Here is a 72,089-nt window from a genome sequence, read left to right as displayed (position 1 = left end):
TATTTGTGTCATATAACTTCTGGAGTTTACAAGCCTGAATTTGACGCCAAACACATTGATTGAAATGAAAATAACAGCCTGATAATTTTACTCCTGAATATATTTTTTTAAACGCTCCAATAAATGCCTCTTCGAAATCTGTCATCATATTATTTGGTATAAAATTTGGCAAAGATTGGCGTAAAATCTTCAAAAATTTACATAAGTACACTGAGACTTATCAGGAGCCAACATATATACCAGAGGTAACGATTTACCGTCTTTATACCCATAAATTGAATAAAGTTGATTAAAAATTCCAGGTACACTTTTGAAAGTACCATCTCCCAACCATTGCTCACAAGATGATAAATAATTCAAGTTTTTTCTGAGTCGTAAATATGATAAATCTTTTTTTATTCCTCCGCTATCGCGTAATAAGAACAAGTCTCCAGAATAAGTATGCTTAAATTCATCCGTCAACTCCAAATCTACACGAAACGATGGATTGTGCAATTGAGGATTATCCTTTACTCGAATTCTATTCACAGACCGTGATAGTGACACAGGCTTGGGCATTACAGCTGATACAGGTGATAATACACCACGTAAGACACGATTAATAACAACAGCAGGCTTATCATCAGTTTGTTTTGATTTTTCATAATTTTACCTTTTCAGAATCTTAGCCGCAACAACAGAAGGGTCACCTGCGTGCTTATGAAAGCATAACATTCCGTCATGAAATAGTCATTTTTCCCTTTGAGGACGGTACAAATTTCAACGGCATAACGAAAATTTATAACTTTTTACAATTAATTACAATCATTAAATTTTCACAATTACATCAATTAATATTCTAATATTTACAACTTTGACTTTCAACTTTAACTCAGTACGTGTGCTATCAGCTGACATATACTCCAATGATATAAAATACGCTGAATATCTAACTATAGAAACTGAGTGCAGATAAATAATCAAGCGAGAGATGTCACTACTTGGACATTTTTTGAGCGCTAAAATTCAAATAACAAAATATAGTCATTTGAACACAATAGGAACATTTTGAAGCGCGTATTTATGAAGAAAATTATGGATATTTTTATTATTTAAAAAAACATTTCAAAGCACGTATTCATCAGGAAAATTATAAATATTTTTATCATTTAAAATTAAAAATTACAAAAAAATTTTTCGTAAAATTTCATTTAAATTTTGAAACAACATATAATCATGATTTTTGTGTGTATTAATTCGATAATAAACTAACACAAACGGGGGTAATCGTGTTGCGCTCTTTAAACATGATTTTTGTGTGTATTTATTCGATAATAAACTAACACAAACGCTTGGGTAATCGTGTTGCGCTCTTTTAACATGATTTTTGTGTGTATTTATTCGATAATAAACTAACACAAACGCGGGTAATCGTGTTGCGCTCTTTTAACATGATTTTTGTGTGTATTTAGTCGATAATAAACTAACACACAAACGCGGGTAATCGTGTTGCGCTCTTTTTAACATGATTTTTTGTGTATTTATTCGATAATAAACTAACTCAAACGCTTGGGTGAATCGTGTTGCCCTCTTTTAACATGATTTTTTGTGTGTATTTATTCGATAAAAACTAACACAAACGCGAATAATCGTGTCGAAGATATTTTTATTGGGATATTTTGGTCCGGGGATATTTTTATTGGGGATATTTTGGCACGAGGATATTTTGTCACGAGGATATTTTGTCACGAGGATATTTTGTCTGAGGATATTTTTGTCTCGAGGATATTTTGTCTCGAGGATATTTTTGTCCGGGGATATTTTGTCGAGGATATTTTGTCGGGGGATATTTTGTCCGAGGATGAAAACGCCTGATACCCATACTATGAGCGTGAATCAATTTTTAGAAGACAGTCAAGACTTTAATAATATAACGATTCTTTAGAATATAATATCAAACAAACATTCGAAGAATCTTTAGTTCAATTTAATCAAATACAGGAGGAAGAAATGAAATTTCAATAATAATAAATATTAACATCATGTATTAAGCTTTTGATGTATAAAACCGATAATTTTGATAAATAAAATATATAATAAACTAAGAATTGACTAATGAATTTTTGAAAAATTTAAATGCTAACTAAAACGATAAATACAGTGAAAATTATGTACATAGAAAAATTTTTGAATAAACTATAGAAAATTTATGAAATTGAAAAAATTCAAAAATGAGATGATAAAAAATAAAAGTAACCAAAATAAATAAGATAGAAAAAGAAATTAGATAAAAAACACCAGACAAATAAGATTTTATTCGCAAAAATGACAAATACAAATTCAGGAATGGTCACGTTTTTAATACACATAAATTTTATGTTCTTATATATAGTATATTACGACCTAAGGCCAGAAAGTCGGTTTACTCAGGAAGAGCGTACTTTCGGCTAAGAGAGCAAGAAAAATAAATTCTATTCTATATTGTTGAAAATAAAAAAAAAAATCAAATTTAACCTTAATGAAATGAAATTTAATAATAAACCAAATTACTAATAAACACGACAATAAGAACTCTTGGATTGTATTAATCATTTTGCCATGGTATAGGCCTACTGAGGGACCCGCCATGTAAAAGAAAGGGGAACGCGTCGTTTTACACAGTACCTCAAAGGGTGATGCGGAAATCTGTGTCAAGACAGATTGACCGACACACGAATATGATAAAAGGTTACTTATAAGTACAATACAAATTGTAAAAAAAAAAATTGTTCAAAAGTTGCGTCATGAGGACAAATGCAATAGTTAGATTTCTATGAAATCTACTGAAAAACGACTGCAAAAGTAAAATTCCATTAAAAACCTACAGACGAATAGGTTATTTTCAGTTTAGGTAAATAAAATTACATGAAAATTGAAGCTTGTTTAATGGACTTTAAAATGATATTTACAAAAATTCGATAGGTTATTTCATTCAAAAGTTATGCGCGAAAAGAATCAGCCAAAAGTAAATTTTTAGGATTTTGAAAATTTTGAAACCATATAATTTCTGAACTACTTGACCGATTAAGCTCATCTTTGAACTTGGCCTTGGTATTTGTCTAAAAATGAAGTATGTTGAGTTTGAAAAGGATCCATTAACAACTATAGACGCTATCGTCCGGATAAGCCGCGTTATATCGTATATATATATATATATATATATATATATATATATATATATATATATATATATATATATATATATATATAAATACATACATATATAAACTTTTGAACTAATGGCATTTTCTGAACCAGCTTGACGAACTAAGTCAGAAAATACCAAAATTTTTCAAAAGTTGCGTCATGAGGACAAATGCAATAGTTAGATTTCTATGAAATCTACTAAAAATTCCATTAAAAACCTACAGACGAATAGGTTATTTTCAGTTTAGGTAAATAAAATTACATGAAAATTGAAGCTTGTTTAATGGACTTTAAAATGATATTTACAAAAATTCGATAGGTTATTTCATTCAAAAGTTATGCGCGAAAGAATCAGCCAAAAAGTAAATTTTTAGGATTTTGAAAATTTTGAAACCATATAATTTCTGAACTACTTGACCGATTAAGCTCATCTTTGAACTTGGCCTTGGTATTTGTCTAAAAATGAAGTATGTTGAGTTTGAAAAGGATCCATTAACAACTATAGACGCTATCGTCCGGATAAGCCGCGTTATATCGTATATATATATATATATATATATATATATATATATATATATATATATATATATATATAAATACATACATATATAAACTTTTGAACTAATGGCATTTTCTGAACCAGCTTGACGAACTAAGTCAGAAAAATACCAAAATTTTTCAAAAGTTGCGTCATGAGGACAAATGCAATAGTTAGATTTCTATGAAATCTACTAAAAATTCCATTAAAAACCTACAGACGAATAGGTTATTTTCAGTTTAGGTAAATAAAATTACATGAAAATTGAAGCTTGTTTAATGGACTTTAAAATGATATTTACAAAAATTCGATAAGGTTATTTCATTCAAAAGTTATGCGCAGAAAGAATCAGCCAAAAAGTAAATTTTTAGGATTTTGAAAATTTTGAAACCATATAATTTCTGAACTACTTGACCGATTAAGCTCATCTTTGAACTTGGCCTTGGTATTTGTCTAAAAATGAAGTATGTTGAGTTTGAAAAGGATCCGTTAACAACTATAGTCGCTATCGTCCGGATAAGTTGCGTTATATCGTATATATATATATATATATATATAGCATATATATATATATATATATATATATATATATATATATATATATATATAGCAAATACATACATATATAAACTTTTGAACTAATGGCATTTTCTGAACCAGCTTGACGAACTAAGTCAGAAAATACCAAAATTTTTCAAAAGTTGCGTCATGAGGACAAATGCAATAGTTAGATTTCTATGAAATCTACTAAAAATTCCATTAAAAACCTACAGACGAATAGGTTATTTTCAGTTTAGGTAAATAAAATTACATGAAAATTGAAGCTTGTTTAATGGACTTTAAAATGATATTTACAAAATTCGATAGGTTATTTCATTCAAAAAGTTATGCGCGAAAAGAATCAGCCAAAAAGTAAATTTTTAGGATTTTGAAAATTTTGAAACCATATAATTTCTGAACTACTTGACCGATTAAGCTCATCTTTGAACTTGGCCTTGGTATTTGTCTAAAAATGAAGTATGTTGAGTTTGAAAAGGATCCATTAACAACTATAGACGCTATCGTCCGGATAAGCTGCGTTATATCGTATATATATATATATATATATTATATATATATATATATATATATATATAAATACATACATATATAAACTTTTGAACTAATGGCATTTTCTGAACCAGCTTGACGAACTAAGTCAGAAAATACCAAAATTTTTCAAAAGTTGCGTCATGAGGACAAATGCAATAGTTAGATTTCTATGAAATCTACTAAAAAATTCCATTAAAAACCTACAGACGAATAGGTTATTTTCAGTTTAGGTAAATAAAATTACATGAAAATTGAAGCTTGTTTAATGGACTTTAAAATGATATTTACAAAAATTCGATAGGTTATTTCATTCAAAAGTTATGCGCGAAAGAATCAGCCAAAAGTGAATTTTTTAGGATTTTGAAAATTTTGAAAACCATATAATTTCTGAACTACTTGACCGATTAAGCTCATCTTTGAACTTGGCCTTGGTATTTGTCTAAAAATGAAGTATGTTGAGTTTGAAAAGGATCCATTAACAACTATAGACGCTATCGTCCGGATAAGCTGCGTTATATCATATATATATATATAGAGTATATACAGCAGCAGCATATATATATATATATATATATATATATATATATATATATATATGTTGTTGCTATACAGTATATATATAGGCATATATACTGTTATTGCTATACTGGCTGTTGTTATATATGCATATAAATACATACATATATAAACTTTTTGAACTAATGGCATTTTCTGAACCAGCTTGACGAACTAAGTCAGAAAATACCAAAATTTTTCAAAAGTTGCGTCATGAGGACAAATGCAATAGTTAGATTTCTATGAAATCTACTAAAAATCGGTAGAGAGTGTTAAGAAGAGGAACTTGGCGGCAATGAATAAATTTTTATTTTCATTTGAATAATTAAATTAATTTTAATAAGAAAATTAGTAATTATTGTCAGTAACATGCAATGGGTAGCTATAAATACATTTTTATTCTCGTTATGAACGATTAAAGTAATTTTTTCTTAAAAAAATCAGTAGTGATAGTAAGTTAGAGGAAGTAGGCGGCCATAAATGAATTTTTATTTTGATAATTCAAAAGAATTAAAATAGTTTTAAAATAAACATTAAGGAGTGACGGTCAGTCAGAGGCTTTAGGCGGCAATGACTGAGTTTTTAATTTTTATTTGGAATAATTGAAGCAATTTTGAATCAAAAAATTACTAACGAGTATCAGTTAGAGGTACTAGGCGGCCATAAATGATTTTCAACTTTTATTTAGAATAATTAAAGTAATTTTAAATAACAAAAATCAGTTGTGAGGGTTAGTTAGAAAACTGGGCGTCGACGAATAAATTTTTTTTCATTTAGAGTAATTAAATTCAATTTAATTAAGATATAAGTGATAAGGGTCAGTCACAAAAACTAGGCGGCTATGCATAGATTTTTATTTTTATTTAAAATTATCAATGTAATTTAAAATGAAAAATAATTAGCAAGGGTCAGTCAAAGGCACTGGGTAGTTATGAATAAATTTTTATTTTCATTTAGAAAAATTAAATTAATTTTAATCAAAAATTAGTGATCATTATCAGTTACAGAGCACTGCATATCTGTGAATAAATTTTTATTTTCATTTAGAACGATTAAAGTAATTTTTATTAAAATATTCAGTAGTAGTTGTAAGTTAGAGGCAAAGAGCGGCCACGTGAGTGAAATTTTATTTTTTATGTTAATAAATTCAAAATAATTTAATAATAAAAATAACCAACGAAAGGGAAGTCAGGGGCTCTAGGCGGCTGTAACTAAGTTTTCGATTTTATTTGAAATAATTGAGACAATTTTGAACTAAAAATCAGTAGCGAGGATCAGTTAGAGAGACTGGGCGGCCATGAATAAATTTTTATTTTTATTTAGAATGATTAAAAGTTATTTTAATAAAAAACTTTGTAATCAGGGTCAGTTACAGTCACTGGGTAGCTATGAATGAATTTTTATTTTTATTCAGAATAATTAAAGGAGTTTTGAATAAGAAAATCGGTAGCGAGGGTTAGTTAAGAGAAACTGGGAGGCATGAATAAATTTTTATTTTTATTTAGAAAGATTTAAGTAATTTTCAATTTAAAATCAGTAGTGATAGTAACTTAAAGGCACTAAATATCGATGAATGAATTTTTACTTTTTATTTAAATGAATTAAAATAATTTCTCAATAATAAATATGGAGTGATGGTGAGTCAGGGGTTATGAGCGGCTATGGCTGAGTTTTTGATTTTTATTTAAAATAATTGAAGCAATTTTAAATTAAAAATTACTAGCGACCATTAGTTAGAAGTAATTGGCGGCCATTAATGGATTTTCATTTTTATTTAGAATGATTAAAGTAAATATTAATAAATAAAAAATCAGTAGTGAGGGTAAGTTAGGAACACTTGGCCGCTACAAAAAAATGTTTTTCCTTTTAGATTGATTGAATTAGATTAAATAAAAAATTGGTGATCAGGGTCAGTTACAGGCACTGGGCGGCTATGAATAAATTTTTATTTTCATTTAGAGCGATCAAAGTAATTTTTAATTAGAAATTCAGTAGTAATAGTAAGTAAGAGGCACTAAGCAGCCATAAATGAATTTATATTTTTATTCAAATAAATCAAAATAATTTTCAAATAAAAAATTAGAAGTGTCCGTCAGTCAGGGGCTCGAGGTGGCTATAACTGAGTTTTTAATTTTCATTTGGAATAATTGAGGAAATTTTGCGTAGCGAGGATCAGTTAGAGACACTGGGCAACCATGAATAGATTTTTATTTTTATTCATAATAATTAAAGTAATCTTTAATGAAAAAGTTAAGAAAACACATGACCGTAATGGCCATCTCTGGAAGTTCGAGCTAATTCTGTAAATATCTGGCCGCTTTTTGAGCTCTTCGAGTTTCGGAACACAATTTGTGTGTTGTGTTGAGATCTCCAAGTTTAGAAAAATACCTCTTCTACGATTTCGAGCACTTTGAGTTTGCGTAATTGCTCGTGGTAAACATGAATAATTTTTGTTTTGAATCAGAATAATAAAAGTAATTATTCATAAAATAATCAGCAAAATTCGTAAGTCAGCGGCACTTATTGGCTATGACTGCGTTTTAATTATTATTTTGAATAATTAAAGCAATTTAAAATTAAAAATCAGTGGCAAGTGGCAGTTAGCGGAACTGAATAGCTATAAATGAATTTTTTTTCCATTTAGAAAAAAATTAAATTAATTTTAATCAAAAAAAATTAGTGATCATGGTCAGTTACAGGCACTGCGTAGCTGTGAATAAATTTTTATTTTTCAATTTAGACCGATAAAAATGATTTATATCTAATAATTCGATAGTAGTTATAAGTAAGAGCCAATGAGCGGCCAGGAGTGAGATTTAATTTTCATTTAAATTAATTAAAATAATTTTAAAATAAAAATAAGCAACGACGGGCTCTAGGCGGCTATCACTGATTTTTCAATTTTTATTTGGAATAATTGAGACAATTTTGAACTAACAAATCAGTAGCGAGGATCAGCTAGAGGGACTGGGCGGCCATAAATGAATTTTTATTTTTATTTAGAATAATCAAAGTAATTTTAATAAAAAACTTTGTGATCAGGGTCAGTTACTAGCACTGAGTAGCTATATATGAATTTTTATTTCCATTCAGAACGAATGAAATAATTTTTACTATTATTTGAATAAATTATAATAATTTTTAAATAAAAAATAAGATGTGACGGTCATTCAGGGGCTCTAGGCGGCTATGACTAAGTTTTTGATTTTTATTTGGAATAATTGAGACAATTTTGAACGAACGAATCAGTGTAGCGAGGATCACTCAGAAGTACTGGGCGGCCATGAATGAATTTTTATTTTTATCTAGAATAATTTAAGAAATTTTTAAATGAAAAAATCAGTAGTGAGAGTTAGTTAGAAAAACTTGGGCTACCATGATAAAATTTTTTATTCTCATTTAGAACGATGAAAGTAATTTTCAATTAAAAATCAGTAGTAATAGTAAGTTAAAGGCTCTGAGCAGCCATGAATGAGTTTTATTTTTATATAAGTGAATTAAAATGATTTCTAAATAAAAATAAGGAGTGACGGTCAGTCAGAGGCTCCAGGCGGCTATGATAAAGTTTTTGATTTTCATTTGTAATAATTGAAGCAATTTTAAATCAATAAATTACTAGCGAGGATTAGTTAAGAAGTACTGTGCGGCCATCAATGAATTTTCATTCTTATTTAGAATAATTTAAGTAATTATGAACAAAAAAATCAGTAGCGAGGGGTCAGTTAGAAAAACTGAGGCAGCTACACATAATTTTTTATTTAGAGTCATTAAATTAGAAATTAAATCAAAAGTTAATGCTGAGGTGAGGTTCAGTTAGTAGCACTGGGCATTTTATTATTTTTATTTCTATTAGTATAATTAAAGTAATTGAAAATTGGGAAATAATGAGTGAGGGGTCAGTTCGAGGCACTAACTAGACATGAATAAATTTTTATCTTATTTACAATAATTAAACTATTTCTCAGATGAATAATAAGTAGCAAGGGTCAATCAGAGACTCTGGGCAGCAATGATGGAATTAAGATTTTTATTTAGAATAAATAAAGTTTTCAAATTGAAAAATAAGGAGCCAGGGTCAGGAAGAAGCACTGGGTGGCTATGAGTGAATTTTTATTCTTAATCTGAATTGATTAAAGTAATTTTCAATAAAAATATCAGTAGCGAGAGTTAGTTTGATGCACTAGGTTTTCATGACTGAATTTTGACTTTTTATTTGGGATGAATTAAGTATAATTTTTATATTGAAAAATAAGTGGTGAGGGTCAGTTAAATGCACTGGGTGGATATGACTGAATTTTTATTTCTCTTTAGTATTATTAAAGGAATTTTTAGATAAAAAATAAGTAGTTCAGTCAGGTGCACTGAGCGACCATGAATATTTTTTTATTTTTATTTAGATTAATTAGAGTAATTTTCAATTACAAAATTAGTAGCGAGTTTTAAGTAGAGACTCTTAGAAGCTATTTATCGATTTTCATTTCTACTTCGAATAATTAAAGTAATCTTCAAATTATGGGAAGATAAGTAGCGAGAGTCAGCTAAAGCCCTGAGTAGCGTTGACTGAATATTATTATTATTTTGGAATTATTAGAGTACTTTTTAATGAAAAACAAAAGTAGCGAAGGTGAGTAAGAGGAACTGAGCAACCGTGAATCGATTTTTGTTTTATCAAGAATGATTTACGAGCGGTCATGCAGTTGAATTGATTATCGACTATCGACGAGTTTTTCATGAATAAAATAAAATTATAAACGAAACGTTTCTATTTCAATTATCTATCTGAGATTTAATTATGTATCGAGGAGCAAAGCGCTTTCAGAAAATGTGTCTGGCATTTATGCATAAAATGCGTTTGAAATTCATTTATGCATAATGAACGAGCGTATGATAGAGATACTTCCGTTTCTCCAATGAAGGGACGAGTGAGAATTATTGTTAACCCTTCTTAAGTAATTCTTTACTGAAACATTAGCGGACGAGGATAAGGGTAAGATTCTAAGCAACTATGAATGATTAGCTTGCCATTTCAAACATTATTAAGCAAAATTAGTAGAAAAATAAATAGCTATGGTTAGCCCAGAGGCCCTTGGTGGCTATGAATAAATTTTGTTATTTACATTTTGAATGATTTAAGAAGTAACTTGCTAAAACAAGTAGCTATCGGTTAGTAAGAAGCCCATGGTTGTGCTATGAAATAAATTTTGCATTTTCCGAGCCGAGTAATAAGAATATTTTGAACTGAAGAATAAATGGTAGCACGTGGCGAGGGTAAGATAGCGGCACTGAGCAGCTGAGCCATGAATCGATTTTTAATTTTATTTAGAATAATTATCATATGATACTTTCGATTCAAGAATTAGTGGCGTGGGTTACGCCGAGGCTCTGAGACTCAAGATATAGCGATTCACTTCCTTATGTGGATCATTTTAATGAGTCGTGTCAATTAAGGATTAAAAATTAAGCGGTTTAAATTTACAGATTTAAGTCTTTTATTCGCTATTTTACATGAATTATTAGTGGTATGTGTCAAGTAAGAGGCACTGGGCGGCTTCAATTTCCATTTTATTCCGAAAACAGTGAGGAATTATACATGCTGAAATCCAGTCAATATGAAAGAAAGGGGAGGACCAATGTACATGATCAATGTATAACCAATGAAGTTGGGATGGCTGATTAAGAGAATTTGAAGTTATACGGTACTATTTTTATCAAGTTACACACGCTGCCTCGAAACTTGAACGTTAAACTTTGAACGCCGTTTTTTTCTCGAAACTACTTTTTTCGATACGGTAATGTTGGATATCTTAGGTTCTAATTATTAACCAGTATTTACTTAAAAATTTAGCATGAATATTCTTCGAAATTATCTCTAAGCTTTCGCACTAACCAATAAAAATTGGACTATTTTCAAATTTCTAGCACATTTTTAAAAATTGGAGGAAGTTGAAAAATATGTGAAAAAAAGGACTCAGCTTCTATGGCATTTTTAAACAGCCGCCGTTTAGTAAAAAAAAAAAAAATTTTTTAAGGTTCTGCTTGGTTTGTGCGACATTTTAATGACATTTTGTACTGATCAAATAACTTGGCATTGTTTTTTTTTTTCTGATGCATACACAAAAAAAGAATTCCTTTTCACGAGGTCACGACGCTTTTTTTTCTCTACTTTCAAAGACTTATATCTTTTCGAAAAATTCATTTTTTTTTTTTAAAGGGAAATGTATTTTTTGTATTCAGTCTCTTTAAATGTTTCTACTCGGAAACTTGGGCGGCTCAGAAATGGAATTTTTATTTTATGAGGGAATAATAAGAGTAATTTTTAATTGAAAAATAAGTAGTTGAAGAAGTCAGTTAAGAGGCACGGGGGCGGCAATGAATAGAATTTTATTATTTTATTTGAAATTCATAAAGTAATTTTTTAATCAAAAATCAGTGGTGTGAGTGTCAAGTACAGGCAGGTAGGCAGCTATGATGATTGAATTTTTATTTTTATTTGCAAATATTAAAGTAATTTTTATTCAAAGTTTTCGTATTAGGGGTCAGTTAGAGGCACTAGGTGAAGGCACTTTAGGTAGAGCATCTTTATTAATTTTAAATTATTGGAGTAATTTTTAATTAGAAAACAGTAGTGAGGGGGTCAAGCAAAGGCACTGGGTGATGATGATTTATCTCGCTTCATTACTAAAATAATGAATTATTATTATAAATATTAAAAAATCTGATTTACTTGGACCTGGATTTCGGACAAAGTTTCGGCAGCTAATTTATTTTGGTAAATTATAAAAATAATAATCCACAGATTCGGAAGAATCTGGCGCCAAGATCCGTTCAAAAATCCCGTTGTAAACGGAGCGCCAGATTTGCCGAAGATGTGTTTACCGTAAGCAGAACGGTTTTGTGAGATTTGAGAAAATTATTAAACCACCTCAACTGACTGTTTGATGCAACCTGATAATAAACATGTATTCTATATAGTTGTGAATTGCTAATTTAATTAATTTATAGTCTCACTAGTCATAAAATTATTTTTTAATTAAAAATTCGATAAATTCACTAGCAGAAACTATCAGCATACGCCGTTTTTAGATCCGTGGGAGGATATTTTTTGATGGGTAATAGAGCAGGTTTTTACTATAGCACGCAATTAACTATAGCAACGTGAACGTACTATGTAGAACGGGATTAATTATAGATAGATAGATTAATTATAGATACACAACGGCTTGTCGTATCTCTAATTTCTATAGAACGTAATAATAACGTAGCCACAGAAATTTATGTATTATTAATAATTTATACAGAAATTTACATTATTATTTTAATAATTAATATAATATGAATGCATTCCAGTTCATACAGGAACATAATATAATAAAATAATAACAATAACTCTCAGTTACTGAACAGAAATCGGACATACTGAAATATACTATGGCGGCATTCACGTTGTGGACAGCTTTTGAACGCTTTCAGCACAGTGGTGCTTCACATAGCACATTATAAGCGGTGATCGATATCTACATATATACATGTTAGCTTACAGCGCGAAAGAGGTGTCCAACGCGAAACTACCCCCTACAACAGGCCTGTATATTACCAAGGTTCATATCCACTCAGATTGCCGGTACCTTCTCAGAACCCTAGATAGACATAATAAACAACAACTTAAACAACAGAATGTCAGGTAGCCACATGTAGGGTCTGATCTACAGATTCGGTAGAATCTGGCGCCAAGTTCCGTTCAAAAATCGGTGGCGAACGGAGCGCCAGACTACCGGAATGTGTTTACAGTAAGCAAAACGATTTTTGAGGCTGTATAATTTTATTTAATTATACGGTACTTTTTTTCACTCATTTGTATATTATAACAGTGGGTCATAATTAATTTTACCCTATTAATTGATTGATATTCACTTATAACAATTTATTTAACTTTAAATATTAAATGGTATCAGCACATACTATAAGCTTCGCGCTCAAACACAGCTCATGGCGCGGTTTGAAAAATTCAACAAATATGTGTCTGTACTTAAATCTCTAGCGCGCCTAAGTATGGAATTAGCGGGGAAGCGGTGCAGTGATGGCCTTCAATAGAAGTTGCAGGGATGGCTCTTCAGGGTCAACCTCATTGTTTTCCTTAATTTTAATTGACCAGCTGAAAACGGTCTGCTTTAAAAATTAATAAAAATTATGCAACCCCAAAAAACCGTTCTTGCTTACGGAATATACACACTCGGTGGTCTGGCGCTCCGTTTGAACGGGACTTAGCGCCAGATTCTACCGAATCTGTTGGAATAACAAATAATGTTAAAACTTTTCTTTAACATAAAATCCCTAGAATTAATTAGTGAATAACTTTCGATATGTATTTGTCTATATATATTTTCTTCTAATTCAATTGCATTTATTAACTAGAGTCAATACTTAAAAGAGCTAGAGGAATTCGTTTCCTCGATTTTCTTTCTTCGGAAGTCAGCTGATCAAGATCTGGAGTAAAAGTGGCACTACTTGTTAATTAAGCTTGAAGTTTGAAACGATGATGTTTCTTACATAATACGAACATATTATTTCTAAGTGCCATGAATTGCATTATTTACTAACAATAATATGATATTCACAATAAATGATAATGAAAATAATAATAATTATACTAACGTGACAATATTAACAATGACAATAAGGATAATACTAAAAAATATTTATAATGGTAAAAATAAATTAATAATATGGGTTTATCATTATTATCATTGATATTGTTTTTTAATTATTGAGTATTAAAAGTATTAAATTCAAATTTACAACTATCACAACTACAAAAATGTAAAATTTTCCAAAATATATGTGAAATTAAAAGCTACAACCGATCATTTAGTTCATCAATCTGAGCTAAAAAGTATTCGAGGCTTATTGGATATAAGAATTTTAACATCAATGCTGCTAGATATTGTACGAAAAAGTGATACTTTAAATGATTCATATTGAAACCTTTATAAAACATTCAGTTTCCGTGGAAAAAATACAAACTTTGAATTAAAAATTTTTTTAAAAACAAAAAATGTTAAAATATTTTTTTATATAAAATCCCTAAAGAGATTATTAAATAACTTTCCATTCTTTCTTTTTCTAAATATAGTTTCTTTTCATTTAGTTGTATTTATTAACTAGAGTCAATATTTAAGGAGACCAGTTTTTCAATCTAGGATAAAATTTTATCTAATGATAAAATATACCTATATATTTCATATATATAAATATACTGGCATCATAATTTTGTCTCGGGATGTACTATTCTCTTGATTTGAAAAACTGGCCCTAAAAGAGCTAGAATTGTTTGATTTTTGCTTTCTTCGGAGATCAGCTTATCAAGATCTGTTTGATTTTGCTTTCTTCGAAGTCAGCTATCAAGATCTGAGTAATTCTGCTCGAGGAAGCAATTCTTACAGATTCTGGCCAAACGTCTTGATGATTGTTGTTGCCTGTAGGTGGCACTACTTGTTAGTCGAGCGAAGTTTGAAACGATCATATTTTTTTACATAATATTTATAGTAGAGACCGTGGAGATCGACCTCTCACCGATCTGGATAACCAGATGAGACATATATTTTTTTTATCGATCATAATTTATAAACAAATATGCCTTTAATTACTTGCCTATTCTGAAAGTGCTCATGGCTATTTTTAATTAAATTAACTTCTTAATCGATTTTTTTCATCACTTTCATTCTTTTTGATAACCAAATGAATTTTTATTTCACTGTTAGTTTTAACACACAGAATATCCCTCAGTAGGCTTTGCTCACTCATTTTGTGTATAGCTACGTGGCAGAAGCCAATGTGAGGAACAGGTAAGTCCAATATATAGGTGACTCCATCGTTCTTGCTAACTTATCGAAAGTTATTATACAAATTTTATTTATTTTATTACAAAATCAGTCATCATAGACTTGCCTGCAAAAAATCATATACTTAAAGCACTATTGCCTAGCTAAAAAACTTTTACAAGAGGTTTTAGCCATCTGGATATAGGTGCTGAGAGAGAAAGTAGAGCGTCCAGGGAAGTCTATGCATGTGGTAGAACAGGACACAAACATAGCAGCTGCAAGTTACCTGGACCGTTGAATGTATCCGAGTGCGCAATGCTCTCGTGTATCATGTGAGTGACAGAGACAGCATTTATTTACACTTGTCATTAATTTTGAACTCCAATTCTATTATAACTAATTTTCGATCACAATTTTTATATTATTTCACACTATACGGTACTTTACAGCTATGCTAAACTCAAAATAAATAAGTTAATATATTAATATTTTATTATATTAATATATTGTCAAATAAATAAAAAACTAAATTTAAAAATTAATTTTTTTTTCAAAAATTCGAAAAAATCCTTCCAACGGTCCATGGAGGCTGCCGATTTTTTAGAGCACCCAGTACCCTCCACATAATACAAAAATCATTAGGCTGCTAACACCCCCCGGAACTACTCTTCCAGCCACCCTAAAGACTTATGAATTTTTTTCAAAATTAAAAAAAAAAAAAGTTCTTTCAAGGGTCCTTGAGGCTGCCGATTTTTCAGAGCACTCCTAGTACCCCCCCCCCACAATATATATAAAATAATCAGGTTGGCTGGAACACCCCTGAACTTCCGGGGTCCAGCCACCCCTGAAGACCCTAGAGGTTTTTATTAAATCTCGTGTCTTTCGAGGGTTCTCCTGAAGGCCGATTTTATACTTCCCTTGTACCCCTCTGTTAAAATATAAACATTGGAAACACCTCGGTCTGCCCGAATTTTTCCAAAGCCACCCTAAAGACTTCATAAATTGTGTTTCTTGAGGCTGCCGATTTTGTGGAGCACCCTCTAGTACCCCCCCACAATATATAAAAAATAATCAGGCTGCTCTAAAAAATCGGCAGCCTCCAAGGACCCTTTGAAAGCGATTTTTTTCTACATTTTTTCAAACCCATAAGTCTTTAGGGTGGCTGGAAGAGGAAGTTCTGGGGGTGTTATGCAACCTGATTATTTTTTAGTTATGTTGTGGGGGATACTAGGAGTACTCTAAAAATCGGCAGCCTCCAAGGACCCTTGAAAGGATTTTTTCTACATATTTTTAACAATTTATGGGTCTTTAGGATGGCTGGAAGAGTAGTTCCGGAGGTGCTTAGCGGTTTAATGATTTTTTGTATTAAGTGTGGTGGGGGGGTACTAGAAGTGCTCTCTAAAAAATCGGCAGCCTCCAAAGGACCCTCGCAAAGGATTTTTTAGAAGTTTTGAAAAAAATTCTGAAGTCTTCGGGGTGGCTGCAGGGTAGTTTTTAAGCTTTTTAGAGGGGTCAATATAATATTTTTAGGGCTTATTTGTATTTTTGGAGCCGAAAAACTATTTTTCTCAGTTTCAAAAGCAAAAAAAATTTTGTGCCTTTTTATTTTCGTTCATAAAAAAACGATTGGAACTTCAGGTACATGTTAGAACCATTTATTACAAAAGTATAAAAAAAATACATAAAAAAAATGAGAATTCAAATATTTATTTAGCACGTGTTGTCACTAATAAATGATTTTTTGACTTCATATACACGAGCATGCGCACTCGGATACATTCAACGGTCCAGTTAGCTTGCAGCTGCTATGTTGCTGTGTCCTGTTCCTACCACATAGACTTCGGACGCTCTACTTTCTCTCTCTCTCGCACCTATCAAGATGGCTAAAAACTCTAAAAGTTTTTAGCTAGGCAATAGTGCTTTAAGTATGATTTTTTGCAAGCAAGTCTATATGACTGGATTTTGTAATAAAATAATCTAAAATTTGATATAACTTTCGATAAGTTAGCAGAACGATGGAGTCACCTATATTGATCTCTTACCTGTTCACATTGGAAACTTTGCCAGGTAGCTATAAGCCAGACAAAATGAGTAGGCAAGCCTACTGAGGCATATTCTGTGTGTTAAAAACTAACAATGAAATAAATTCATTTGGTTATCAAAAGAATGAAAGTGATGAAAAAAAATCGATTAAAGTTAATTTAATTAAAAATAGCCATGAGCACTTTCAGATAGGCAAGTAATTATAGGCATATTTGTTTATAAATTATATTTGATAAAAAATATGTCTCATCTGGTTATCAGATCGGTGAAGGTCGATCTCCCACCGGCTCTTAGACTATTATTAACCAGTCTAAATACACAACAGACTAAACGTTGTTCGAGTTCTACTTTCTTGGGATAAACCAGCTGTTCAGTGTCTGGGAAATTTTCAATGAAGATAGTGTACATTCTATAATCTCATGGTTGTTGCCTGTAGATAGCACTGCATTTCATTCGGCGGGTTTTAAATAATATTTTTAATTTCTTGATAATACGTAACATAACTATGCGTTTGATGCATTGTGTCATTTACTAACAACAATATCATAATAACAATAAATAATATTGGTAATCATAAAACAACAACAATGCAGTAATTTTAATCCGAACAAAAACAGTTTCACTGTAAAAAAAATGGCGCCAAGTCCACGTTTTTAAGACTATTAAGGAATAAAATTTTTTCTTTTACAAAAGATATAAAATAGAAAAATGAAAAAATCAACAGACTCGATAGAGTCTGGGGCCAAGATTCCGTTCTCAAGTCAGACTACCGAGTTTGTATATACCGTAAGCAGAACGGTTTTTGAGGTTACAAAATTTTTTTCAAATTTATTTTGATTTCTTTTTCTATATGATATATTATAATAGTAGTTCATGCTTTTTTATTACGCGTATTACTTGATTATTATCAATTATCTTGATAATTTCTATTTGAAATTATTAAAAATAATCAGCCCAAACTATAGCGACCCTGATTTTTAGGATTTTAACTTTTTCTTATGTAAAAGCGGACGGCCAGAGACTAAATAATATAAGGATGCATGCTAATCTTATAATAGATGGGAAACTACCCCAGTGAAAAAAGATATTTGACAGCACAATTACACACGCCAGGCGACGCAAAGAATAACTTTTACATGAACTATAGCTTCAAAGAGGATATTTGCCAGATAGTTTATTAGGTGACGGAATGGTAGTTACGGACAATGTCTCGAGATAGCTTAACTGGTAGAGCCTTTGGCGCGTAACCAAATGATCCGGGTTCGAGAATTCTCCGGTCTGGGCACCTGTCTGAATTATTTTTTCGGTTACCGAAAAATTCCTACTGCATGATGCGTCCCTCCTCACCAACTTTATCATCTTTATTTCCTACCAGTTCCCAAATAATGTCTTAAATGACTTGAAACTTAAGCTATAAGTTATGGCTAAATATATATCGATAGTTTGCCACCGGAAATATATTAAATTAAAATTGTGTCAATTTTTATTATAATTACAAAAATACTGAAATCGAACAAAAACAGTTTCACTCTGTAAAAAATTGCGCCAAGGCCACGTTCGCATAAAACTCATCTCAATAACATTTTGCACTTTACAAAAAAAATTAGGCTCGTTTCAATAGTTGCATTTCTCTACAAAAAAGATGTGAAATACTAAAAAATACCAAAGAAACGATCATAATGTTGAAAAAATTGAAAAAAAAAATTTGTTTAAAATTAAAAAATTAAAAATTTTTATCATTGCTTGGCGCGCGTCATTGAGTGCCCTAAATTTTTTTGGGATAATTAAACATCCTTTTAATGCTGAGAAACATAAGTAAGTCAGCTTATGTTGTTACCGCATAATAAGTTTTACAAAAGTTAGATAAAATTGACATGTCATCCGCATTTATGCAAACTACATTATAAAGTCGATACGCATGCATACGTTGGGTCCAGTTATGCGAGAATTGTGTTTACTATAAAAATAAAACATATGGCCGACTAAATTGGAGACAATGCGGCTTGTCCCAGGTGCCAATCAAAATGTGTTGTCAATTAAAATTAAACGAAGTAATATTAAACTTTAATATTGCATAAGGTTGTTCATTAAAGATTAATGCCGAAGCTGAAAAGAAATGAATCCAAAAATTTTATATAATTTCAGAATTTCTTGAACACACTACCATATTGACAGTTGTTCTCACTAAAGATCAAAAAAAAAAATTTTAAGAACGAGTTGTTTCACTAAAACTGATAAATTAATCACACTAAACAGTCAATGTTTTCAATGAGTTCACGGTATCCTTGACTAATGAAATCTATATAATATATATAATATGACAGTACATATATATAAAAGCCAAATCGATTTTTCTTGACTTGAAATTCTTTCGAGAAAAATTTGGGGTACTCAATGACGCGCGCTGAAGTACGATGTTAAAAATTTTTATTTGTAATTTTTTTAATTTTCAACAAATTTTTTTTCATTTTTTGCAACATTATGACGGTTTCTTGGGTATTTTTAGTATTTCACATCTTTTTGTAGAAGAATGAAAAATTATTGAAACGAGCCTAATTTATTTTGTAAAGTGCAAATGTTATTGAAGAGATGAGTTTTATGAACGTGGCTTGCTTGGCGCAATTTTTACAGTGAAAGGCTGTGTTTTGTTCAGATTTGAACTACTAAAAATAAAAGAACCGATATTTGCAGCGTCGGGTTAACAGAGTATCGTTTGCTGATTTATTTTTCCTTCAGAAACCTTCCGTATTTTTATCCCTCGTTATCCTTAAGTTTATTTACTTATTTTTTATTCTCATTCTTGCTATTAAATTTCACTTGACTCTACTTGTTTTTTTTATGCGTCTCGCGATCTCGATTTGTTCTCCGGATTTCATTTGTTTTCTTCCCCTCTCTTGACTAACTTATTTCCGGTTGTCAGTCGTTTCTGAATTTTCTCTTTAACGAACTTCGTTGTATCATGTGGTTTTATACTGATGCTAAATCTCTTATCAAAATGAGGTTATTCTCCCCTTTATGGCAAAAAGTGTAATGAGCTAATGCTGTGGCAGAATGCACGCGCTTACCGTAAGAGGTTTCGAATCGGTGAGCATTGTGCTATCCGGATAAAAATGTTATCCCTCCGCGCTCTTCATCGTTGTCGTGAATCCGGCAATTTGGATGCCCGAACAACGTCGATCGAGTCGGTCGGCCTCGAGAGGTTCCAGAACGCGTTCGCAACGAAGAACGCGCGTTCTCCGCGGCTATTCGTGCAAATCCCAGTTACGAGCCGGTAATAGACGGGGATGAAGGTCGGATTCACATTTCACGCTCTACAGTAAACCACATTAATCGTACTAAGAAAAATTCATTTTCATTACAGAAGGGAAAGTGCAGAAGTTAAAAGCTGGAAATTACCGTGCTTACCAGAATGTGATTCCTTCTTTGTCCCGGTTTATACTTGACTCCAACGACGCAAATCTAAATTTCTTTACGGGGAATAATTGTGAACTGATGAATCAATCTTCGCTTTCGGGAGGGGTGTTTTAATCAGCAAAATAGTCATTGGTATGCGTACGAGAGAGGAAAATCCGAACTTATAACGGTGAATTCTAATTTCGAGAATAAATAGTAAATCAATGTAATGCTCGGGTGGAATCTCATCGGTGACCACACGTCATTCTTTACGGAGTATTCGACTTACGATGGACGTAAGTAAACATTTAAATACACAAGTAAAAATTCTTACGTGTTGAGGATTAAAATTGAGTCTTTTTAGAAATTGAGAACATTTATCATTCATAAAAATCGATCCTTATTTACGCTAGTGATTTTTGTGATTTAGTGGAATCATTCGGTTTTTCATAATTAGTTACATCGGCGTCGTCGTCCCGAAATATTCCCTACCTGACTTCACCACTTCCATGCACCTTTTTCCTAGTTTCCTACAAATAACCATGAATTCTCTTTATTACAGAGCACCCAATACCTGACATTCCTGCGTGATAAACTTCCTCGACTACTAGCTAAAGTGAATGAGCAGCCGACGTGGTTCCAGCATGATGGAGCACCGAGTCACTATCCTGGTACAGTACGAGACTTCCTCAACGGGATTTACCCTCAGAGTTGGTTGGGAAAAAACGGACCACGAAGGTGACCCCCTAGATAACCTGGCTTGACGCCATAGGACTACTTTTTGTGGGAAAATTTCGAGGAAATGGTTTACTCTGAGCCCGAGGACCAAATGGAGACCGTGGCCCGAATTCAAGCTGCTCAGACAACAGTCACTGCGGAAATGCTAGAAAATGTCCGAGAAAATCTACTCAAGCGAAGACTCTGTCTTCAAGTCAACGGATGACATTTTGAACTACTTGATTGCATGTCGACGTATTTCTTTTTATTTTAAAAATAAACAAAAATAAATAATCGAATTTCATAAGCGCTTGCGGTTAAAAATATTGATATTGTTCGTTGTACTTTTTAATATCGAAATGTCAGTATTTTTTTCTAAGCTTAGTATTCATTTTTAACTTTAAAAATAACTTAAATAATTCTAAATAAACAGAAATTTTCATACAGCCATTTATAGCTTCGCTACTTATTTTAAATTAAAAATTACTTTAATAATTCATAATTAGAAATATTCGACCATAGCAAGCCAGTGCAACTGCGTGAGTCTCGCTACTGATTTTTTAATTGAAAATTACTTCAAGGATTCAAAATAAATAAAAAGTTCCGTCACAGCTGCCATGTGCCTCGTACTGAACCTGACTACTCATTTTTTAATTGAAAATTACTATAATTATTAAAAATAATGATAACAATTAATTTAAGCCACCAAGTGGCTCTTGTTGACACTCACCACTGATTATTCATTTAAAAATTAATTCGATCATTCAAAATAAAATGAGAATCTATTTATAGCCGCCCAAAGCCTATACTTCAGTGCCTGTAACTGATCCTGATTACTGATTTTTTTATTAGATTTAATTCAATTATTCGAAATGAAAAAAACTTTATTTGTAGCCACCCAGTTTTTCTAACTAACTCTCGCTACTAATTTTTTTTATCAAAAATCGCTTTTATTATTCTAAGTAAAAATGAAAATTTATTCATGGCCGACCAGTACCTCTAACTGATCCTCGCTAGCGATTTTTTAATTCAAAATTTCCTCAATTATTCGAAATAAAATTCAAAATCTCAGTCATAGCCTACTGGAGCTCTAGACTAACCGTCCAATCCTTATTTATTAGTCCAGAAATTAAACCTTTATCTTGTTGATCAAATACCTACATCTAAAAATCTCAAACATGATCCTGATTTGGGACTGGATCTCTATCTAAATCTAGATCTTTTGTTCCTGATCGAGATCAACAAAATCATGGATGCTTACTCCAGAGCATCTCGATCAAGATCAAGATCCAGGATCAAGATCAAAATCGAGATCTAGATCACGATCCAAGATCGTAAAGTTAGATCGAAAATTTTGATAAAAATCGAGGATCTAGATAACCATCAAAGATCAAAGATCCAGATGTAGAAATCAAATCGACGAGATCAAGATATTAATCTAGATCAGGATGAAGAACTTGATCTTGATCGTGATCCGAGATTTTATTAATCTATGTCTTGATCTTGTTAACTAACCTTGATCGTGTTGATCTAGATCTTAATATCGTTAATCTAGATCCATATCGATCTTGATCTAGATCCAAAACATCTCAATCCTAACACATGTTCCTGATCTAGGACTGAATCTCGATCGAAATTAAAATCTTAATGTTGATGCTGTTCTATTTCTTGATCTTGATCCTAATCCTAGATCTTGATCTTGATCTTTATTCTGATCGGAATCATGATCTTGATCCTGATATAAAATCCATATCTTAATCATAGTGATCCAGATTTCAATATATGTGTCTCCAATTTTTGTTGAACTAGATCTAAATCTATATCAAAACCTTGTCGATTTCGAACTCCGATTTTTGTAATGTAGTCGACATCTACATGTTGTTAGTCTAGATCTACATCCTAGATCTTGATCTTTTGATCTTTTCTAGAACTAGATCTATTCTCGATCTTTTCTGAACTAGATCTATTCTCGATCTTGTTCTAGATCTACATCGAGTTCATTAACATTATCCCTAGAACTAGGACTGAGTCTCGATCTAAATATAGATATTTATTCAGGACTGGATCTTGCTGACTCTAGATCTTCAACTAACTGAGATCAAGATTAACATCGAGATCTAAATCACGATCAAGATCAAGATCGAGATCAAGATGGTAATCGTGATCTAAATCTTGATCTTGATGTCAATCCCGATCTAGATCAGGAGGAACAAGGTCTAGAATACATCGAGATCGAGATCCAAGATCTAGATCAGGATTAATATTAATCTCAAGATCTATATCACCATCTAAATCAAGATTCAGATCCAGTCGTAGGCGAAGATCTAGATTTAGATCGAGATCAAGTTCTAGATTAGCATCATAACTTAGATCTAGATGTAGATCTACATCAACTAGATCGAGAATAGATTATCGATCTAGATCTAGATTATCACGATCAAGTAGGCGAAATGTCTTCGAAAGGTTCTGGGTTCGAACCCCAGTCCGAGCTATCTAATAATTTTTTCTCACATTTTCTATAAACTCACATTAATGAGATGATCCTTTCCACATTCCTTTCTCAATTCTTTCCTACCAATATCCTGTTGCGTAAATGTGGAAAGTTTCAGGTAATAATTGCAGAACTCCTATTCTTCCCCCCTACACAGCATTATTTAGATTTATAAAATAAACTAAATCAGGATCAAGATCATAATCTACATCTACAAGATTTAGATGACGACTCCATTACCAAAATCAAGATCGAGATCAACAGAATTATGACATAGATTTAGATCTAGATCAACAAAATTAAGAGATTAATATCTGGATCAACGTCATCAAGATCGAAATCAGGATTGTAATCATGATCTAGATGTCGAACTCGATTGACAAGATTGAAATTTAAATCAACAAAATCACAATCTTGATCTAGATCAGGATAGATAGAGATGTCAATGAGATCGACGAGATAGATATTGATCCTGATCGAGAGCTTGATCTTGATCGTGATCCTAATCTAGATCTTGATCTTGATCCAGATCAGGATTAAGATCAACATCAAGATCCAGATCAGGATAAGATCAAGATCAAGATCAGATCTAGATTCAAAAAATTGAGATCTAGATTATTAAGATCCCGATATAGATCTAGATCTAGATGAAAGAAATTAAGAGCCAGAGCCAAAATGATAATATAAAACTAGATCTAGAATATTATGATCAAGATCTAGTAGAGCCCTTGATGATTTAGATCTTGATCAGGATTTTGATCTAGATTATGATCTTGATGGAGTGATTTTCTGAAGTTATTAATAATCTATTATTAATATATCTAAGCGTGACGAGACGACTAAACTGCCTCTCGATAAGACAGTATCTGCTTCAGAATTTTACAGCTTTAGGATTATGGAGCGTGAGAATGAAGTGTGCTATTTATTGCGATTCCGCAATCTTTTAAATCAATTTTTAGTTGACATGTACGCAAAAATTGAGACTGAAAGACTTAACTATATTCGTAACAACCAAAAAAAACTGAGAAGTGAGGAATACGTTCACTTGAAAGATGCATTGTCAAAAAATGATGAACAATTATCAACAATTATCAGCTTTTGAGTGAAGGTCAACAGTCTTATGATTGACATGACATCGTAGCGAGGGTTTTCAATGTGAAAGTGAAACATATGATAAAACTTCTTACAGTAGGTCGTATCTTTGGTGACACAAGGTGTCACATGTACACCATAGAATGGCAAAAACGTGGACTCCCTCATGTTCATATTCTATTATGGTTAGAAGAGAAAATGAGACCAGAGTCTATTGACCAAATTATCTGCGCTGAGTTACCTGATCCAGACATAAATCCAGATCTTTATCAATTTATCAAGACAACTATGGTTCACGGTCCATGTGGATCTTTCAACTTAAAATCACCCTGTATGGTTGATGGTTAGTGCACAAAAAATTTCCCAAAGGAATTTTTAAAAGAAACTCAAACAGGAGATGACAGATATCCCAAGTATCGTAGACGATCACCAGCAGACGGAGGAAAAACTTTCAAACTTAACGGAGTTGAAATCGACAACCGATGGATAGTGCCGTATAATCCAGTTCTATCCCATACCTTCGGGACTCATGTTAATGTTGAGAGTTGTAACTCCGTAAAAGCCATAAAATCTAATTATTTAAATAAAGGATCTGACCAAACATCGTTTACCGTTCAGGATTTTGATGAGGTGACGAAGTACCAGGCGGGACGTTACATCAGTAGCTCTGAAGCAGTCTGGCGAATATTTCGTTTTCCTATTCATGACAGGTTTCCTTCGGTGATGCATCTTGCTGTACATCTTGAAAATGGTCAAAGAATTTATTTTACTGAGCAAGATGTGATTGACAAAGTAATTAATCCAAAAAAAACAACACTAATGACTTTTTTTGAGCTATGCCAAGTTGATGACTTTGCAAAAACTCTTTTGTATGTTGAAGTTCCAGCTTATTACGTATGGAAAAATAACCGCTTCGATAGAAGAAAAAAGGTAAGGTTGTTTCAGGTTATTTAGGAGTCAAGAAAGATCAAGTTTTAGGTAGAGTTTATACCGTGCATCCCGGAAATACTGAATGTTATCACCTGAGTCTATTCCTACATGAGATTCGAGGTCCTACATCATTTTCTTCTTTGAAAACGTAGGCAATTTTTTTTCAAGACGGCCCAAGCCTTGTATTTTGGTTCTTTAAGGCTTGTCACGAGCTTCGTTTTTCGGTTTTCAAAGCCTTCGGACATAGTTATCATCTTAGACTCCCATGCTTTATGAAGTCATTCTTTTCTCCCTGGGATCGCTTTTGTTTAATGATGAGATTGATCGAATCTAAATCTTGATCCTGTTGTTGTAGATGTCTATCGTGTAGATTTATATCTAGATCTGTTAATATATGATCTAGATCTTGATTTTGTTGATCTAGATCTTGATCTTGTTGATCTAGATCTTTATCTAGATAGAGATCTAGATCTTTATCTAGATAGAGATCTTGATCTTGTTTATCGAGATCAAGATCTAGATCATGAATTTCTTTATCTAGATCATCAAGATCAAAATCTAGATCTAGATTAACAAGATCATGATCAAGATCTAGTTCTAGATCAACAAGAAAAAAATTTAGAACTAGATCATCAAGATCTATATTTACAAATCTAGAACTAGATCTACAAGATGGACATCTACAACAACAAAATTACGATTTAGATTCGATCAATCTCATCATCGAACACAAGCGATCCCAGGTAGAAAAGAATGATTTGACAAGGCTTTGGAGTCTAGGATGATAACTATGTTCCAATGCTTTGAAAACCAAAAAACTCGGGACAACCGAAGGAAACCAATTTACAATCTCGTTGATCCAGATCTAGATCTTGTTGATCTAAATCTATATCTTGATCTTGTTGATCTAGATCTTGATCTTGGTCTTGTTGATCTATATTTTGATCTTGTTCTTGTTGATCTAAATTTTGATCTTGTTCTTGTTGATTTAGATAATCAAATTAAGATGGAAAGATAAACAAATTCCAGATTTAGATCTAGATAAAGATCTAGATCAACAAGATAAAGATATAGATCAACAATATCAAGATTTAGATCAACAAGATCTAATTCATGAAGATCTATATTAACAGATCTAGATCTAGATCTACACGATAGACATCTACAACAAGAGGATCAAGATTTAGGTTTGAATAATCTCATCATCGAACACAAGCGATTCCAGGGAGAGAAAAATGACCACAAGGCTTGAGAGTCTAGGATGATAACTATGTCCGAAAGCTTTGAAAGTCAAAAAACGAAGCTCGGAACAAGCCTAAGGGATTCAAAATACAAGGCTTGAGCCGAGTTTTGAAAAAAAATTGCCCATATGTTCCTGATCTAGATCTTTATGTTATCCTGCTTTAGATGTTGATCTTAATTTAGATCGAGATCTTACTCTAGATCTTAATCTGAATCATGATCTAGATCAAAACCCTGATCTAGATCTAATTCTATATTATCATCTTGTGAATCTAGCTCGTAATCTCTTTCATCTAGATCTAGATCTATTTTAAGATCTTAATAATTTAGATCTTGACTTTTTTAATTTAGATCTGAACTTGATCTTATACTGGATCAAGATCTCAATCAGGATCAATATCTTCATCTCGTCGATCTCATTGACATCTAGATCTTGATTTTGATCCTCATCTAGATCTTGATTTTGGTCCTGATCATGATCTAGATCTTAATTTTGATCCTGATCCTGATATAGATCTTTATTTTGATCCCGATCTAGTTCTTGATCCCAATCTAGATCTTGATCTTAATCCCAATGTAGATCTCTATTTTGATCCTGATCTTGATCCTGATATAGATCTCGATCTTGTACCTAATCTAGATTTTGATCTTGATCTTCATCCTGATATAGATCCTGATCTAAATCATGATTTTGATCTAGATCGAAATTGTAATTTTGTTGATTTAGAACTCAATCTTGTTAATATAGTTCGACATCTAGATCATGATCTCAATCCTGATTTCGATCTTGATGTCGCTGATACAGATATAAATTTATATCTTAATTTCGTTGATCTAGATCTAATTCTGTCATAATTTTGTCGATCTAGATCTTGATTTTGGTAATGGGTCGTCATTTAAATCTTGTTGATCTAGATCTTGATCTTGATCCTGATTGAGATTATTTTGTAAATCTAAATAATTCTGTGTAGCGGGAAAGAATAGGAGTTCTGCAATTATTACGTGAAGCTTTCCACATTTACGCAACACAATATTGGTAGGAGAGGATTGGGAAAAGAATGTGAAAATAATCATCTTATTAATGTGAGTTTATAGAATATCTGAGAAAAAATTATTAGATAGCTCGAACTGGGGTTCGAACCCAGAACCTTCCAAGACATTTCGCCTTCTTGATCGTGATAATCTCGATTTATTCTCGATCTAGTTGATGTAGATCGACACATAGATCTTAATTATAATGCTGATCTAGTACTGGATCTCGATCACAATCAAGATCTTTAACTAGGACTGGATCTCGATCTAAATCTAGATTTTCATCTACGACTGGATCTGAATCTTGATTTTGATGCTGATCTAGATCTTGATCTTGATCTCGAACTATTCTATTCTAAACTATTCTACACCTTGTTCCTGATCTAGATCAGGATTAACATCAAGCAAGATAAATCTAAGTCACGATCTAAATCTTGATCTCAGTTAGTTGAAGATCGAGATTCAGAACAAGATCCAGTCCTTAATAAATATCTAGATTTAGATCGAGACTCCTAGTTCTCAGGATCATGTTGATGAACTAGATGTACATCTAGAACAAGAATAGATCTAGATCTAGATCACAAGATCAACATCTAGATGTAAATCTAGACTAACAACATCTAGATGTCTACTACATTACAAAAATCGAGATCTAGATCGACAAGGTTGTGATATAGATCTAGATCTAGTTCAACAAAATAAAGACATATATTGAAATCTAGATCGACAAGATTAAGATATAGATTTATATCTAGATCAACAATATCGAGATCCAGATCAGGATCAAGATCAAGATACAGATCTAGATCTAGATCTTGATCTAGATCAAGATCTAGTTCAAGATGTAGATCAAGATCTAGTTCAAGATTAAGATTGATGTAGAACAGTATTAAGAATAAGATCTAGATGTAGATCTAGATCAACAAGATTGTGATATAGATCTAGAGATAGTTCAACAAAATTAAGATGTAGATTTAGATCTAGATCAACAAGATTAAGATATAGATTAATATCTAGATCAATGAAATCAAGTTCGAATCAGGATCATGATCATCAAATACGTTTAAATCTAGTTTACCAAGATCGAGATCTAGATCAACAAAATCAAGATCTTATTCAAGTTCAAGATCAAGATGAGGATTAAGATCAAATAGATCAAGTTATATGAATAACTTGATCTATTTGCTTTGATGTAAATTTCGATGTTTAACGGTCGAAACTGTCTATTTTTTAACTTTGCTGCTATGGGCTCCAAATGTTAAAAAATAGTCCAAAACGATAGTATTTGATGTCCTGAACATTAAAATAACATCAATTTCGCAAAAATTAAAAGCTGTATTTTTCGATGTTCTGTGGACTATAAAACTCTGCTCCTATAGGAATTAGTAGCTCGAAAATAGTCTAGTTTGTCTAGAAAATAGGTCATTGGTCAGAAGTTATAGGACATAGGTAACAGGTCTCTTGGGTCATAGGACGTATGTTGCAGGTTTAAAGAGTATATTACACTTAGGGAAGAAAATATGAAATTTTTTAGATCACATAGCAAGTACTTGATCCAATTAAGTACAAATAGTAAAATCCATCGATTATTTCTACATTAATCTGTGTTGGCTCAGAAACTTCGACGTTTGAGTTCAATGCTTTTGCTAATGTTGACTTCTTATCAGTTTTAAACATTCCACCATCATACGAGAAAAGAGCTAGTGGCATCGGTGCGAGTGGAAAGGTTAAACAGAATTCTATATTATTTTTCTTGTTATGCTGACCGCCAATAATCGCCCAAAAATGTCTCGCTCCATCTTTAATAAAACTTTCTTATTTTTATCTTTGTTTTTTAGAACTTTATTGATACACTCTGATGCAATATTAAAAATTTTATTCCGAGATATGGGTTTTTCAAATCTTCCAGGAACTGAGCTACATTCGGAAATAAAATTTAATATTTGTCGATTACCTTCGTCTTTAATATTTATTAGAAAACTGGTAACATTTTCTGGTGCCGCTCTGCCTGTTGAAATATTGAATAAAATATTCTTATCAATTCTTCTAACCCGTTATCACCTATTCGGTCATTTTTATGCTAGTATAAATCTAATTTCAAGTGGATGGAAATTTCCATCTTCACTAACGATATGAGACAATTCGTCTTCGGATAGTTAGGTCGATCGGTAACCATCGAACTTGAACACTAGTTAGCTGGTGAATGCTAGTATCTGTTCGACTATATGTTAAGTATTAACGATGGAAAGCTACTGAGAATAAAGGGCAACTTTTTGAAAAAAATCCATGAAAAATTAACCAAGCCAGGAATCGAACCTGGATCTCCCCGATTACATGTCAGGATGCTTTTACCAGTTAAGCTACCGGGTCATTCTCCACTTACTTTCTCTCAGTATACACTTAATTCTCAGTAATTGTCAATACTATGCTACCTCCTCCCTTTAAACTCCAACTACGATATAAACTGTAGTACTTCTGTTTCCATTTTCTAGGCGCTTTTATATTTTTAAACTTTTTATTAATTTTATCAACCGTGATTTATTATAATTCTTCTAACCCGTTATCACCTATTCGGTCATTTTTATGCTAGTATAAATCTAATTTCAAGTGGATGGAAATTTCCATCTTCACTAACGATTTGAGACAATTCGTCTTCGGATAGTTAGGTCGATGGGTAACCATCGAACTTGAACACTAGTTAGCTGGTGAATGTAAATTCTTATCAATATTATCTTCGAATGGATTCATCGTATTATTTATTGCCTGAATTATACTTTGGAGACTTTTTTGATCTTTGCTGATTCTGTATTCTGTAAACAATATGATGTATCGTCTTTTTTTGACAGGCCAATATTTTCTTTTAGAGTTGTTAAAATTTTTGTTCTCATGCTGCGATTTAGAGCCCATCGTTGTCGAGCTGATATTGCTTCCACCGCAAGATTGTTCGCTAATTCATTGCTAGCATCAGCGTTTATTGTTTGCTCTCGTGTTAAATCAACGGGTGATCTCGAAAAATTCGCTGCAGTACGCCGGACTCTGAATGCTCCTCGTCGAAATTCTGATACCAAAGGCGAATTTTCCGAATACAGTCTGACCGAATTGTTTACATATAAAGGCCCCATCTGGCATAGTTTGGTTGGTTAAGTCCAAAGAATAAATCACAAATATTGAAAATCGAATCAATATACAATTCATTGTTGCATGCGCGTATACTTCTTGAAAAACGGAGAAATAAATTAACGAATTCGCAGTATAAATAATAGTATTGAGCAGTATTCACTTTATCGCCAGCTAAAGTTTGTCTGCAGAACTCTTTATACCCTTCAACTAATATATTTAAAATCTGTGGAAATTCGATAGCATCATTAACGTTAGATGTTAATGATGTTATATTAAACAATTCAGTTTCCCTTGTTGTCTATAATAAATTTTCCAACATTTCCAAAGATACATTAGTTGTTGATAAATACTGTTGAAAGTGTAGCGTTTGTAAAGCAGCAGCAGTTAGCGGATGTAAACGCTTGCATCGATTAAAATGCTTACCATCCACAAAGCTGTTAGTCGAACCACCAGCTAATACTTCAGCTTGAACAAGAATTTTAACCAATTTGCAGGAATCTATGAATTTCCCTATAGCTTTTAAAAATGCCATCTGCATGTGAAAAGCACCCAAATTGATAAAAATATTATCAAATTTGGGATGTTCTTTTTCCTGGATTTGCATTGCCATTTTAGCAATAGCTAAATCATATGTTACAATAATCCGTTCTTGGTTACATTGTTCTGCAATTTCATTGGCCATGATCAGTGTTTCATTCACTACAGCATACGAGGTGGGAAAAGAGTTAATTGGTGAGAGACATTCTATTTTCTGGATTTCACTGAGATCGGTTAATATTCTACAGTTAAAACCTAACCACGAGGGAATTGAATCTTGACCAAGTAACGACATAACCCATAAAATATCTTTACTTTTTGCTATTTCAGTGACGCCTTTGCAAATTTCGATTGTATTAGTGATTGAATCCACTTCAAGCATCTTCATAGTTACTGCCGGTTTGTAGTACGAAGCTCGAATATCTCGTGAGATTCCAATGAACTGTCTTCTTTTTCGCGAAGGCTCGTGATCTTCTTCATTGTTATGAATCTCAGGTGTTGAAGCTCTCATCGGTTTAAGCTAAGAATCTTCGTTTTGGGGATTGAAAAATTGGTAAACAATTCCAACTGTGTTATGCATGGTATCTTTTCCTGAATTCGTGTCGACAAAGCGATCGAAATTGTCGAAAGCTACACAAGTGCTACAGTTTGTTGTTCTGAGCCCGGGTGGTAGAACCTTGCTGTCTTGAACCGAAGTATACGTTATTTCTGTCTCAAAAGTTCTTCTGCCAAATTATAAGAAATTGTATGACCATATTTATTGAGCATCGTAATCACTTGACGAGAATTAGTTATTGATTTTAATGCTAAACCAAGGGTTAATTTTTTTGCTGGTTTACATGTGCCCTTACTGACTGCGTAAATTATATCACTGCAAATTGATATAACTTGTGTTGTAGCCTGGGTTGAGTTTTTCTCGGAAAAGTGAGGACCTTTAATAAGATTACACATAAAATCAAATAATAATAGTGGGATTTTACATTCCCCGCGAATGACGTGTTCTACTGTGAGGCGTTTAGGCAATGGCTTCGATTCAATTTTTTCGATACAGTTTCTCACGTGAAAAGAAACATCATCGAATTTCTCTTCGTTTTTTTTCTCCAGAAATTTTGTATTATTAGTCATAATTGAAACGTCGATGTCTGCTTTATATATTATTTTTTGATTACGCGGACCGTCCGATGCCTCAATTATTAAAGCATCACCAAATTTTTTAATAACTTTTTTTTCCAACATTTCAGATCTGTAATCCTCAATATCAACGAGATCGATTGTATTTTTTTTAAATTCTAATAATAGAGCTTGATATCTTAAAAATACTTGAGAGAAGTACATTACTCGATTATTTTTGATTATTTTATTTGAAATAAAATCGGCAATGCATTCGAAAGCTTCTTTATGCAGGTTTCGATAAGTATGCCAAGTGGAATCTGAATGATGATCATGACTTCGTTTTTCTTTCGTTAGAAAAGAAGCATAACAAGGTTTGTGATAAGCAATCGATGGATTAGTTAGATGTAAAAGAAGCTTACTATCACCTATGCTTTCTGCTACATTTTTTATTTTTTCACGAGCTTACGATTAATAGATGAAAAAGAATGAAAAAGAAATTTGTCATCAAGTAAGAAAAAATAATAAATGCAAAAGAAAAATATATAACATAGATAGAGTAATTTCTATTGTAAGAGCAATCTAATTCTGTACTTAAAAAATATTTAAATGATTCAATACCCAATAATAAAATCATTACCTCGTTAAAATCCTCAGAATTTGCAATATTTATTGTGTTATTTTCGTCATCTTCAAGAGCTGTTGTCTCTGGAAGTTCACTATGACTAGAATTAAGACTTCTTTAGGTTGTTGGGAGCTACAAGAATTACGATCAAGATGATTACGATCAAGATCAAGATCCATATCCAGTTTTAGATCAAGATCAAGTTCAGATCACGATTAAAAAAATCAAGATCTAGATTATTAAGATCTTAATATAGATCTAGATCTAGATGAAAGAGATTACGAGTTAGATTAAGAGTTAGATAATTAAGAGCTCGATTTACAAGATGATTATAGAACTAGATCTAGATAATGATCTTGATCTAGATCATGATCCAGATTAAGATCTAGAGTAAGATCTCAATGTAGATCTAGATCTAGATCAGGATTTTGATCTAAATTAAGATCAACTTCTAAAAAAGGATAACATAAAGATCTAGTTCAGGAACATATGGGCAATTCTTTTTCAAGACTCGGCCCAAGCCTTGTAGTTTGGTTCCCTTAGGCTTTTCCCGAGCTTCGTTTTTTGGTTTTCAAAGCATTGGGACAAGTTATTATCCTAGACTCCCAAGCCTTGTGGAGTCATTCTTTTCTCCCTGGGATTGCTTGCGTTCGATGATGAGATTAATCGAATCTAAATCTTGATCCTGTTATTGTATATGTCTCTCGTGTAGATCTAGATCTAGATCTGTTAATATAGATCTTGATTTTGTTGATCTAGATCAAGATCTTGTTGATCTGTTTATCTTTATATTATATCAAGATCTTGTTGATCTTTACATTATATCAAGATCTTGTTGATCTTTATATTATATCAAGATCTTGTTGATCTAGATCTAGATAGAGATCTTGATCTTGTTTGTCGAGATATAGATTTTGAATTTGTTTATCTAGATCTTCAATTTATCTAGATCATCAAGACCAAATCTAGATCTATATCAGCAAGATTAAGATTTAGATAAACAAGATCAAGATCTAGAATTAGATCATCAGAATCCAGATCTAGATCATGAAAATCTATATAAACAGATCTAGATCATAAATCTATATTAACAGATCTGGATCTACAAGCTAGACATCTACAACAACAAGATCAAGATTTAGTTTCGATCAATCTCATCACCGAACACAAACGATCTTTATTCGATTCCTGAACATGATCAAGACCTTGATTTCGTAAAATTAAGAAGTTTAATATTTAGACTTCTACTGTTGATAGTGGAACTGTTGATTGTGTAACTTTGCTCCTAGGGTTTAGAAAGTTCTTGGATAATCTCACTCGCTTTTGTTCGACCTCCTTTGGTGAACTTTTCCTATACATGATTAAATCTTAATTTCGAAAAATTCGAAAGTCGAATTTTACAATGTTCTAGTCATTCAATGATTTACTGTCATATTTGTCCTATTTGTCCATGACCAACTTTGATATATGTGAACTTTGACCTATGACCTTCGACCAACGTGACCTATGACCGCTGAGTGTATATGAAAGTCGACCTGTAACACACATGGAATGTGAATGTATTCCGTACATATTTGTTATTTGTATAGGGTTTCATATTCGTTATTAGTATAGTAATCATATATTAGTATAGTAATCACATATTTGTTATTAGTATAGTAAAAGTTTTGATTCATAAAAAGTTTCTTGAACGGAATAAAATTGTTTTTTCACTCGTCGGGCAGAAAGCGTCATTTTTCGGCCCGCTGCGCTAAATGAAAGTGCTGCTTCCTGCCTTTTCGAGCGAAGAAATAGTCTATACCCCGCGGGAAGTAAATAAGAAAGCTTGGCTTTGCCTCGGCCGACAATTACATAGGATCTGAGAAATTTCTCATTTTACTTCCCTAAGTGTGTAATATACTATTTAAACCTACGACATACGTCCAATGACCCAAGAGACCTGTTACCTATGTCCTATGACTTCTGACCAATAACCTATTTTCTAGACAATCTAGACTATTTTCGAGCTACTCATGCTCATAGAAGCGAAATTACGGTCATAATAATGTTTACGTCATTAAATACAGTAGATTTAGATTATTTCTTAACGTTTAAACCTATATCAGCAAAGTTAAAAAATAGACAGTTTTGACCGTAAAACATCGAAATTTAAACCAATTCAAATAGATCGAGTTATTGATCTATCTGATCTTGATCTTCATCTTGATCTTAAACGTGAATCAGATCATGATTTTGTCGATCTAGATCTCAATCTTTGTAATCTAGATTTACACGTAGATCATGATCATGATCCTGATTCGAACTTGATTTCATTGATCTAAATATAAATCTATATCTTAATCTATTTGATCTAGGTCTAAATCTACGTCTTAATTTTGTTAAACTAGATCTAAATCACAATCTTGTTGATCTAGATCTTGATTTTTGTAATGTAGTCGACATCTAGATGTTGTTAGTCTAGATCTACATCTAGATCTTGATATTGTGATCTAGATCTAGATCTAGATCTATTCTCCATCTTGTTCTAGATCAACATCTAGTTCTTTAACATGATCCTGGGGATTGAGTCTCGATTTAAATCTAGCTATCTATTTAGGACTGGATCTTGTTCTAAATCTAGATCTTCCATTAACTGGATCCTGATCTAAATCTTGGTCTTGATCATGATCTAGATCTAAATCCTGATCAATATCTTGATCTTGTAACATGGCTCTTTACCGTAAGATGGACGGTGGCATTGTTTGCTCGGTGGGTCTTATATACGGAACTGAATAAAGTAGTCAGTACTTATCTCGGATAGCTTAACTGGTAGAGCCCTTGGCGCGTAACCGAGAGATCTGGGTTCGATTCCCAGTCTGGGCTGTCTGATTATTTTTCAATTACGGAAAAATTCCCACTGAGTAGGTCCCCCCTTTCCCCTATCCGTTCGTTCCCAACACTTAAAATTTGCATTAATTTGGCACCTAGATCAAGATCTTGTTGATCTAGATCTAGATCTAGATATGGATCTTGATGATCTAGATCTAGATCTTGATCGTCATCGTCTAGATCTAGTTCTATATTATTTAATTTTTATTGTTGAATTATCATCTTCTGAATCTAGTTCTAATCTCTTTTATCTCGATCTTGATCTATATTAAGAACTTTACGATATAGATCTGGATCTCGACGATCATTGTGTTGATCTGGTTCTATGTTATTATCTTCTGAATCTAGATCTCAATCCCTGTGATCTAGATCTCGATCTATATTAAGATTTTAATAATGTAGATCTGGATTTTCTTGATCTAGATCTTGATCTTCATCGTGATCATAATCTAGATCTTGATCTTGATCCAGATCAGGAACATATCGGCCAATAGGCCATTTTTCTTTAAGTAGGCGCAAGCCTTGTATTTTTGTTCCTTAGGCTTGTCCCAAGCTTCGTTTTTTGGTTTTCAAAGAATTGGTACATAGTTATCATCCGAGGTTTGTCCAAGACTTGTCAAGGCATTCTTTTCTACCTCGGATCGCTTGTGTTCGATGATGATTGATAGAATCTAAATCTTGATCATGTTGTTGTAGATGTTTATTTTGTAGATCTAGATCTAGATCTGTCAATATAGATCGTGATGATCTTGATCTAGATCTAGATCTTGTCGATATAGATCTTGATCTTGTTGATCTAGATCTTGATCTTGATCTTGTTGGTCTAGATCTTGACCTTGATCTTGTCGATATAGATCTTGATCTTGATCATGTTGATCTTGATCTTGATCTTGTTGATATAGATCTTGATCTTGATCTTTATCTTGTTAATATAGATCTTGATCTTGATTAAGATCCAGATCAATCCAGTTTATAGAATATGTCAATAAATTATTAGATAGCTCGGACTGGGATTCGAAACCAGAACCTTCCGAAGACATTTCGGCTACTTGATCGTGATAATCTAGATCTAGATCCATTCTCGATCTAGATGATGTAGATCTACATCTAGATCTTAGTAGTGATGCTGATCTATGACTGGATCTCTATCAATCTATATATTTATTTAGGACTGGATCTCGATTTCAATCTAGATCTTCCACTAGGACTGGATCTCGATCTAAATATAGATTTTCATCTACGACTGAATCTGAATCGAGATCGATATCAATCCTGGTTTAGGTTGATATTAATCTTGATCTTGATCTAGATCTATTCTAGACCCAGTTTCTGATCTAGATCAAGAGTTACATCAGGTTCAAGATTACGATCACGATCAAAATCTTGATCTAAATGATCTTGATCGTGATCGAGATTTCAATCTAAGTCGATCGTGATCTAAATCTTGATCTTGATAGTCGTCTGTATCTTAATCTTGTTCGTGATTTCCAGGTAAATCCTAATCTAGATCAGAAAAAAAAACTAGAATAGATCGCGATCACGATCAGGATCAAGATCTAGATCAAGGTCCAGATCAGGATCAAGACCAAGATTCAGATAAGGATCTAGATTAAGATCTAGATTCAGATCGAAATCCAGTTCCTTGACGATCTAGATTAAGAACAAGATCCGGTCCTAGAACTCAGGATCATGTTAAAGAACTAGATGTAGATCTATAACAAGATCGAGAATAGATCTAGATCTATATCGGAATATCAAGATCTAGATTTAGATCTATTCTAACAACATCTAGATATCGACTACATTACCAAAATCACGATCCCGATCGAAAGGATTGTGATATAAATCTAATTCTAGTTCAACAAAATTAAGACTTACATTCAGATCTAGATCAACAAGATTCAAATAAAGATTTATATTTAGACCAATGAAATCAACTTCGAATCAGCATCATGATCAGGATCTACGTGTCAATCTAGATAACCAAGATTGAGATCTAGATGAACAAAATCAAGATCTCATCTAAGTTCTAGATCAAGATGAGGATCAAGATATCGAATTGTTTAAAAATAGAATAAAATAAAGATATAATTCAAAATTGTTGGTTAAAATTCAAAATTATTAAATAATGATAAATAAAATATGTGGCGCCACCTATAGATCGTTATGAGTACTCTAAACAACAACATGTGGCGCTTTCGTTTAGATCGCGCTTAGCTCGCGCCTGCGCCTTACTCGCGTCTGCGCCTAGAAACATCTCGTAAAAGAAAAGTCTAGATCAAAATTCTTAATTTTGGCTGAATATTAAGTAAAAATCGATCAATTAAAAATCAAAAGAGTTAAAATAAAGTAAAAATTCATTTTTGTATCAAAATCATTCATTTTGTTAATCTGGAAAGTGAATTTATCTAAAAGAATTCTCTCGAACTCAATCGAGAGAATTCCAGCTGAAAATTCGAGAATCCCGCCAGTGAAGTATATAAGCCAGTCCGTCCGGCGCTGCGTGTCAGTCCAATTCAAACGCTTTCTATTCACATCGTGATATCAAGCTAAAATAAAAGTCTTTCACTGCAACGAACTTGTCTACAAGTAAAATCTTGTTATTCTGAGCATAAGAAAATCATCTAAGTCAGCGTGTTTATAACTTAATCGAGAAAGCATCTTCTTTAGCGACTTCTAGACAAGAAAATCATCGTTTTCAAGGCTCGGTACTTCTTTTCACCCTGTTAGGTGACCTACAAGCTTCCTTGTGGTACACCTCAGAGAAAATCATCGTACCCAAGGCCCGGCTTGGTCATCACCTTGTAAGGTGCACCTGCAGGCTCCCTTGAACACCTTCTAGAAGTCTATTTCTAATCAACAGATCCAGCACCTCTTCTCCTTTGAGTTTACGGTGTCTAACCACTATTTTAACCATTTAAGTGACTTTCATTGATTTCATAAAACGAAACTGTGATCTAAAAGACTGTGTGTTCTGTAACTTAAACTTGTTCTTAATTTTGTAATAAATGTCAATAAAATTAACCTATAAACCTGACTCTCCAGATATTGTTCTTTAACACGAATAGATCAAGTTATATCATTAACGTGATCTATTCTAATTGATGTAAATTTCGAGATTTTACGGTCGAAACTATCTTTTTTTTTAACTTTTCTGCTATCAGCTTCAAACGTTAAGAAATAGTCTAAATCGATTGTATTTGATGTCCTGAACATTTGTATTATGACCTTAATTTCGCAAAAATTAAAAGTCGAATGTTCTGTGGACTTTAAAACACTCCTTCTATTGGACATAGTAGCTTGAAAAGTCTAGATTGTCCAGAAAATAGATCATTGGTCGGAAGTCATAGGACATAGGTAACAGGTCTTTTGGGTCATAGGACGTATGTCGTAGGTTTAAATAGTATATCACACATCTAGGGAAGTAAAATAAGAAATTTCTCAGATTAAATGTAATTGTCGGCCGAGGCCGAGCTTTCTTGTTTACTTCCTGTGGGGTGTATACTATTCTTTCACTGGTCGAAGGCAGGAAGCGTCACTTTCGTTTAGCGCAGCGGGCCGAAAGTTGACGCCTTCTGCCCGTCGAGTAAAAAAAAATTCCATTGTGTTTAAGAAAATTTTTCCGAAGCAAATCTTTTTTTTTTGTACTATGGTGTATTTATGAATCTTCAGTTAACGTTGGCCAAAGGTCCTTTGGTCATAGGTCAAAGTTCACATAAATCAAGGTTCATATAGGTCATATGTCAGTAGGTCATTGAATGACTAGAACATTGTAAAATTCAACTTTCGAATTATGCGAAATTAAGGTATAATTATGGATAAGAGAACGAATAAAAGCGACTAAGACTATCCCCGAGCTTTCTAAACCCTAGGAGCAAAGTTACACGATCAACAGTTCTGATTATAGAAGTCTAATTATTAAACTTTTTAATTTTACGAAATTAAGGTCTTGATCATGTTCAGGACATCAAAGACAATCGATACCTTTTCTAAACGTTTGAAGAATTCATCTTTTGAATTTTTTTAAATTAAGGTCTCAATAGTGTTTAGGGTATAGAATACGATTGATCCGCAATATTTTCTACCTTTCATGATCATAGTAGCATAGTTTCAAAATCGACAGTCCTGACCGTAGAACCTATGTTCTATAAAAGTTCATTTTTTTAATTTTGCAAAATTCGAGTCATTATCTTGTTTAGGACACATAATACAGGTTTTTGAAACTATCCTGAAGCTTTCCAGGACCCTAGGAGCGAAGTCATAAGTTCAACTGTTCGTAAAACGTCAGAATATTGAACTTACGACTTTTGCAAAATTAACATTATAATCGTGTAGGAAAACAAACACAAGCAAGCTATCTCTGAGCGAACAATGCTAATAGAAGCTGAGTTTCATAATCGTCATTTATAACCGTGGAAAATCAATCAATTTCACATTCGAATTTTGCGAAATAAAGGTTATAATCGTGTTTAGGACATTAAATACAATCTATTTAACTTATACCAAGCTGTTCAAGCCCATATGAGCATAGTTACAAAATCATCAGATCTGACGTCAAATAGAGGTCATAATAGATCACATAGGTCATTGGTCATAGATCACATGGTTCATAGTTCACATAAATCATTGATAATAGGTTATATGGATCATAGGGCATGTGACCTATGTGACTTATGTGACCTATAAATTACGGTATTTACCTATAACATATAATCTATGTTTCCTCTAATCTATGACCTATGTAAACTATTACTAATGATCTTTGACTAATGACCTGCTACCTATAGGTTATAACCTATGACGTATGTATAGGTCCTGTATGTATTATTACTGCGACCACTCAATCGTGATTTACATCTTGATCTAAATCTTGATCGTAATCTAGATCTTAATCAGATCTTGATCGTGAACTAGATTTTGATATTAATCGTTATTTACATCTCGATGTAAATACTGATCTAGATCTTGATCTTGATCCCGATCTAGATCAAGTTCAAGAATAGATCGAGATATGGATCCGGATCACAAAGATGTAGTCGTCTACATCACTAAAATCAAAATCTAGATCAACCAGATTGTGATATATTTAGATCTAGATCATTGAAATCAGGCTCAAGATCATGATCTACATGTAAATCTACATTAACAATATTGAGATCTTGATCAGGATCAACATTAAGATCTAGATGTCGAACTAGATTAACAAGATTGAGATATAAATCAACAAAATCCAGATATTGATCTAGATCAAAGTCAAGATCAAGATCTTAATCAAAATCAAGATAAAGATATATCAGGATCAAGATCAAGATCAAGATCTAGATAAGGATCAGGATCAAGATTTAGATTAGGACCACGATCAAGATCTACATCAGTATCAAGATCAAGATCTACATCAGTATCAAGATCAAGATCTACATCAGGATCAAGATCACGATCTAGATATCATTCAGATCAACGAGATAAAGATATGGATCTACATGAAGATGAAGATCTTGATTCTAATCCTGATCTAGATCTAGATCACGATAACGATCAAGATCAAGATTTAGTCGAGATCTAGATCACGATTATGATCAAGATCTTGAACGTGATATAAATCTAGATCTTGATCGTGATCTTGATCTTAATCTTAATCTAGATCTCGATGTGAATCGTGATCTAGTTCTCGATCAAGATCAGGATCACGATTAAGATCTAGATATAGATCAGGATTATGATTAAAATCTATATGTAGATCTAGATCGACAAGATTTAGAGATTAATCTAATCAACACGATCTAGATCCAGATCAACAAGATTGTGATATGGATCTAGTTCAACAAAATTAAGACATAGATTTAGATCTACATCAACAAAATTAAGATATGGTTTTATATCTAGATCAACAAAATCAAGATCTAAATCGCAATCAAGATCATGATCTAGATGTGATCAACAAATTTATATTAACAAGGTTGAGATCTAGTTCAACGAACTCAAGATTTAGTTCAAGTTTAAGATAAAGATTAAGATCAAGTCAAGATCAAGATCAAGATCTATATCATATCTTGTTGATCTAGATCTAGATCTTGAACTTATTGATCTAAATCTACATCTAAATCTTCATCCAAATCTTATATCTGATCCTGGTCTAGGACTGGATCCCGATCTTAATCTAGATTCTTGATCCTGATCCTTATCTAGATCTTGATCCTGATCTACATAAAGATCTTGATTCTGATCTAGATTAAGATCTTCATCTTGATCTTGATCAAGATCTTGATCCTGATCTAGATCTAGATATATTCTAGATCTTGTTCCTGATCTAGATCAACAAAATCATGGTCTTGCCCAAGAACAAAATCGTGATCAAGATTTAGATCGAAATTTATATCAAGATTTCGATTACGATCAAGATCTAGATCACCATCACGATCACGGTCAAAATCTGGATCAATCGTATTCTATACCCTAAATACGATTAAGACCTTAATTCAAAAAAATTCGAAAGATGAATTCTTCAAACGTTTAGAAATGGTACAAATAGATTGTATATGATGTCCTCAACATAATCGATACCTCAATTTCGTTAAATTAAAAAGTTTAATATTTAGACTTCTACAATCAGAACTGTTGATCGTGTAATTTTGCTCCTAGGGTTTAGAGAGCTCGGGAATAGTCCTAGTCGCTTTTATTCGATCTCCTATACATGATTGTACCTTAATTTCGCAAATTTCGAAAGTCGAATTTTACAATATTCTAGCCATTCAGTGACCTACTGACATATGACCTATATGACCTTGATTTATGTGAACTTTGACCTATGACCTTTGACCAGCGTTAACTGAAGTTACAGAAATACACGAAAGTACAAAAGATTTGCTTCATATAAAGTTTCTTAAACACAATAGAATTTTTTTTTTACTCGACGGGCAGAAGGCGTCAACTTTCGGCCTGCTGCGCTAAACAAAAGTGCCGCTTTCTGCCTTCGTCGAGCGAAGAAATAGTATACACCCCACAGGAAGTAGATAAGAAAGTTTGCTTTCCCTTCGCCGACAATTACATGTGATCTGAGAAATCTCTTATTTTACTTCCAGAGGTGTGTAATATACTTATAATTTAAACCTACGACATACGTCCTATGATCCAAGAGACTTGTTACCTATGTCATGACTTTTGACAAATGACCTATTTTCTAGAAAATCTAGACTATTTTCGAGCTACTAATGCCCATAGAAGCAGATTTGGTAACTCCACAGAACATCGAAAAATTCGACTTTTAATTTTTGCAAAATTGGTCATAACAATGTTCAGGACATCAAATACAATCGATTTGGACTATTTCTTAACGTTTCAAGCCCATTAGTCTAAGAGCCCGTGAACCCCAGACCTTCGTTATTTTATAAAAGCTGAAAGTTTGTCAGCGCATGCTCCTAACACAGGTAAGAACGATGGACTATTATGAAGTTTGGGTTACCGTGGCTTTGGCAGGTAAACGGTACTAAAGGTGTGTAAAATACCGATCTAAATTCATCAAATAATAAAGTGTGATTTTTTGGTATTATCTTCAGAATATTATTAAAAATGACGTTATTGATTGCCAGACACTTAACATCGTGGCAACCCCTTGCCAGACACCCCTAATGTTCATGAGGTTATAATTCTACTTATGTTATAGTATAAAAGCTGATTTTTATATATAATACTTAGGTAATAATTAGATGATGTTTCCTCATCAGCCAGACATTTTTGATAGTTCCAACCCCTTGCCAGACAATGATGTAGGGTTGCTGTAGGAGCGAGCGCGAGACAGTATATGTATGGTGGGTGCGAGTGAGATGGCGAGATAGGTCTATCGTGATCCCTCACTGCGCAGTTGTTATTTCTACTGCGCATGTATTGTTTAGTACTTAGTACATGTTTACATCAGCTAAAATAATCTTATATGCTATCCAAGTATTATTAATTTAATAGTTATTATTAATTAACAACATAAAATATTTCGAATATATACAGACTATAAAGTATATTCAATATATTATTAGTGTATGAAACGTACATTATATGCTTACAATTTGTTTTTGTGAATTTTAAATCAAAGTGATTTTGTTTAAAAAATTAAGTCATGGGTGATACATTAATTTGTGTTATTTGTAAGAAAAGTAGTGGTAAAATAATATTATTTTCTGAGGAGACATTGAAAAAATGTGAATTAATTTTAAAATTGCGAAAAAAACATAACCTTAAATATAATAACATCATTCTTCCACGTGAATATACAGAGAGTGGTTATCACAGGGAATGTTACAAATCATTCACAGGACTGATGAAAAAATATTTTACCCCAGAACCTAAAAATTCTAAAAAGACTGTTGAAACAGAGCAAGAAAAAGAACCATCTAAAGACGTAATTACATCAACAGACGATTCAATACCAGGTTCATCGCATTTGTCTGAGTTAACTGTATCACACCCACCTTCAGCTTCTCAATCAACAGAACTTCAACCTTCCCAGGCCGCTGTGGACATTCGCGGACTTGAAGAAGTGAGTGAAAATGCTAATGCAACCACAGAAGTAAATAGTTCGATACAAAGTGATACCAGTGTTGATATAAGTAAAAAAATTTGTTTATTTTGCAATAAAAAAAAGAGACAAGTGAGATCAAAAATGCTTCCACTCCATGAAGGTGATAAAAACCAATTTCAGTCTCGTATAATGTCTAGCATTGAAAATCAAAAAGAGTATAATGAGTTGTTAAGTAGATTGGAAAGTATTGCAAGTCCGAAAATATACTATCACACTGACTGTAGGATTCAGTTTAATAATAAAATATCTTCATTGGCGAAAATATCTGTTAAAAGTGATTGGCATCATTATCGAGAGTACCACCAAGAAGCTTTCAATGAAATTTGTAGCATCATAGAAGAAGATATTATCAACAACGGCCGCTGTCATTTATTGATTCATTTACATGAATTATATACTGATTCATTGGAGAGAATTTGTGCAGAGAATTCCATTGAAATAGATACTACTTTTACTGCACATCACCTAGAAGAAAAAATTGATAAGAAGTTTTCCAAAAATGTTAAATTCTTTACAATCCGGAATAAAAAAATAATAGCACCCAATTATATGAAGACGATCGACGAAACAGTATTGGACAACTTAAAATCTGAAAATATTATCCAAAAAGCGGCATTAGTCTTACGAAAAACTATTTTGACAATGGACAAGAAAAAATTACCATCTAAAAATCTTTCAGCACAGCATTTAATTGCAGGTGAAGCTTCTATACCGCAAGAATTATTTGATTTTTATTCTACTCTCATAGGTGGTTCTAGACAGAAACGAAAAAGTGGCTCAAAATGTATTCGTCAAGTACGGTCTTACTGTCAAGATATTATTTATGCAATTCATAATGGTCAAGTCAAGACGTCTAAGCATATCACGATGGGTAATTTATCAACACGAGAATAATGGTTGGGTTCTCGAAGATAATCAGTACCATTTTAAATGGTTCGAAGGTGATCAGTTGCCAAATTTCGTCAGAGAATCACTGAAAGCTGTCTCAGGTATGAATACTACTTCAAACCATTATACATTATTCTTTGATATTTTCAATCCCATTAACTTTTTCATATTTCTACAGAAATTGACGAAGAAGAAGAAGAAGACGACGATATCGAATGGAGTAACAGTGATGAAGAAAATGATAATATTGATTATAATGATGACAATGAATAAAATAATATTTTCTTCAATACACTATAATAATAATCTGTAATGTCATCAATCTATTTTTTTATACTTTATAATAACTTGTAATGTCATTAATCTATTTTTAATTAAATTTTTGAGTACTATATATTTGGTTTTTTTTTTATAATCTGTTATTGAGGGATCGCGATAGACCTATCTCGCCATCTCACTCGCACCCACCATACATATACTGTCTCGCGCTCGCTCCTACAGCAACCCTACATCATTGTCTGGCAAGGGGTTGGAACTATCAAAAATGTCTGGCTGATGAGGAAACATCATCTAATTATTACCTAAGTATTATATATAAAAATCAGCTCTTATACTATAACATAAGTAGAATTATAACCTCATGAACATTAGGGGTGTCTGGCAAGGGGTTGCCACGATGTTAAGTGTCTGGCAATCAATAACGTCATTTTTAATAATATTCTGAAGATCATACCAAAAAATCAAACTTTATTATTTGATGAATTTAGATCGGTATTTTACACACCTTTAGTACCGTTTACCTGCCAAAGCCACGGTAACCCAAACTTCATAATAGTCCATCGTTCTTACCTGTGTTAGGAGCATGCGCTGACAAACTTTCAGCTTTTATAAAATAACGAAGGTCTGGGGTTCACGGGCTCTTGCTCTACATAGCAGCAAAGTTAAACAATAGACACTTTCGACCCTAAAACATCGAAATTTACATCAATTCAAATAGATCGTTATTGATATAACTTGATCTATTTGATCTTTATTTTCATCTTGATCTTAAACTTGATTTTGAAACAGATCAAGATCGTTCAACAAAATTAAGACAAAGATTTCGATCTACGTAACAAGATTAAGTATTATAGCAAATAAACAAATTTAACAGTTTCGACAGTGTAACGTGTAAATATTGAACTTTCTATTTAAGGGGAAATTAAGACCATAATTTCCTTCAGGATTCCAAGTACTAGCGATCTAGACTATTCCCGAGCTTTCACAACACAAAGAAGTAATATTAACAAATTAACAGATTTGTTCGTAAGACGTCCAAATATTGACCTTTCGAATATTCCAAAACTAATGTCAGAATCGTTTTAAGGATATAAATCACTATCGTTCTAGATATTTCTTGGGCATTCAAAGCCCATAGGTGCACAGTTAAGATATAGACGGATCTGACTGAAAACCTCCAAATATTCAACTAGCTAAGTTTACCTAATAAAGGTTCTAATCGTTTTAAGGAAATCGATTAAAATTAATCTAGTCTATTCCATAGCTTTCAGAGCCCATAGAATAAAAGTTTCTAAATCGACAGATATGACCTTGAAACGAATATTTGGAATATTTATCTACTTGAATTTTACGCTTGTGATTCTTTGCCTTGATCTTGATCTCGATCTGAATTTTGATTTTGATCTTGTTGATCTCGATCTTGTCGATCTTTATCATGAACTGGATCTGGTTGACCTTGATCCAGATCTTCATCTTGACGGTGTTGCTGATTCTAATCTTGATCTTGATATGGATGTACTCGATGTTGATCTCGATCATGAAGATCTTTTAGCGTCCAATTAATTCAACTTTCTAGATTCGCAAAATTAAGGTCTCAATCGTGTTTATGACATTAAATAAAGCGTTTTTGATGATAATCTATCAAGGTTTTTTAAAAGGTTTTTTAAAGCCCATAGGGGCAAAATAAAGATCTCAACCGATCCAAATGTAAAAACTTCTGAATATTTAATTCTTAGTAATTTTGCATAATAAAGGTTATGATCGTATTTAGAACATCGAATGCTATCGACCTAGACTATTCCTGAGCTTTCAAAGCCCATAAAAGCAAATTTACAATATCGACAGTTCTGACTTCTGAACGTAGAAATATTAAACTTGTATTTGCAAAATCACAGTTATAAACATGTTTAGGACCCCTGATGCTAGCGATCTAGACTTTTTGACCGAGTTTTCCTAATTTATAGCAGCATAGTTACAATATCAACAAATCTGACTGTGGAACGACTAAATATTCGACTACCGTGCATAGGAGCAATGTGAAGATGTCGACCGATCCGACTGCATAATTCAATTTACTGATTCGGCAAAATAAACGATATAATCCTGTTTATGACATCGAATACAAGCGATGTCTATTCCTGAGCTCTTATAGCTTATGAGCTATGGCTTGATCTTCATCTCTGGATCTATATCTTGTCATCAATTTTGATGTTGATCTCGATCTTAAACGACCTTGATCTTTATCTAGCTCTAAATTATGATCTAAGTAAGGATCTGGATCTAGCTGATCATCATCTAAATTTTGATCCAAATCTTGATCGTTTGATCTTGCTGTCGATCTCGTTATTATCTTGACCGATCTCGATCTTGATCTTATAAGTGATTTTGATCTCGATTTTAATCTTGATCTTGATCTCGATCATATTAGTGATCTTGATCTCGATCTTATTAGTGATCATGATCTCGATCTTATTAGTGATCTTAAAATCGATCTCAATCTTCATCTTAATCTCTTTAGTGATCTTGATATCGATCTTAAACTTGATCTTGATCACATAAGTGATCTTGATCTCAATCTTAATCTTGATCTTGATCTCTTTTTTAATCTATATCGATCCTGATAAAAATAATAATTATACTAAAAAAAATTATTATTACAATAATAATAATAATAATAATAATATTAATAAAAATAATGTTAATATTTATAATTATAATGTCCGAAAAAAAAATTACTCAGAATAAAAAAAAAAATAAATAATTTTCATAAAAAATTTCCTCAACATAATAAAATTTGTTACATGCCGTAAGATGGTATTTTATCAATAATAATTAAATTATAAATTTTGAGTGTATTTTGCACGATTAGTTAATCAAGTGATTTTATAATATCAAAAGAACTAAACACGTGACACGAGCTTCCAATAACAATGGATTTTGTGTTGTAAGTATACTTTTTTTTATTTATATCGAAATTGTTGTTGATCTTATAAAAATGTAATTTTAATTTAATTTTATTAAAAAAATGTAATTAAACAAATAAGATTTTTATAGTTTCCAAAAAATCTATCATTATGAATGTTTATTTTGAAATGTCAATGGAAATATTGGTTGAATGAAAAAATTATAAGAGACAATGTGTTCATAAAATTAAATTTTCTACTTTTGTTTGAAAAATTTTTCCATAAAACATATTTTTGTTATAATTCCATATAATTTCATAAATTAAAACTCATTTCAAAACTGCGGCAAAAATCCTGGCCCTAATTATACTTTTAATATTTTTCATTATTAAATAATTTCATTAATTCTATTTATGTATGTTTTGTACAGTGAGCAATGCCAAGAAAACGCAAAGGGGCTGATTTGAGCCGCAGTACAAGTAAAGCTCGAAACTTGCGAAATAGCAGATTCGAAAGAACAGAAGAATAAATCCAGCAACAAAATACTGATGCACGTGTCAGAATGGCGCAATTGCATCAAGAAGAGCCAGAAGATACATGAGCTGAACGCAATGAAGTGAGAAAATTAGTAGAACAACGACAATCACGCCGTTTCACAGTCAATAGACGATGAACATATTACCAACAACGACAACACGTACATCGAGCAATAATTAATAAAGAACGTGATCGAAGCCAGGATTTTAAATGGCAAGTTCAGAGGTGAAAATACCACAGATTCCTATTATACCTACAGATGTGCCAATTCAATTCAAACGTATTCAGTTTCCGATTAGATTGGCATTTGCAATGACTATCATCAAATCCCAAGGTCAAACGATGTCTGTTTGTGGATTAGAATTAAGAACACCATGTTTTTTACACGGACAATTATACGTGGCATGCTCTCGAGTGAGTAAACAATCCAGTTTGTTTGTGTTAGCTACAGATGGGCTAACAAAAAATATTGTTCACGCTATAGCATTAAAAGATTGATATTGTTTAATATTATGACTGTCGTAATTGTTTAATTAATGATATATAATTTTAAGGAATAAATTATAATAACTTAAAAATAATGTTTGCCTTTTGTTATTTTTATATTCCCTCATCGTTCACAGCGCTCCATGCTTATTTCACGCGTATACCACATTCTTACATACATACAATATACACATTCTTAACATACATACATACTTACAATAAGTAAGCTATTTTTAGTCTACACTAGAAATTACTAGGAAATTATTTATATGGCAAAACAATGTTTACCGGGTCAGCTAGTAATAATAATAATAATATTTTTAATTATAATTAGAGAAAAAAAAAAAAAATTACTCAGAATAAAAAAATTTTCATAAAAAATTTCCTCAACAAAATAAATTTTTTTTCAGGATCTTGATCAAGATCTTGTTGATCTTATTCTTGCTTATCCGTATCTCAATTCTGATCTGAATTTTGCTCTTTTGATCTTGAATTTGAACTTGATCTTGATCTTGTTGATCTTGATTACGACCTTAATCTTAACCTTGATCTCTCTCTCAATCTTGATCTCGATCTAGCTGATCCTCATCTTAATTTTGATCCGAATCTTGATCTTTTGATCTTGCCGTCGATCTCGTTCTTGCTCTTGACTTCGATCTCGATGTTGGTCTTGACTCGAACTCGATCTTGATCTTGACCGATCTCGATCATGATCTTGCTTCTTTATTTCATTTCTTATCTGGATCTTGATCTTTTGATCTCGAATTTTAACTTGATCTTGTCGATCTTGATTTTGATCTTAATCTTGATCTCTATCTCAATCTTGATCTGGATCTTACTCTTGATCTTGATCTTGTTATATCCGGCGTGATGTCTAAAATACAGGGCCTCCCATTCCTGCCGAAAAGTGCAGCGCTTGCATATTGAGGGACTGGACTGCGTGAGAACTTACTCCAGGCCGAAGAATACACATTACCGCGCATTGTCACCTCATCGCAGGAACCAATTGTTTAATTAGTAGCCCCACTTAATGAATCGCAACCGAGGTGATAAAAGACACGAACACCATTCGATAGCTCATTTACAAGGTAACAGTTCTGCCTTAAAGCCCGGGTGAGTCCTATACCCCGACACGTATAGGCAGACCAATTATTAAATTAAATTAGTCATCTTTCCCCTAATTATTCATTTCGGTTTCCTTAACGGTATTTCTGAGTTCTGTAATAGCGATTCTTCGAGTCACGATTCGTTTTGACGATAATCGAGATTCCCACAGTTCCAGTGACCAGGTCCCACTCTCAAATTATTATTTTCTTCTTTAGTAAATTTATAATCGGCGAACTTTGTTTGCCGGAGTCGTTACTCCGGTTACGAACTCATATTAACTTTCAAACTTTGTTTTTATATTGTTATTAGTTTATAAGTTGTTAATAAGTAAATAGTGTAAGTTAAGACGTGTTTGCCCATAGGGCCAGTTAAACAGGATATATAAACTAAAAACCCGAATCGAAGTGTATCATCATCCTTAAGTTAAGAACCTTCAACCTTCAATCTCCAGTCAGCAGGAGGAAGCGAGAAGCCAAGCAGCGGAACTCAAAGGCACAACGTCCAATCAAAGTCCGAATCGAATCATCATTGGAATTAGGATTCGCAATAGTAAGTGGAGGATATTTTATTATTTTCGAGGTCGATTGTCATATCCAAGGGGCCCTCTGCGGGGTTTTCACCTTCACGAACCCATAAAATATAAACTTAACGATTATTTCGTTAGGGAAATTCATGTGTTATCCGGACCTCCGTTAATCCAGCTACCGCATTTTAAGATCTTATTTTTCGGACATCACAATCTCGATCACGATCTTAATCTTGGTCTTGATCTGGATTTTAATCTAGATCTTGATCTAGCTTTAAATACAGATCTCGATCTAGCTAATCCTTATCTTAATTTTGATCCGAATCTTGATTTTTTGATCTTGCCGTCGTTCTCGTTCTTGCTCGTGACTTCGATCTCGATCTCCATCTTGACGGATCTCGATCATGATCGTGATCTAGATCTTGTTGATCTTATTCTTGCTTATCCTTATCACAATTCTGATCTAAATCTTGATCTTTTGATCTTGAATTTGAATTTGATCTTGTTGATCTTTATTTTGACCCTAATCTTAATCTTGATCTCGATCATAATAGTGATCTTGATCTTAATCTTTATCTTGATCTCGATTGCAATCGTCATCTCGATTGCAATCTTGATCTCGATCTCATTCTTAATATAGATCTTGATTTCGATATTAATCTTGATCTTGATCTAGATCTTGTTAATCTCGATCTCGATCGTGACCTTTTGATCTCGTTGCGTCGAAATAAATATTTAACTTTATAATTTAGCAAAATAGAGGTCATATTCGTGTTAAGGACAATAATTACAAGCGTTTCAGACTATTCTTGAGAATTTGAAGCCCTTTGGAGCAAAGTCAAGATATCGACCGATCTGACCGTGAAACGTCTAAATATTTAAATTTCTAATTCTGCAAAATAGCGGTTTTAATCGTGTCTAGGATATCGAATTAATAAGCGATCTCAACTATTCCTGTGCTTTCTCAGCCAATAGGAGTTTGATCTTGATATTGTTAATCTTGATGTTGTTCTTGATCTTGATCTTGTTAGTCTAAATCTTGATCTTGTCGATATCGATCTTGATCTTGATCTTTTCTCGATCTTAATTTTGACCGTGATTTTGATTTTGATCTTTTTCTTCATCTTGTTGATATTGATCTTGATCTTGTTGATCTTCGAAGTTCAAGATTAAGAACAACAGGATGTACAAGAGAGATCAAGCAAGATCAATACTATCAATATCTAGATTAAGATCAATACTATCAATAGCTAGATTCAGATCAATATCTAGATTAAGATCAACAAGATCAAAATCTAGATCAAGATGAACAAGATTGAAATATGAAGGATGATCGAAAGTTTTCGGTCATTCTTGATCTTTATGATCGTGATCCCAATCTTGATCTTGATGATCTTGATTTCGTTGATGTTGATATTAATCTTGATCTAGATATTGTTGATCTTGATCTTGATTGAGCTCGATCTTCTTAATCTCGATCTCGATCGTGACTTTTCGATCTCGTTGGGTCAAAATGAATATTCAACTTTCGAATTTTGCAAAATTGAGTTCATAATCGCGGTTAGGACATTGAATACAAGCGTTTCATACTATTCTTGAGCATTTGAAAGGCTTAGGAGCTAGGTTAAGATATCGACGGGTCTGACCGTGAAACATTCAAATAATAAACTTGCTAATTTTGCAAAATAAAGACTATAACTGTGTCAAGATTATCGAATATAAGCGACCCAGACTCTCCCAAGCTTTTAAAGCCCATTAGAGCAAAGTTACAATATCGACTGATCTGACAGTGGAACGTCCAAATTACTCGAATTTTACTCTCGTGAATCTTGATCTCGATCTCATTAAATTTGTTGCGTTCAAAAATTCAACTTTTTCATTTTGCACTATTAAGGTCATGATCGGGTTTATCGATATTGAAAACAAGTGTTCAAGATTATTGCCGATCTTTAAGTGCCCATAGAAGGTAAGTTACAAAAATGACGTTGTAATCTTCATATTGGTGATCTTGATTTCGATCTCGATTTAGTTGATCTCGATCTTGACTTTGATCTTGATCTTGATCATGACTTTGATCTTAATCTCTATCCTGATTTTGTTGATCATGATCTTGATATTGTTGTTCTTGATTTTAATCTAGTTAATCTGGATCTCCCTTATTCTGGATCTAGAAATTGACCTGCTTCATCTTGTTGATCTTGAGCTTGATCTCGATAATTAATCTTGATCTCGAATTAATCTTGATCTAGATCAATTTTATATTATTTTATTTAATGAATAATTAATTTTAAATTATTCAAATTAATTTCAGATCATTATTAATAATTTTCAAATGTGAAAATTTATTTCAGATCATTACTAATCAATTTTCGAATGTGAAAATTAATAATATATAATACATCATTAGTTTTTTAATTGAAAATTAATTTTAGATAATGAATAATTAATTTTTGAATATAAAAATTGATTTTGGAATATACATGTTTAATTTTATTATATGAGGTTGATATTATATATTTATTTTTTTTTTAATTTTTTTGAAGTCGCATAAACTACTAAGGTCATGAGCGACTACGGTAGAGGATAAACTTTTCAAGTTTTTTACTTGTTTTATTTTTTGGGTTGAGCAGAATACTCTTAAATATTAAAAATATTCATTGGTGTACGCCGGACTCGAACCCAGTCCAGTGCTTTGGTAAACAAGGGCCGGATCTGATAGAGCTCTTGCGCGCCTTCAGATTTATATTATACTAGCCGTTACCCGCCCGCTTCGCGTGGCATAAAATACATGCCAAGTGAAAGAAATATTAAATTATGTTTCTAGCTGCCTAATTATTTATCATGAACGGATTTTACGAAATTAAGACACCCTTAATTACTTAGGGTCTTATCGATTTATATGAATTAAAATAATAAATAACACAGCTTTCCACATCACCATGGAGGTACTGTGTCGTACGATGCTTTCCCATTATTTTACATGGCGGAATCCCCAGTAGGCCTACACCATGGACCGACGTGAGTGTCAATGCCATCAAGTTTAGAATTTGTTACACATATCGAATCTGTATAAATATAGATTGGATATAAACAACTTAAACCTAGGCATCAATACTCTGTCGTGCTAAATAAAAAGACAGTAATTTAACTTATATCTTTTTTATTAACTAATTCTAAATGAACATTGGTTATAAATTTAAAACTATGAACTTTTTACCATATTGCTATCATTTTCTATTCTATCATTGTTCTTATTTTCATAATGTTATTATTTTCATAGTTTTAAAATTTTTTTGATCACTAATTTTGTATATCAGAAAAGTAAATTAAAATCCAAAAAACACATTGTTCATAGTTTTAGCTTTACAATAAACCTGAAAACTATTAAAATATATTATTTATTATATCTATTCGTTTTCAATCTATATGTATCCAATCAATTAACACTAAACAAAATTGAAAGCTTGATAAACATTTCTTTTGTAACAGTAAAAAGAAATTATTATATAGGTAAAATATTTAAAATAATTGAATTAAAAACCATTCTAGCGGTAGATCCAAAAATTTTTTTAAATTTTCATATTTATTAATTGGATTACTGTTTATTTTCTGATTCTATCGATCTAATTTAAAGAAATTATTAATATAGTCAAAAATAGAAAATTAAATACTTAAAACTTGTTTATATACAACATTCTTCGTTTTTCCTATTGGTTGAAGAATGACCAAGCTGTCAGATGAACTTACTCTTGAGCATGCCACGTATAGTTGGCTATGAGAGAAACAGTCATTTCTTAAATCAATACCAGTCATCTTTGAACTCTGCCCTTGTGCCTTGTTAATCGTCATGGCATAACAAACTTTGACAGGAAATTGCAGACGTTTAAATTCGAAGTGGTAATCTGATGGAATCAGAGGGTTCCTTGGAATGAATACAGTTTCGCCTTCATATTTTCCGGTGAAAATCATGGCTTCAGTGATATTTTTGTGTAAGACCTTGACTTGAATCCTGGTACCATTACATAATTTTGGCGGATTTAAATTGCGGAGCAACATTATTGGAGTGCCAATCTTGAGTTGTAGAACATGAGGTGGTATCCCTGGTGGATTGAGTGTGTGTAAGAATTCAACAGGATAGTGGACAGCTTCTTCATCCTCCAGTACTTTGTCCACCGATTCATATCTTACTTGCTCAGTTGGCAGTTTCTCCAGCAAAAAGTTGTTAATACAATTGACTTGTTCATTGGTTGGTGTGAGGATGGCTCTCTCCTTTAACCATGAACTACAATTATCGCCAGCTTTGTCAATATTCGGGTATATTTTGTCAGTCAAGGTGATTAAATCTGGGACAGTTTCACAATTAATATAGGACACGTTTATTCTTTCGTCTTCTTCCGGAATTTGGCCATCACCTATATCAATCAGTATTTTTGAAAACTCTTCTGCTATCGAATTTGGCTGAAGATGAACACGCATATTGATAGTCAAAGATAAAACTTAGACCGAAGGCCATAAAATTGATGACTTAATACAGGCTTTAACTTCATCTGCACGTGTTCCTTGTGGCACAACAGGCAAAGTTTGTCTAAAATCACCGGCCAAGAGAACAATTACTCCTCCTATAATTCGGTCGCAACCTCTAATATCTTTGAGCAATCTGTTTAGAGCTTCAATACCATTTTTGTGAGCCATAGTGCATTCGTCCCAGATAATAATTTTTGTTTCTTGCAGCACATAAGCCATATCACTCTGTTTAGAGATGTTACAAAGTGGAGACTCAGAATAACCTAAATTGAGAGGTAATTTAAAGGCAGAGTGAGCTGTTTTACCTCCGTCTATCAAAGTCGCAGCAATTCCTGAAGAAGCAACGGCTATAGCGATGTTTTTTTTACTCCTGATTTTCGCAAGCAGTAAATTGATTAAAAACGTTTTTCCAGTACCACCTGGAGCATCAAGAAAATACAACTGCCAAGAATCAGATCTAATCGAATTTAAAATTTCATTGTAAACTTTTTTCTGTTCTAGATTTAATTTAGGAACATTTTCAGCTACAACTTTAGTTAAATAGACGGTGTCGTAAGCCAGTTCACGCAAATATTGACGATTAGTGACAATAAACCTTTCATCTCGGGTTGGAGAGTGGAGGCCGAACTGAAGAAGTGTTTTTCCAGACATTGATATAACAATATCTTCAAGTAGTATGAGACATTTGTTGTAAATAACGTCAAGTAACAGCTCAACATTTCCACCGTCTTGTTCTACCTCTCTCTTAATATCTTCTGAAAAATAATCTCGATATTTCTCCAATAATTTCGATAGGTCGTCAACATGACAAAAAACTAACATAATGGCAAACAGCTCACGGATCTTGTAGGGCGAATCAGAGATGCAAGCTTCATCCAGAGTGCGATACCAATTAGCGTCATCTTCTAGAAGACCAAGTGCTCTACATGCTGCTTGAAATGTTGGATGAAATCACTCCATCAAGATCATAATCTAGATCAAAATCCTGATCAAGATCTAAATCATCAAGGGCTCTACTAGATCTTGATCATAATATTCTAGATCTAGTTTTATATTATCATTTTGGCTCTGGCTCTTAATTTCTTTCATCTAGATCTAGATCTATATCGGGATCTTAATAATCTAGATCTCAATTTTTTGAATCTAGATCTGATCTTGATCTTGATCTTATCCTGATCTGGATCTTGATGTTGATCTTAATCCTGATCTGGATCAAGATCAAGATCTAGATTAGGATCACGATCAAGATCAAGCTCTCGATCAGGATCAATATCTATCTCGTCGATCTCATTGACATCTCTATCTATCCTGATCTAGATCAAGATTGTGATTTTGTTGATTTAAATTTCAATCTTGTCAATCGAGTTCGACATCTAGATCATGATTACAATCCTGATTTCGATCTTGATGACGTTGATCCAGATATTAATCTCTTAATTTTGTTGATCTAGATCTAAATCTATGTCATAATTCTGTTGATCTCGATCTTGATTTTGGTAATGGAGTCGTCATCTAAATCTTGTAGATGTAGATTATGATCTTGATCCTGATTTAGTTTATTTTATAAATCTAAATAATGCTGTGTAGGGGGGAAGAATAGGAGTTCTGCAATTATTACCTGAAACTTTCCACATTTACGCAACAGGATATTGGTAGGAAAGAATTGAGAAAGGAATGTGGAAAGGATCATCTCATTAATGTGAGTTTATAGAAAATGTGAGAAAAAATTATTAGATAGCTCGGACTGGGGTTCGAACCCAGAACCTTTCGAAGACATTTCGCCTACTTGATCGTGATAATCTAGATCTAGATCGATAATCTATTCTCGATCTAGTTGATGTAGATCTACATCTAGATCTAAGTTATGATGCTAATCTAGAACTTGATCTCGATCTAAATCTAGATCTTCGCCTACGACTGGATCTGAATCTTGATTTAGATGGTGATATAGATCTTGAGATTAATATTAATCCTGATCTAGATCTTGATCTCGATCTCGATGTATTCTAGACCTTGTTCCTCCTGATCTAGATCGGGATTGACATCAAGATCAAGATTTAGATCACGATTACCATCTTGATCTCGATCTTGATCTTGATCGTGATTTAGATCTCGATGTTAATCTTGATCTCAGTTAGTTGAAGATCTAGAGTCAGCAAGATCCAGTCCTGAATAAATATCTATATTTAGATCGAGACTCAGTCCTAGTTCTAGGGATAATGTTAATGAACTCGATGTAGATCTAGAACAAGATCGAGAATAGATCTAGTTCAGAAAAGATCGAGAATAGATCTAGTTCTAGAAAAGATCAAAAGATCAAGATCTAGGATGTAGATCTAGACTAACAACATGTAGATGTCGACTACATTACAAAAATCGAGTTCGAAATCGACAAGGTTTTGATATAGATTTAGATCTAGTTCAACAAAATTGAGACATATATTGAAATCTGGATCAATATGATTAAGATATGGATTTATATCAGGATCAAGATCATGATTCCGATCAGAATAAAGATCAAGATCAAGATCTAGATTAGGATCAAGATCAAGAAATAGAACAGCATCAACATTAAGATTTTAATTTCGATCGAGATTCAGTCCTAGATCAGGAACATGTGTTAGATTGAGATGTTTTGGATCTAGATCAAGATCGATATGGATCTAGATTAACGATATTAAGATCTAGATCAACACGATCAAGGTTAGTTAACAAGATCAAGACATAGATTAATAAAATCTCGATCACGATCAAGATCAAGTTCTTCATCCTGATCTAGATTAATATCTTGATCTCGTCGATTTGATTTACATCTGGATCTTGATCTTGATGGTTATCTAGATCTCGATTTTTATCAAAATTTCGATCTAACTTACGATCTTGATCGTGATCTAGATCTCGATTTTGATCTTGATCCTGATCTTGATCTTGATCGAGATGCTCTGGAGTAAGACCATGATTTTGTTGATCTCGATCAGGAACAAGATCTAGATTTAGATAGAGATCCAGTCCCAAATCAGGATCATGTTTGAGATTTAGATGTAGATTTCGATCAACAAGATAAAGGTTTAATTTCTGACTAATAAATAAGGATTGACGGTTAGTCTAGAGCTCCAGTAGGCTATGACTGAGATTTTGAATTTTATTTCGAATAATTGAGGAAATTTTGAATTAAAAAATCGCTAGCGAGGATCAGTTAGAGGTACTGGTCGGCCATGAATAAATTTTCATTTTTACTTAGAATAATAAAAGCGATTTTTGATAAAAAAAATTAGTAGCGAGAGTTAGTTAGAAAAACTGGGTGGCTACAAATAAAGTTTTTTTCATTTCGAATAATTGAATTAAATCTAATAAAAAAATCAGTAATCAGGATCAGTTACAGGCACTGAAGTATAGGCTTTGGGCGGCTATAAATAGATTCTCATTTTTATTTTGAATGATCGAATTAATTTTTAAATGAATAATCAGTGGTGAGTGTCAACAAGAGCCACTTGGTGGCTTAAATTAATTGTTATCATTATTTTTAATAATTATAGTAATTTTCAATTAAAAAATGAGTAGTCAGGTTCAGTACGAGGCACATGGCAGCTGTGACGGAACTTTTTTATTTATTTTGAATCCTTGAAGTAATTTTCAATTAAAAAATCAGTAGCGAGACTCACGCAGTTGCACTGGCTTGCTATGGTCGAATATTTCTAATTATGAATTATTAAAGTAATTTTTAATTTAAAATAAGTAGCGAAGCTATAAATGGCTGTATGAAAATTTCTGTTTATTTAGAATTATTTAAGTTATTTTTAAAGTTAAAAATGAATACTAAGCTTAGAAAAAAATACTGACATTTCGATATTAAAAAGTACAACGAACAATATCAATATTTTTAACCGCAAGCGCTTATGAAATTCGATTATTTATTTTTGTTTATTTTTAAAATAAAAAGAAATACGTCGACATGCAATCAAGTAGTTCAAAATGTCATCCGTTGACTTGAAGACAGAGTCTTCGCTTGAGTAGATTTTCTCGGACATTTTCTAGCATTTCCGCAGTGACTGTTGTCTGAGCAGCTTGAATTCGGGCCACGGTCTCCATTTGGTCCTCGGGCTCAGAGTAAACCATTTCCTCGAAATTTTCCCACAAAAAGTAGTCCTATGGCGTCAAGCCAGGTTATCTAGGGGGTCACCTTCGTGGTCCGTTTTTTCCCAACCAACTCTGAGGGTAAATCCCGTTGAGGAAGTCTCGTACTGTACCAGGATAGTGACTCGGTGCTCCATCATGCTGGAACCACGTCGGCTGCTCATTCACTTTAGCTAGTAGTCGAGGAAGTTTATCACGCAGGAATGTCAGGTATTGGGTGCTCTGTAATAAAGAGAATTCATGGTTATTTGTAGGAAACTAGGAAAAAGGTGCATGGAAGTGGTGAAGTCAGGTAGGGAATATTTCGGGACGACGACGCCGATGTAACTAATTATGAAAAATCGAATGATTCCACTAAATCACAAAAATCACTAGCGTAAATAAGGATCGATTTTTATGAATGATAAATGTTCTCAATTTCTAAAAAGACTCAATTTTAATCCTCAACACGTAAGAATTTTTACTTGTGTATTTAAATGTTTACTTACGTCCATCGTGTCGAATAATTCGTAAAGAATGACGTGGTCACCGATGATTCCACCCGAGACATTGATTTACTATTTATTCTCGAAATTAGAATTCACCGTTATGTTCGGATTTTCCTCTGCATACCAATGACTATTTTGCTGATTAAAACACCCCTCCCGAGCGAAGATTGATTCATCAGTTCACAATATTCCCCGTAAAGAATTTAGATTTGCGTCGTTGGAGTCAAGTATAAACGGACAAAAGTCCATTCGTAAGCGGTAATTTCCAGCTTTTAACTTCTGCACTTTCCTTCTGTAATGAAAATGAATTTTCTTAGTACGATTAATGTGGTTTACTGTAGAGCGTGAAATGTGAATCCGACCTTCATCCCGTCTATTACTCGTACTGGGATTTGCACGAATAGCCGCGAGAACGCGTTCTTCGTTGCGAACGTTCTGAACCTCTCGAGGCCGACCGACTCGATCGACGTTGTTCGGCATCAAATTGCCGGATTCACGACAACGATGAAGAGCGCGGAGGATAACATTTTTATCCGGATAGCTGTCACGATTCGGAAACCTCTTACGGTAAGCGCGTGCATCTGCCACAGCATTACCATTACACTTGCCATAAAGAATAATCATTTTGATAAATTTAGCATCAGTATAAACCATGATAACGAAGTTCGTTAAGAGAAAATTCAGAAACGACTGACAACCGGAAATAGTTAGTCAAGAGAGGGGAAGAAAACAAATGAAATCGGAGAACAAATCGAATCGCGAGACGCATAAAAAAAAAACAAGAGAGTCAGAATAATAGCAAGAATGAGAATAAAAAAAAGTAAATAAACAAGGATAACGAGGGATAAAAATACGGAAGGTTTCGAAGGAAAATAAATCAGCAAACGATACTCTGTTAACCCGACTACAAATATCGGTTCTTTATTTTAGTAGTTAAAATCTGAACAAAAACAGTTTCACTGTAAAAAATTGCGCCAAGGCCACGTTCATAAAACTCATCTCAATAACATTTGCACTTTACAAATAAAATTAGGCTCGTTTCAATAATTTTCATTCTCTACAAAAAGATGTAAAATACTAAAAAATACCCAAGAAACCGTCATAATGTTGTAAAAATTGAAAAAAAATTTGTTGAAAATTAAAAAATTACAAATAAAATTTTTTATCGTACTTGGCGCGCGTCATTGAGTACCCCAAATTTTTTCGAAAGAATTTCAAGTCAAGAAAAATCGATTTGGCTTTTATATATATAATCATATTATATATTTATATAGATTTCATTAGTCAAGGATACTGAACTCATTGAAAACATTGTTTAGTGTATTAATTATCAGTTTTAGTGAAACAACTCGTTCTTAAAATTTTTTTTTGATCTTTAGTGAGAACAACTGTCAATATGGTAGTGTGTTCAAGAAATTCTGAAATTATATAAAATTTTTGGATTCATTTCTTTTCAGCTTCGGCATTAATCTTTAATGAACAACCTTATGCAATATTAAAGTTTAATATTACTTCGTTTAATTGTAATTAACACATTTTGATTGGCACTCACACCGCATTGTCCCAATTTAGTCGGCCATATGTTTTATTTTATAGTAAACACAATTCTCGCAACTGACCCAACGTATGCATGCGTATCGACTTATATGTAGTTTGCATAAATGCGGATGACATGTCAATTTTATCTAACTTTTGTAAAACTTATTATGAAATAACATAGGTTGACTTACTTATAAATTTCTCAGCATTAAAAGGATGTTTAATTATCCTTAAAAAATTTAGGGTACTCAATGACGCGCGCCAAGTACGATAAAAAATTTTTTTTTTAATTTTTTAATTTTAAACAAATTTTTTTTCAATTTTTTCAACATTATGACTGTTTCTTGGTATTTTTTAGTATTTCACATCTTTTTGTAGAGAATGAAAATTATTGAAACGAGCCTAATTTTTTTTGTAAAGTGCAAATGTTATTGAGATGAGTTTTATGAACGTGGCCTTGGCGCAATTTTTTACAGTGAAACTGTTTTTGTTCGGATTTCAGTATTTTTTGTAATTATAATAAAAATTGACAATTTTAATTTAATACATTTCCGGTGGCAAACTATCGATATATATTTAGCCATAATTTATAGCTAAGTTTGTCATTTAAGACATATTTGGGAACTGGGGAAATAAAGGATAAAGGGGGGAGGAGGGACCTTACTCAGTAGGAATTTTTCGGTAACCGAAAAAAATAATTCAGACAGCCCAGACCGGGACTCGAACCCGGATCATTTGGTTACGCGCCAAAGGCTCTACCAGTTAAGCTATCCGAGACATTGTCCGTAACTACCATTCCGTCACCTAATAAACTATCTGGCAAATATCCTCTTTAAGCTATAGTTCATGTAAAAGTTATTCTTGCGTCGCCTGGCGTGTGTAATTGCAAGCTGTCAAATATCTTTTTTTCACTGTAGTTTCCCATCTATTATAAGATTAGCATGCATCCTTATATTATTTAGTCTCTTGCCGTCCGCTTTTTACATAAGAAAAAAGTTAAAATCTAAAAATCAGGGTCGCTATAGTTTGGGCTGATTATTTTTAATAATTTCAAATAGAAATTATCAAGATAATTGATAATAATCAAGTAATACGCGTAATAAAAAAGCATGAACTACTATTATAATATATCATATAGAAAAGAAATCAAAATAAATTTGAAAAAAAATTTGTAACCTCAAAAAACCGTTCTGCTTACGGTATATACAAACTCGGTAGTCTGACTTGAGAACGGAACTTGGCGCCAGACTCTATCGAGTCTGTTGATTTTTTCATTTTTCTCTTTTATATCTTTTTGTAAAAGAAAAAAAAAAATTTTTTATTCCTTAATAGTCTTAAAAACGTGGACTTGGCGCCATTTTTTTTACAGTGAAACTGTTTTTGTTCGGATTAAAATTACTGCATTGTTGTTGTTTTATGATTACCAATATTATTTATTGTTATTATGATATTGTTGCTAGTAAATGACACAATGCATCAAACGCATAGTTATGTTACGTATTATCAAGAAATTAAAAATATTATTTAAAACCCGCCGAATGAAATGCAGTGCTATCTACAGGCAACAACCATGAGATTATAGAATGTACACTATCTTCATTGAAAATTTCCCAGACACTGAACAGCTGGTTTATCCCAAGAAAGTAGAACTCGAACAACGTTTAGTCTGTTGTGTATTTAGACTGGTTAATAATAGTCTAAGAGCCGGTGGGAGATCGACCTTCACCGATCTGATAACCAGATGAGACATATTTTTTATCAAATATAATTTATAAACAAATATGCCTATAATTACTTGCCTATCTGAAAGTGCTCATGGCTATTTTTAATTAAATTAACTTTAATCGATTTTTTTTCATCACTTTCATTCTTTTGATAACCAAATGAATTTTATTTCATTGTTAGTTTTTAACACACAGAATATGCCTCAGTAGGCTTGCCTACTCATTTTTGTGTACCTGGCAAGCCAATGTGAACAGGTAAGTCAATATAGGTGACTCCATCGTTCTGCTAACTTATCGAAAGTTATATCAAATTTTAGATTATTTTATTACAAAATCAGTCATATAGACTTGCCTGCAAAAAATCATACTTAAAGCACTATTGCCTAGCTAAAAACTTTTAGAGTTTTAGCCATCTGATAGGTGCGAGAGAGAAAGTAGAGCGTCCGAAGTCTATGTGGTAGAACAGGACACAACATAGCAGCTGCAAGCTAACTGACCGTTGAATGTATCCGAGTGCGCATGCTCGTGTATAGTCAAAAATCATTTATTAGTGACAACACGTGCTAAATAAATATTTGAATTTCATTTTTTTATGTATTTTTTATACTTTGTAATAAATGGTTCTAACATGTACCTGAAGATCCGATCGTTTTTTTATGAACGAAAATAAAAAAAAAATTTTTTTTGCTTTTGAAACTGAAAATAGTTTTTCGGCTCCAAAAAAATACAAATAGCCCTAAAAATAATATATTGACCTCTCTAAAAAGCAAAACTACCCTCACAGCCACCCCGAAGACTTCAGAATTTTTTTCAAAACTTCTAAAAAAATCCTTGCGAGGGTCCTTGGAGGCTGCCGATTTTTTAGAGCACTTCTAGTACCCCTTCACATAATACAAAAAATCATTAGGCCGCTAACACCCCCGGAACTACTCTTCCAGGCACCCTAAAGACATGAATTTTTTTCAAAAATTAAAAAAAAATCCTTTCAAGGGTCCTTGGAGGCTGTCGATTTTTCAGAGCACTCCTAGTACCCCCCCCCCACAATATATATAAAATAATCAGGTTGCTAACACCCCCGGAACTCCCCCTCCAGCCACCCTGAAGACTTAGAGGTTTTTTATTAAAATTTCAAAAAAAATCCTTCGAAGGGTCCTTGGAGGCTACCGATTTTTTAGAGTACTCCTTGTACCCCTCTACAAAATATAAAAAATCATCAGGCCGCTAACACCCCCGGAACTACCCTTCCAGCCACCCTAAGGCGGTACTAGGAGTGCTCTAAAAAATCGGCAGCCTCCAAGGACCCTTGGAAGGATTTTTTCGGAATTTTTGAAAAAAAATTAATTTTAAAATTAGTTTTTTTTTATTTATTTATTAATATATTAATATAATAAAATATTAATATATTAACTTATTTATTTTTGAGTTTAGCATAGCTGTAAGTACGTATAGTGTGAAATAATATAAAAATTGTGATCGAAATTAGTTATAATAAATTGGAGTTCAAACTTAATGACAAGTGTAAATAAATGCTGTCTCTGTCACTCACATGTACACGAGCATGCGCACTCGGATACATTTAACGGTCAGGTAGCTTGCAGCTGCTATGTTGTGTCCTGTTCTACCACATAGACTTCGGACGCTCTACTTTCTCTCTCGCACCTATCAGATGGCTAAAACTCTAAAAGTTTTTAGCTAGGCAATAGAGCTTTAAGTATGATTTTTTGCAGGCAAGTCTATATGACTGATTTTGTAATAAAATAATCTAAAATTTGTTATAACTTTCGATAAGTTAGCAGAACGATGGAGTCACCTATATTGACTTACCTGTTCACATTGGCTTGCCAGGTAGCTATACACAAAAATGAGTAGGCAAGCCTACTGAGGCATATTCTGTGTGTTAAAAACTAACAGTGAAATAAAATTCATTTGGTTATCAAAAGAATGAAAGTGATGAAAAAAAATCGATTAAAGTTAATTTAATTAAAAATAGCCATGAGCACTTTCAGATAGGCAAGTAATTAAAGGCATATTTGTTTATAAATTATATTCGATAAAAAATATGTCTCATCTGGTTATCAGATCGGTGAAGGTCGATCTCCCACGGTCTCTACTATAAATATTATGTAAAAAATATGATCGTTTCAAACTTCGCTCAACTAACAAGTAGTGCCACCTACAGGCAACAATCATCAAGACGTTTGTAGAATCTGTAAATTGCTCGAACAGAATTACTCAGATCTTGATAAGCTGACTTCCGAAGAAAGCAAAATCAAACAATTCTAGCTCTTTTAGGGCCAGTTTTTCAAATCAAGATAAAATTTTATCCAGGATAAAATTATGATGTCAGTATATTTATATATATGAAATATATAGATATATTTTTTCATTAGATAAAATTTTATCCTAGATTGAAAAACTGGCCCTTAAATATTGACTCTAGTTAATAAATACAACTAAATGAAAAGAAACTATATTTAGAAAAAGAAGAATGGAAAGTTATTTAATAATTCTAGGGATTTTATATAAAAAAAAATATTTTAACATTTTTTGTTTTTAAAAAAATTTTTAATTCAAAGTTTGTATTTTTCCCGCGGAAACTGAATGTTTATAAAGTTTCAATATAAATCATTTAAAGTATCACTTTTCGTACAATATCTAGCAGCATTGATAAAATTTTATATCAATAAGCCTCGAATACTTTTTAGCTCAGATTGATGAACTAAATGATCAGTTGTAAGCTTTTAATTTCACATATATTTTGAAAAATTTTTTACATTTTTGTAGTTGTGATAGTTGTAAATTTGAATTTAATACTTTAATACTCAATAATTAAAAAACAATATCAATAATAATAATGATAAACCATATTATTAATTTATTTTTACCATTATAAATATTTTTAGTATTATCCTTATTGTCATTGTTAATATTGTCGTTATTATAATTATTATTATTTTCATTATCATTTATTGTGAATATCATATTATTGTTAGTAAATATCACAATTCGTAAACATAAATAATATTCGTATTATGTAAGAAACATCATCGTTTCAAACTTCGCTTAATTAACAAGTAGTGCCACTTACTCAGATCTTGATCAGCTGACTTCCGAAGAAAGAAAAATCGAGCAATTCTAGCTCTTTTAAGTATTGACTCTAGTTAATAAATGCAATTGAATTAGAAGAAAATATATATAGACAAATACATATCGAAAGTTATTCACTAATTAATTCTAGGGATTTTATGTTAAAGAAAAATTTTAACATTATTTGTTATTCCACAGATTCGGTAGAATCTGGCGCTAAGTCCCGTTCAAACGGAGCGCCAGACCACCGAGTGTGTATATTCCGTAAGCAGAACGGTTTTTTGAGGTTGCATAATTTTATTAATTTTACAGACCGTTTTTTCCTTCAATTAAAAAAATTAGGAAAACGGTTGACCCTGAAGGCCATCCCTGCAACTTCTATTGAAGGCCATCACTGCAACTTCCCGCTAATTCCATACTTAGGCGCTAGAGATTTGATAAGACCATATTTGTTGAATTTTCAAACCGCGCCATAGTGTGTTTGAGCGCGCTATAGTATGTGCTGATAAAATTTAATAATTTAAAGTTAATAAATTGTTATAAGTGAATATCAATCAATTAATAGGGTAAAATTAATTATGACCCACTGTTATAATATACAAATTAGTGAAAAAAAGTACCGTATAATTAAATAAAATTATACAACCTCAAAAAATCGTTTTGCTTACTGTAAACACATTCGTTAGTCTGGCGCTCCGTTCGCAACGGGATTTTTGAACGGAACTTGGCGCCAGATTCTACCGAATCTGTAGATCAGACCTGCATGTGGCTACTGACATTCTGTTGTTTAAGTTGTTTGTTTATTATGTCTATCTAGGTCTGAAGGTACCGCAATCTGAGTGATATGAACCTGGTAATATACAGGCCTGTTGTAGGGTAGTTTCGCGTTGGACACTTTCGCGCTGTAAGCACATGTATATATGTAGATATCGATCACCGTATAATGTGCTATGTGAAGCACCACTGTGCTGAAAGCGTTCAAAGCGTCCAACGTGAATGCCGCCATAGTATATTTGTATGTCCGATTTCGTTCAGTAACTGAGTTATTGTTATTATTTTATTATATTATGTTCCTGTATATAACTATCATATTATATTAATTATTAAAATAATAATAAATTTCTGTATAAATTATTAATAATAATAAATTTCTGTATACGTTATTACGTTCTATAGAATGATACAGCCGTTGTGTATCTATCTATAATTAATCCCGTTCTACATAGTACGTTCACGTGCTATAGTTAATTGCGTGCTATAGTAAAACCTGCTCATTACCCATCAAAAAATATCCAGGATCTAAAAAACGGCGTTGCTATAGTTTCTGCTAGTGAATTTATCGAATTTTAATTAAAAAAATAATGACTAGTAGACTATAAATTAATTAAATTAGCAATTCACACCATATAGAATACATGTTTATTATCGATTGCATCAAACAGTCAGTTGAGGTGGTTTAATAATTTTCAAATCTCACAAAACCGTTCTGCTTACGGTAAACACATTCGGCAGTCTGGCGCTCCGTTTACAACGGGATTTTTGAACGGATCTTGGCGCCAGATTCTTCCGAATCTGTGGATTATTATTTTTATAATTTACCAAAATAAATTAGCTGCCGAAACTTTGTCAATCCGTCCAAGTAAATCGATTTTTCAATATTATAATAATAATTATTATTTTAGTAATGAAGCGAAATAAATCAGCTACCCAGTGCCTTTGCTTGACCCTCACTACTGTTTTCTAATTAAAAATTACTCCAATAATTTAAAATTAATAAAAAAATCCTTTCTAACTGACCCCAATACGAAAACTTTGAATTAAAATTACTTTAATATTTGCAAATAAAAATAAAAATTCAATCATAGCTGCCTACTGCCTGTACTTGACACTCACCACTGATTTTTTGATTAAAAATTACTTTATTAATTTCAAATAAAAATAAAAATTTATTCATTGCCGCCCCGTGCCTCTAACTGACTTTCACTACTTATTTTTCAATTAAAAATTACTCTTATTATTCCCCATAAAAATAAAAATTCATTTCGAGCCGCCAAGTTTCCGAGTGAAACATTTAAAGAGACTGAATACAAAAAAATACATTTCAAAAAAAAAAATGAATTTTCGAAAAGATATAAGTCTTTGAAGTAGAGAAAAAAAAGGCCGTGACCTCGTGAAAAGGAATTCTTTTTTTGTATGCATCAGAAAAAAAAAACAATGCCAAGTTATTAATCAGTACAAATGTCATTGTCGCACAAACCAACAGAACTTAAAAAAATTTTTTTTTTTACTAAACGGCGGCTGTTTAAATATAGAAGTTGATTTTTTCACATATTTTTCAACTTCCTCCAATTTTTTAAAAATGTTAGAAATTTGAAATATCCAATTTTTATTGGTTAGTGCGAAAGCGAGATAATTGAAGAATATTCATGCTGAATTTTAAGTAAATCGGCTAATTAGAACCTAAGATATCGACATTACCGTATCGAAAAAAGTAGTTTCGAGAAAAACGCGTTCAAAGTTTAACGTTCAGTTTCAGGCAGCGTAACTGATAAAATAGTACGTATAACTTAAATTCTCTTAATCAGCCATCCCAACTTCATTGGTCATACATTGATCATACATTGGTCCTCCCTTTCCTTCATATTGACTGATTTCAGCATGTATAATGAGCAGTTCTTTCCTCTTTTGAAGCATCGGAAGCTCGAACCTCAGACCGTTCTATCCTTACTGCGTTGCGCCTAACAGCAAACCCATGGGATTCCAGAACTCTTTTCATTCCCGTTAGACTCATAATTTGTAAAATAGGATAAAAGACTTTATTGTAAATGCAAACTGCTGAAGAATTAGCAATCTTAATTGTCTGGGACCCGGTATGGATATGTTGGGTGCAAATGTCCATATTAAAGAGTTAAGTGACTCGTTGTTATTTTGAGTTTCACTGCACAAGCAACATTCTAATAAAGAATCATCTGATAAGCATTCGTAAATAGGTTTCATAACTTTTAAAACCTTATCAGTTAGAGGTGGATTTTCATGGTGAAAGTCATCCTCAGTTCCTTCGGCCGCTATTTTCTCCCACTTGCACCAGCTGTCTGGATCAGGAGGGCAATTCATGTGTTGAGGCTTTTTATCAGTTGAAATTTTATGCAAGTACGTGGCCCATATTTATCGTTTCATATCTTCAACAGATTCAGGACGATGACCGATAGCTAATCCGTAGTACGCAGACAGCTGAGTCATTACTTTATCAGTCGAATTACCAGCACCCTTACCACCGATTCCACTATTTTCTTTTTTTGCCTTCCGGAGACGCGATCCCATACGGTTTTGGTTGTGTCCAACACATTTTTTTTTAATAATAACAGGGTTACTTTTGAAAGGATCTATATTAAGAGTAACTTAAAAGTCTTTGAGTCGCCATCTCGTCCGCTCAACACGGTGTATTCGCCACGACACTCAAACGGCTGTAACTTCGAAAATAATTTGAATTTTGAAAAATACTTTCACGGAGATATTTTTTAATATCTAAACTATCGAATTATGAAAAAAAAAAGTTTTTCATTTTTTTTTAAATTGTAGACTAGAATATTGTTGTAAATAATATTAATTATTGTAAATAAGAATGAAATTTCATTCATAGATGCTTATTATTGCCAAGAGAGTAAGAACTGACCCTTGCTACTCGTTTATCATGCAAATATGACTTTATTTATTGACAATGAAAATAAAAATTCATTTATAGCCGCTCAGTGCCTCTACTCGACACTCGCTACTAATTTATTAATTGAAAATTACATTAATTATTCTAAAAAAGATAAAAATTTTGTAATAGCAACCCAATGCCTTTTACTGACTCTCGATACTTATTATTCAATTAAAAATTACTCTAAGTATTCGGAATAAAAATGGAAATTCATTTGAAGCCGCCCTGTGCCTCTACTTGACACATACCACTAATTTTTCAAAATAACAATAAGAATCTATACATAGCGTCTCAGAGCCTCGACGTAACCCACGCTACTAATTTTTTAATTGAAAATTATATTAATTATTCTAAATAAAATTGAAAATCGATTCATGACCGCCTAGTGCCGCTATCTTACCCTCGCCATTTATTCTTCAGTTAAAAAATATTCTTATTACTCCGAAAATAAGAAAAATTTATTTCTAGCCGCTCTGTGCTTCTTACTACCCCGTGCTACTTGTTTTTTAATTAAAAGCTACTTTAATCATTCAAAATAATAACAAAAATTTATTCATAGCCACCCAGGGCCTCTGACTAACCATAGCTATTTATTTTTCTTTTAAAAATTACTTTAAATGTTTGAAATGTAAATAATCATTCATAGTTGCTTAGAGAATCTTACCCATCCTCGCTACTAATGTTTCAGTAAAAAATTACTTAAGAAGGGTTAACAATCTTTCTCACTCTCGTCCTTCATTGGAGAAACGGAAGTATCTCTATCATACTCGTTCATTTTATTGAATTTTCAAACGCATTTTATGCATAAATGAATGACCATTTTCTAAAAAAGCGCTTTGCTCTTCGATACATAATTAAATTCGATAGATAATTGAAATAGAAACGTTTTTTTATAATTTTATTTTATTCATGAAAAAAACTCGTTCGATAATCAACTATCAACCGCTCGTAAATCATTCTCGATAAAAACAAAAATCGATTCACGGTTGCTCAGTTCCTCTTACTCACCTTCGCTACTTGTTTTTCAATTAAAAAGTACTCTAATAATTCAAAATAATAATAATATTCAGTCAACGCTACTCAGGGCTTTTAGCTGACCCTCGCTACTTATGTTCCAATTTGAAGATTACTTTAATTATTCGAAGTAGAAATGAAAATCGATAAATAGCTTCTAAGAGTCTCTACTTAAAACTCGCTACTAATTTTTTAATTGAAAATTACTCTAAT

General features: G+C 32.4%; 5 protein-coding genes across 5 annotated transcripts; 2 read left to right on the top strand and 3 right to left on the bottom strand.

Annotated features, from left to right (window-relative positions):
- Positions 1–24,707: 24,707 nt before the first annotated feature.
- LOC123267994 lies at positions 24,708–25,838 on the top strand. The gene is made up of 4 exons (XM_044732878.1): positions 24,708–24,840; positions 25,002–25,247; positions 25,299–25,696; positions 25,785–25,838. Exons 1-4 carry the CDS (start codon positions 24,708–24,710, stop codon positions 25,836–25,838), a joined length of 831 nt encoding a protein of 276 aa, XP_044588813.1.
- Positions 25,839–26,084: 246 nt separating this feature from the next.
- On the bottom strand, positions 26,085–29,818 carry LOC123267993 (FK506-binding protein 4-like). Its single transcript, XM_044732877.1, has 3 exons — positions 29,659–29,818; positions 26,654–26,813; positions 26,085–26,514 (listed from the first exon to the last, which is right to left on the bottom strand). Exons 1-3 carry the CDS (start codon positions 29,816–29,818, stop codon positions 26,085–26,087), a joined length of 750 nt encoding a protein of 249 aa, XP_044588812.1.
- Positions 29,819–43,793: 13,975 nt separating this feature from the next.
- LOC123267394 lies at positions 43,794–46,107 on the top strand. The gene is made up of 2 exons (XM_044731998.1): positions 43,794–45,926; positions 46,004–46,107. Exon 1 carries the CDS (start codon positions 44,476–44,478, stop codon positions 45,829–45,831), a length of 1,356 nt encoding a protein of 451 aa, XP_044587933.1. The 5' UTR covers positions 43,794–44,475; the 3' UTR covers positions 45,832–45,926; positions 46,004–46,107.
- A 6,753-nt stretch (positions 46,108–52,860) lies between these two features.
- Positions 52,861–56,139, bottom strand: LOC123267992. The gene is made up of 2 exons (XM_044732876.1): positions 55,470–56,139; positions 52,861–52,958 (listed from the first exon to the last, which is right to left on the bottom strand). The coding sequence occupies exons 1-2, from the start codon at positions 56,137–56,139 to the stop codon at positions 52,861–52,863; spliced, it is 768 nt and encodes a 255-aa protein (XP_044588811.1).
- Positions 56,140–56,160: 21 nt separating this feature from the next.
- LOC123267991 (ATP-dependent DNA helicase PIF7-like) lies at positions 56,161–57,009 on the bottom strand. The gene has a single exon (XM_044732874.1). It carries the CDS (start codon positions 57,007–57,009, stop codon positions 56,161–56,163), a length of 849 nt encoding a protein of 282 aa, XP_044588809.1.
- Positions 57,010–72,089: the final 15,080 nt, after the last annotated feature.

The sequence above is a fragment of the Cotesia glomerata genome, linkage group LG6, assembly GCF_020080835.1.
Source record: "Cotesia glomerata isolate CgM1 linkage group LG6, MPM_Cglom_v2.3, whole genome shotgun sequence".
In the NCBI taxonomy this organism is placed as follows: domain Eukaryota; kingdom Metazoa; phylum Arthropoda; class Insecta; order Hymenoptera; family Braconidae; genus Cotesia; species Cotesia glomerata.
Note: the sequence above shows the minus strand (reverse complement) of the source record. Positions and strands in the feature narration are given on the sequence as shown.

Coding starts and splice junctions, on each gene's coding strand:
- LOC123267993 (XM_044732877.1), bottom strand. CDS start 29,818: ATGCCACTAGCTCTTTTCTCGTATGATGGTGGAATGTTTAAAACTGAT. Junction 26,814..29,658: donor TTTGTACTTAATTGGATCAA/GTACTTGCTATG, acceptor TAAATCAACAAG/AACAAGATCAAAATTTAGAT. Junction 26,515..26,653: donor GTTTCCTTCGGTTGTCCCGA/GTTTTTTGGTTT, acceptor TTGTTGTTGTAG/ATGTCCATCTTGTAGATCTA.
- LOC123267991 (XM_044732874.1), bottom strand. CDS start 57,009: ATGTTAGTTTTTTGTCATGTTGACGACCTATCGAAATTATTGGAGAAA.
- LOC123267992 (XM_044732876.1), bottom strand. CDS start 56,139: ATGCGTGTTCATCTTCAGCCAAATTCGATAGCAGAAGAGTTTTCAAAA. Junction 52,959..55,469: donor GCAGAGTTCAAAGATGACTG/GTATTGATTTAA, acceptor ATCTTGATCTAG/ATTTTGATCTTGTTGATCTT.
- LOC123267394 (XM_044731998.1), top strand. CDS start 44,476: ATGGGTGATACATTAATTTGTGTTATTTGTAAGAAAAGTAGTGGTAAA.
- LOC123267994 (XM_044732878.1), top strand. CDS start 24,708: ATGGAGCGTGAGAATGAAGTGTGCTATTTATTGCGATTCCGCAATCTT. Junction 25,248..25,298: donor ATCACCCTGTATGGTTGATG/GTTAGTGCACAA, acceptor AAACTCAAACAG/GAGATGACAGATATCCCAAG. Junction 25,697..25,784: donor AGCAAGATGTGATTGACAAA/GTAATTAATCCA, acceptor TGTATGTTGAAG/TTCCAGCTTATTACGTATGG.